At 36.0% G+C, this 72,089-nt stretch overlaps 1 protein-coding gene across 1 annotated transcript; it reads left to right on the top strand.

Annotated features, from left to right (window-relative positions):
- The first annotated feature begins 30,967 nt into the window (after nucleotides 1-30,967).
- On the top strand, nucleotides 30,968-55,485 carry DIPK2A (divergent protein kinase domain 2A). The gene is made up of 3 exons (XM_049628699.1): nucleotides 30,968-32,380; nucleotides 47,092-47,395; nucleotides 52,651-55,485. Exons 1-3 carry the CDS (start codon nucleotides 31,724-31,726, stop codon nucleotides 52,980-52,982), a joined length of 1,293 nt encoding a protein of 430 aa, XP_049484656.1. The 5' UTR covers nucleotides 30,968-31,723; the 3' UTR covers nucleotides 52,983-55,485.
- The last annotated feature ends 16,604 nt before the right edge of the window (nucleotides 55,486-72,089 follow it).

Raw genomic sequence — 72,089 nt, 5'->3', positions numbered from 1 at the left:
AGTTTCGAAAGGTTAAAAGGAGAATTTTAATACATTAAATAATCTCTATTTCAATATTTGCTAGAGTATTCCATTTGTAAAGTTTTTTTCAAACCTGAGTTGTACTAGGAAAAAAAAAGATTTGGAGCTTCATATTGCCACTAAACCAGTTATATGGTTGAACACAAACTGGTTAACTGCCTTGAACCTTAGTTTTCTTATTGTTAAAAAAGCTTTAAATCTACTTCAAAGGTCTTTTGTATAAATAACATAATATATGTAAAAGTATTTCATAAATAAAATTACACACCAATGAGAGGTAAATAAGTCATGGCATAGTGTCCACATACTCTTCTATTGGTAAATATATATCCTGTACTCAAGAATTCAAAGCAAATGGCAATGATGTTAACCTCACTACAATAAACTAGTGAAAAAGTATTTCAACCTCAAGAACATAGAGTCAAAATTCTTGTCTCTTTATTATTTTTTTGACTTGTTTCTCTGGTGATATTTATTTTTTCTTGAGCTATTAAGGTGATTGGGTTTATCCTTTTCTCTCTCTCTTTGATGAAGATAAATGAGATATGTGACATGGTAAGAATAAGGAGTAACCACTGACAGATGGAAGAAAAAGAGAACTATAAAGCATTCAGATAAAGCGCAAATAAACAGCAACTCAACTCTCCTCTAAAATTTACAGTATACAGTAGTGTCAACAATAGCCAAATTATGGAAGGAGCCCAAATGTCCAACAACTGACAAATGGATAAAGACATGGTATACACACACACACACACACACACACACAATGGAATTATTACTTGGCAATCAAAAAGAATGAAATCTTGCCATTTGCAACAACATGGATGGAACTAGAGTACATTCTGCTAAGTGAAATAAGTCAGTCAGAGAAACAAATATCGTATGATTTCCCTCATATGTGGAATTTTAGAAACAAAACAGATGAACACAGGGAAGGAAAGTAAAAATAAGACAAAAACAGAGATGGAGGCAGGGGCGCCTCTGTGGCAATTAAGCATCCGACTTTGGCTTAGGGCATGATCTCCCAGTTTTTGAGTTTGGCCCTGGTAGGGCTCTGTGCTGACAGCTCGGAGCCTGGGGCCTGCTTCAGATTCTGTGTCTCCCTCTCTCTCTGCCCCTTGCACACTCGCGCTCTCTCTCTCTCTCAAAAATAAACATTTAAAAAAAATTTTTAAAAAATACAGAGAGGGAGGCAAACCATAAGAGACTCTTAAATACAGAGAACAAACTGAGGGTTGCTGGAGCGATGTTAGGTGGGGGGTGGATGGACTAAATGAGTGATTAAGGAGGGCACTTGTTGGGATGAGCACTGGGTGTTATATGTAAGTGATGAATCACTGAATTCTACTCCTGAAATCTTCATTACACTGTATGTTAACTAACTTGGATTTAAATAAAATTTAAAAATTAAAAAAATTACAGGGTAAGCAATATATAATTATGCACTTATATTAGTAATTATTTACTGCTGAAAGGTTTTTTTTCTTCTTTTAGAGAGTGAATTTTAACCAATCAGTAAAACACCATTATCAGTCAGCCTTTGGAGTACAGAAAAGAGTTGTATTAAATAGTAATAGGATTCACTCCCATTTCCCTAGTTCTACCCTTGATTCCTGGACCTGTGAATCTTGGTTATGGGAGAGCCAATACTATATACTGGATGCTAATGTAAACATAAACAGCCTACTGGATGATATGGGAGTGACATCACTCATTGTTACTCTTAGTGTCCACCAACAATATTTTTTTTTTGCTTTCTGTACCCACAACCTTACACTCTGTTGGTCCAGATGTTTGAGTTTCAAAAGGAAGAATGCTTCTAGGAGACACAGGGAGAATACCACGTGAAGACAGAGTAATGCATCTGCAAGCCAAAGAATGCCAAAATTTGTTGGCAAACTACCAAAAGCTAGAATGATGTAATAGGGAGTATTGCCCTACAGGCCTCAGAGGAGCATAGGCCTGTAGACACCTGATTTTAGACTTTTAGCCTCCAGAACTTGAGACAATAGATTTTGGCGTCCTTTTTTTAAGCCACCTAAGCTTGAGAAAAGTAATACAAATACTATTTTAATAAATCCTTTGCATTTAACAAGGCCCAGTATTTGTTTAGGGATTTACTATTTTCTAGGAACTATTAGCTAATGGACTGTGTCTCCTGTTTTTCAGAAGCAGTTAAGGAGAAACAAGAAGGATAATTGTCAAGATGTAGCACAATCTTTAAGTGAAAAAAATGTTTATGCTCTTCATAATAAAGCACCTTTTTATTTTCACTTTCGGAGAACAATAGGGTATTTTAGACATGGGAATAACATTGGAAAGTAGACTTGGAGAATATGAGCCAGTTTTTTAAGTGTAACAGAGGATGAATTAACATTCATTGATGTACTTTTAAACTTCACCAGAATCAAGGGTCTAAAAGACAAGGGAGGCCATTATGTTGCCCAAACTTCTAAAGTAATATTTGATTTCAGCCAAGGAAGTACAACACTACAGACAGATAGGGGAGGGGAAGCAGGGGGAATTTAAATTATCTCATAAGGAAACATTTAAAGGAGTATAACATCCATCATTTTGTCAACAGTGATCGGGTAAGGCTGAGATTTTAGAAGTTCAACAGGACTTTGAAATCTAAAATGTGTTATTTTACTGCTCAAATACATTTTAATACATTGATACAATTCAACACTTTATCACTAGTTATAATCACCAGATAATCTGCAAAAAATATCTATGTCATAGCCAGAAATTCTTTAGATCTTGAAGAGAAAAACCAGAAAATTCCACTTTGTGTGCAAGAAAATCATGGAATTGCAGATGGGTTAAAGGGGAGATTTCAAAAGTGGTTCCAGGAGATAGTAACAAGATATATTTACTGATGAAAGTGGTAACTAAAAGTTGGCAACTAGTTTATAGTTAAAAGATCAGCTGCCAGAAGAACCCCAAATCATAATCTTATGTCAAGAGTTAGTACACAGTACAGAAAAAGAAATTATCTAGACAAAGGGATGTGATAGGAATGAGATCATTCTCATTAAATGGTTGGACTGACCTGAAAATATTAATAGTTGTACAAGGCTTTGATGATTCATAACCTCTACATGAAATAAAGTAGATTAATGAAAATGGATTTTATTATTGCCTTACCCAGGAATATTTCAACATTACCTCTCACCTGAAGTTTCAGGATGTCTGGTAGTTGGTATTTAAGTAGACATAGGCCCTGGAATGAGGAAATCACCACTGAAGATGTCACCTTCTGGTGTGCAGGGCCATACTCTCTAGAGGAATAAGTATAATCTATCAACTATATATTGATATTTTGAAAAGAGCAACTTAGTTCAGGCCATCTTCTATAGCCCCCTCAGATTTTATGTTAAGTCTTTCGACTTAAGAAAAAGTGATAAGACTGCATGAAACATTTTATTATCAGGCCTGGAAGTGGGTGTATCTTGTCCATCAAGTTACTTTGGCTAGAATCCTGTCACAAGACCATATCCATATTGCAGTCTGGGCTGGGAAAGATAGTGACCCCATGTGGAAGAGGAAATGGAATTGATAAGCATCTAGGAATTAGGAAAAAACTGATACATATAAACATACACATAAGTTGAAAAAACATCTATTTCCCCTTATTCAAAGCAGCATTAGTGACAACAGCCAAGACATAGAAACAAACCTAAGTGTCCATTGAAAGATGAATGGATAAAGAAGTTGTGGTGTATATATACAATGGAATATTATTCAGCCATAAGAAAGAGGAAATCGTGCCATCTGCAACAACATAAATGGACCTAAATGCACTATATTAAGAGAGGTAAGTCAGACAAAGATAAATACCGTATTATCTCACTTATTTGTGGAATCTAAAAACAAAGAACACCAAATTCATAGAAGAGATCATAATGGTGGATACCAGAGACAGGGGTGAGGAGAGGGGAATTGGAAGAAGGTGGTCAAAAAGGTACAAACTTCTAGTTATCTTATATTTACCTTATATCTTATATTTATCTTTACCATATAAAGTAATAATATGGATGTAATATACAGCATAATGACTATAGTTAACACTGCTGTATGGTATGTAGGAAAGTTGTTAAGAGAGTAGAACCTAGGAGTTCTCATCACAAGGAGACATTGTTTTTTTTCTTTTTCTTTTTCTTGTATATATATGAGATGGTGGATGTTAACTGCTGTGGCAATAATTTTATAACATATGTAAATCAAACCATCATGCTGTACACCTTAAACTTATACAGTGATATATGTCAATTATTTCTTAATACAACTGGGGGGAAAACATGCACAAATATCCCCTATTTTCATTTTGTGGGCACTTGCAGCTATGTCTATACCCAACTATTAATTTTTAACCTTTCTGGATTAGATTGGATCTCGTTAATCTACAATTTATACTTGGGTTTTGCACTGTGGTTCAATCTAAGAGTTTTCTTTACTAGGTAAGTTTATTCCATATAAATTTATTGATCTGAGAGATATATTTGACTTAATTCTGTCAAATTATTTTATGTTTTCTTCTTTTACTTTTTAAATGTTTACTACAAGTTTTTGGTTTTTCTTTGGTTTACTTTTAAGCTTCTTTATTTTCTTTATAATAATTTAAGTGGTTTCCTTTCTAAAAGCAATATAATATATCCTCTAATCTTTATAGGTTTGAAATGTCTGTTAGCTTAAACTTGTGCAATAATTGGTTTAGTATCAAATTCTTAGGATGTTCTTACTTTTCCTGAGGAAATGTAAATACTGTTTCATAGCCTTCTAGCACTGATTGTTTCTGGGATGAATTTCTATATAATTTTCTCTTCATTTTTGGAAAAAGGTAAATTGTTGGGTTATTTCTTGACATTGACTTGTGTAAATTCCTTCTAAAATAAGATGTTGTGAAACTGCTAATTCATTTTCTAAAGTGTTATATAATTTTTCAATCCCACCAGCATTGTTTGAGTTTCTGTTGTTTCACATCCTTACCCATACTTGGTATGTCTAATCCTTTTCATCTTGGCCATATTAAGGGTATACAGTCATTTGTTCTTTTGACTTTCAGTTTGCATTTTTCTGATGACTATTGATAATGAACATTTTTTCAGTATTTATTTACCACTTACATATTATTTACATATGATTTTTATAAAATATAACTACAATATAAATGTATTATATATTATGTACATTATATAATTATATACATATATAATTTAATAGATATATGTACATAATTTTTTTCCCAATCTATGGGTTGCTTTTTCATTTTCTTAATGGGATATTTAAAAGAGAAGTTATCTTGAGAAAATAACAAAGTAGGAGGCATCACACCCTTCCTGATTTCAAGCTATATTATAAAAGTATGGTAATCAAAATAATATGATACTAGCATTAAAACATATTGACCAATGGAGCAGAGTCAAGAACCAGAAACAAACCCATGCTTATATAGTCACCAAAATTTGACAAGAGGGCCAAGAATAGTCAATGGACAAAAGACAGTCTATTCAATAAATGGTGCTAGAAAAATTGTAGATATTCCCATATAAAATAATTAAACTAAACACCTGTTTTATACCTCTCAGGAAAATGAACTCAAAATGGATTAAAGACTTAAGTATTAAGGTTGGAAGTCAAATAACTCCTAGAAGAAAACACAGAAACAAAGTTTGAAATGGTCTCTGCAATTTTTTGCATATGACACCTACCTAAAGCACAAGTAACAAAGTCAAGAATAAAGAAGTGAGTCTACATCATACTAACAAGCTCTACACAGAAAACAAAAACAAAAACAACAAAAAAATTGACTAAAGTGAAAATGGGGGAAAATACTTGCAAACTTCAAGATAGGAAAAAAATACTTGTAAACTATATATCTGATAAGGAGCTAATATCCAAAAATATAAAAAAAAACAATTCATACAACTCAATAGCAGAGCCCCCAAATAATACAATTAAAAAAATGGGGAAGGGGCGCCTGGGTGGCGCAGTCGGTTAAGCGTCCGACTTCAGCCAGGTCACGATCTCGCGGTCCGTGAGTTCGAGCCCCGCGTCAGGCTCTGGGCTGATGGCTGGGAGCCTGGAGCCTGTTTCCGATTCTGTGTCTCCCTCTCTCTCTGCCCCTCCCCCGTTCATGCTCTGTCTCTCTCTGTCCCAAAAATAAATAAAAAACGTTGAAAAAAAAATTAAAAAAAAAATAAAAATAAAAATAAAAAAAAAATAAAAAATAAAAAAATAAAAAAATGGGCAAAGGATCTGAATAGACTTTTTCCAAAGAAGATATACAAATGACCAACAAGTACATGAAAAGGTGTTCAACATCACTAATCATCAGGGAAATGCAAATTAAAACCACAATATCACCTCACATCTGTTAGAATGGCCATAATAAAAGAGATAAGAGATAACAAATGCTCATAAGGATGTGGAGAAAAGGAAACAGTTGTGCATGGTTGGTAGGATGGTAAATTGGTACAGCTACTATGGAAAACAGTAAGGAGGTTCCTCCAAAACTTAAAATTAGAACTACCGTATATCTGAAGGAAATGAAAACACTATGTGAAAAAGATAATCTGCACCCCTATGTTAATTAATGATAGCATTATTTACAATAGCTAAGACATGGAAACAACCTAAGTCTCCATACATGGATGAATAGATACAAAAGTTGTGATATATTGCAACTACATGGATGGAACTGGAGGGTATTATGCTAAGTGAAGTTAGAGAAAGACAAAAATCATATGACTTCACTCATATGAGGACTTTAAGAGACAAAACAGATGAACATAAGGGAAGGGAAACAAAAATAATATAAAAACAGGGAGGGGGACAAAACAGAAGAGACTCATAAATATGGAGAACAAACTGAGGGTTACTGGAGGGGTTGTGGGAGAGGGGATGGGCTAAACGGGTAAGGGGCACTAAGGAATCTACTCCTGAAATCATTGTTGCACTATATGCTAATTTGGATGTAAATTTAAAAAAAATAAAGAATAAAGTTTTTTTTAAAAAGTTGTGGTATATACATACACACATACATACATATAAACACACACACACACATATATACAATGGAATATTATTCAAAATAAAAAAGAACAAAATCTTGCCATTTGGGAAAACACAAATCGACCTTGAGGACATTATGTTAAGTGAAATAAAGACAAATACTGTATGATCTCACTTATATGTGGAATCTAAAGGAAACAAAAAAAAAAAAAAAAAATAGGGTGCCTGAGTGATTCAGTCAGTTAAGTGTCTGACTTCGGCTCATGTCATGATCTTGTGGTTCATGAGTTCGAGCCTGCTTCAGATTCTGTGTCTCATCCTCTCTCTGCCCTTCCCCTGCTCGCTCACACACACACACACACCCTCTCTCTCTCTCTCAAAAATAAACATTAAAAAAAAATTAGGGGCGCCTGGGTGGCTCAGTTGGTTAAGCGTCCGACTTCAGCTCAGGTCATGATTTCATGGTCCGTGAGTTCAAGCCCCGCGTCGGGCTCTGGGCTGATGGCCCAGAGCCTGGAGCCTGCTTCCGATTCTGTGTCTCCCTCTCTCTCTGCCCCTCCCCCCATTCATGCTGTCTCTCTCCGTCTCAAAAATAAATACATGTTAAAAAAAAATTAAAAAACCAAAACCAAAACAAACAAACAAACAAACAAAAAAACCCTCCAAACTCATTAAAAAAAAAAAAGATCAGATGTGTGGTTACCAGAGGCAGTCGGTGGAGGAGGGTAGAATCTGATGAAGGTGATCAAAAGTTACAAACTTTCAATTATAAGATAAATAGTACTACAGATGCAATATACATGATGACTATAGTTAACACTGCTGTATGGTATGTTTGCAAGTTGTTAAGAGAATAAATTCTAGGAGTTCTCATCACACAGAATAAAACATTTTCTTTTTCATTTTTTTTGTATCTATATGAGGTGATAAACATTAAACTCATCGTGGTAATCTCTTCACAAATATGTAAGTCAAACCATGCTGTACACCTTAAATTTATACAATATTGTATGTCAATTATATCTCAATACTTGGAAAAAATAAAACAAAGATACTGTTTTAAAACCTAAAGTGATAACAATAACATTTATTAAATCCACTCCAAAAGGAACTAAGACTGTACCTGTGTCAGAACAAAAACAATATAATACAGATTTACACGTAGGGAATGGATAATAAAACAATCCTGAGTGGGAAGCATGGAAGAAAAGAAGAAAGGCAGTTATCACTATGGGATCTTTCAGCACCTCTAAAGCATCAAGCAATGAAAAACAATTCAGTAAGGATAAGCTGGATGAGCACTGTAAACCAACAACAGCTGATAATTAAGAAGAAACTGAAAAGGAGAAAAGGAGTAGGAAAGTCAGAATCATTAAATGATTTTTACAAAAGAATATGAGATTTTACGTTAGTCCTATGACATATAGCTGTTTTTCGCATCCTACCTTGGGATGAAGTGCGGCCTTACCTTGACAGATAAATTTAAAGACTGAAGAGATTTCCTGGCATTGAGCATCACTTCAGGATGTCAACAGAATCAGGATGATCTCCGCATCGATGCCTGAAATTTGTGTATTCAAACAATTATATCTCAAATCCCACATGTTCACTCAATAATCTTAACTTTTTTTTTTTTTTTTAAATTTTAGAGAGCAAGCACGAGTAAGGGAGAGGGGCAGAGGAGAGAGAGAATCACAAACAGGTTTCATGCTCAGCACATGGCCTGACTCGAGGTTTGATCTCAGAACCATGGGATCATGACCAGAGCCGAAATCAAGAATCAGATGCTCAACTGACTGAGCCACCCAGGTGCCCCTCTCTCAATAACTTTATAATCAGTGCCCCAGTCACTTTATTTCCTTATTTTATTAAATAACTTATTAAACTATAAAATTGACAAAAAAACATTTTAAAAATTAAAGAGTTTTTAATTTTAATAAGTAAATTTATCATTTTTTGCTTTTATGATGGAGCTTTTGGCATGTTATCTCAAAAATCTTTCTCTATCCCAGTTCTGTAATAATTTTGCCTTGGTTTTCTTCTAGAAGTGTCACAAAGTTTTTGCCTTTATGTTCAGATCTCTGATCCATTTCAAGTTAAATGTCTGTATTTTTTTTGAAAGTTAAATCAATTTTACATTTCTAGAATAAATACTACTTGGTAATGATATATTATTTTTATGTTTTGCTGGATTAGATTTATAATATTTTGATAAAAATTTTTTCATCAATGTTCATGAGGGATATTGATCTGTAGTTTTGTTTCCTTGCAATGTCTCTGTCTGGTTTTAGGGTATTAGGACAATGTTGGCCTCCTAAAATGAGTCGCAAGTATTTCATTCCCACTGTTTCCTCAAATCTATATAACATTAATGTCATTTTTCTTTTAATATTTTCTTAAATTTACTAGTCCTTCCACGTGGGAGTGATGTTTTTTTGTTTTAGAGGTGGGGAGTTTTTAAATAATAAATTTCATTTTTTTTAATAGGAGAATTTTTCATATATTTATTTTTTCCCTGTGTCAATTTTGTTCAACTGATCTCTTAGACATTTTCAATTTTATCAATTTTAAGTAATCCATTTTCCCATGAAATATGTCCTTTTATTCTTTTAATGTATATAAGCTCTATAGAGTTTTCTCCTTTTACATTCCTATCTTTGGCAATTTTTGTCTTCATTTTTTTCTGATCAGCCTAGCAAGGGGTTTATTGATTTTATTGATCTTTGTTCAACTGATTTTTTTTAACTTATTATTTTGATTCATTATTCTATTCCTTATTTCATTCCTTCTACTTATGTTGGGCTTAATTTTTTTTACCTTTCTAAATAGAAGCTTAGGGGCGCCTTGGTGGCTTGGTCGGTTAAGCGTCCGACTTCGGCTCAGGTCATGATCTCACGGTCTGTGAGTTTGAGCCCCACGTCGGGCTCTGTGCTGACAGCTCAGAGCCTGGAGCCTGTTTCAGGTTCTGTGTCTCCCTCTCTCTCTGCTCCTCCCCTGTTCATGCTCTGTCTCTCTCTGTCTCAAAAATAAATAAACGTTAAAAAAATTTTTTTAAATAAAAAAAAAATAAAAAAAATAAATAGAAGCTTAGATCATTGATTTTTTAATTATTTTTTAAAAATATCAATAATAATAGATATTAATATCATTTTAAAAATATTTGCACTTAAAAGCTATAAATTTCTCTGTAGGCATCACTTTAGCTGCCCCTACAAATTTTAATGTGTTACTCTCACTTTAATTCAAAAATAATTTCATTTCATTTCATTTCAATATTTGTTTTCTAATTCACTATGTTATTTATTCATTGAATCTGGGTTATTTAAAACTGTATAGTTTAATTTTCAAATATTTAGGTATTTATTTACAGATAAATTTTATTTTTTTTAAATTTTATTTCATTATGGTCAGAGAATAATGCTGTATGTTTTGGGTTATTTTGCGTTTATTAGATTTTTTTTGTGGCTCAACATAAAATCTATTTGATGAATATTTCCCACGCACTCAAAATGAGTATGTATTTTTTGTTAAATGTAGTTTTCTATATTTCAATTTAGGTCAAACATGATGATATTGTTGTTCATGTCTTCTATAAACTTAGTGATTTTCTGTAAATTTCCTTTATCAGTTACTGAATTGTGTTGAAATCTTCAACCACAATTACAGATTAATTTAATTTTCCTTTCAGTTCTCTTAGTTTTGGTTTCACGCATTTTGAAACTCAGTTATTAGGTGAATACAGGTTTAGGATTTTTATGCCCTCTCAATGAATTGATCCTTTAATTATTATAAGATGACATTCTTTACTTTGGTAATATCATTTCACTTTAAATTTATTTTGTCTGATATTAATATAACCACTTTAGCTTTTTTACAACTAAAGACCTACCATTGTCTTTATATTCAAAGTGATTATACGCACACCATCAAGTTTGCCTTGCTTTTTCATCTAGCCTGAAAATCTGTCTTTAATTGGATTATTAGAACAGTTGTGTAGAACCAAATTTCTATCTGGCATTATTTTTATTCAGTCTAAAATAACTTCCTTAATCATTTCTGATAGTGCTGGATTGATACATTTTCTTAGCTTTGTCTGAAAATGTCTTTACTTTGCCTTCATTTTTGAAGGATATTTTAACTAGATATAAAATCTGATTATAGATTTTTTTTCTTTCTGTCAGTACTTTCAAGATGTTTTTTCCATCACCCTCCAGCTTATATTGTTTCTAATGAAAAGTCAATATTAATTATTATCTTATTAATTGCACTACAAGTAAAATGCTTTTTTTTTGTTTTGGGTTCATTTAAAAAATTTTTTGTCACTAATTTTCAACAATTTAAGTCTGTTGGTATGATTTTCCTGGTGTTTACTCTGTTGGGAACTATCTAGACTTCAGGCTGTTGGGAATATATGATTTTCTTCAAATTTGAAAAATATTTGACTGCTGTATCATCAAAAAATTTTCCATTCCCCCTTCCTTCTGGGACACTATCTGTACTTATGTTAGATCACTCGATATTGTCCACACTCACAGAGTCAATGTGTTCATTTACTTTTGGCCCTTTTGTTCTTTGTTCTGTAAACAGTTTGTGGTTGTTTGCTACATCTTCAGTTCATTTATCTTTTTAAGTTTATTTATTTATTTTGAGAGAGAGAGAGAGAGCAGGGGAGGAGCAGAGAGAGAGAGAGAATCCTAAGCAGACTCCACACTGTCAGTGCAGAGCCCAATGCAGGGCTCAAACTCATGAACTGTGAGATCATGACCTGAGCTGAGATCAAGAGTCGGACACTTAACAAACTGAGCCACTAAGGTGTCCCAGTTCATTAATCTTTTATTTTAGTGTACAGTCAGCTATTAAGCTCACTGTTGTTTTTGGGTTTTGTTTTTCTTAATTTTGGATACATTTTTTACATTTAAATGTTTCATTTTAGTTCTTTTTTCATATCTTTCATTTGTCTCACTTTCATGTTTCCTCTCTTTCAAAATATTTATAATTAGTATTTTAAAGAATGTGTCTGCTAATTTCATCATCTATTATATTTATTTCTATTAATTAATTGCATTCCTAGTTATTAGTTGCTTTTTCCTGCATGTATAGTAATTTTTTATTGAATACTGAATATGAGTTTTATGTTGCAGAGTCTGGATTTTAGTCTTTCTTTAAAGAATGCTGAGTTTTTTGAACTATTGGGACCTCATGAAGATAAAAAGCTTCTGCACTGCAAAGGAAACAATCAACAAAACTAAAAGGCAACCAACGGAATGGGAAAAGATATTTGCAAATGACAATCAGACAAAGGGCTAGTATCCAAAATCTATAAAGAACTCACCAAACTCCACACCCGAAAAACAAATAATCCAGTGAAGAAATGGGCAGAAAACATGAATAGACACTTCTCTAAAGAAGACATTCAGATGGCCAACAGGCACATGAAAAGATTCTCAACGTTGCTCTTCATCAGGGAAATACAAATCAAAACCACACTCAGATACCACCTCACGCCAGTCAGAGTGGCCAAAATGAACAAATCAGGAGACTATAGATGCTGGAGAGGATGTGGAGAAACGGGAACCCTCTTGCACTGTTGGTGGGAATGCAAACTGGTGCAGCCATTCTGGAAAACAGTGTGGAGATTCCTCAAAAAATTAAAAATAGACCTACCCTATGACCCAGCAATAGCACTGCTAGGAATTTACCCAAGGGATACAGGAGTGTTGATGCATAGGGGCACTTGTACCCCAATGTTTATAGCAGCACTTTCAACAATAGCCAAATTATGGAAAGAGCCTAATGTCCATCAACTGATGAATGGATAAAGAAATTGTGGTTTATATACACAATGGAATATTATTTGGCAATGATAAAGAATGAAATACGGCCTTTTGTAGCAACATGGATGGAAGTGGAGAGTGTTATGCTAAGTGAAATAAGTCATACAAAGACAGACACCATATGTTTTCACTCTTATGTGGATCCTGAGAAACTTAACAGAAGACCATGGGGGAGGGGAAGGAAAAAAAAAGTTAGAGAGGGAGGGAACCAAACCATAAGAGACCCTTAAAAACTGAGAATAAACTGAGGGTTGGTGGGGCATGGGAGAGAGGGGAAAGTGGTGATGGGCATTGAGAAGGGCACCTACTGGGATGAGCACTGGGTGTTGTATGGAAATCAATTTGACAATAAATTTCACATTAAAAAAAAAGAATAAACATTAAAAAAATAAAATAAAAATAAAAAATGAAAAAAAATGCTGAGTTTTGCTGTGGCATTGTTATTTCATCCATTCAAGGTTTTTTAAAAAGCTTTGTTCAGCTGATGACAGAATATTCTTAATATGGCCAAATTTAGCCCTATTACTAAAACGGGACCATTTTGGGATCTCTACGGAATGCCTTGATTGCTCAACAATGTTTCTCCATTCTGGCTGCTCTAAATTCAAATATTTCCCAGGTGTGTTCATGCTCTCCTTTCCTGCTCTGCAGTCTGTAAACTGCCTCCAGTTAGAAAGTGGAATGATTGAGAGGCGCCTAGGTGGTTCAGTTGGTTGGGCAACCGACTTCGGCTCAGGTCATGATCCCACAGTTTGTGAGTTTGAGCCCTGCGTGGGGCTCTGTACTGACAGCTCAGAGCCTGGAGCCTGCTTCTGATTCTGTGTCTCCCTCTCTCTCTGCCCCTCCCCCACTCATGCTCTGTCTCTCTCTGTCTCAGAAATAAACGTTAAAAAAAAAATTTAAAAAAAAAGAAAGTGGAATGATTGAATAACTTATTTCATTTGTTTCCCTTCTCTCTAGGATCACACTCTTCCACTGCCTGTTTTTCAAAATCTGAACACAGTTCTTCCCCACATTTTGTCCAATTTTTTACTTGTTTATGGTGGAAGCACTAGTGTAGTATTTTTTACTTGTTTTATTTATTGTCTTTTTATTATAAGATAAAATCACAGAAAAACACACAAAAGAAAATGTAGCTTAGTGAATTACTATAAGGGTAAATACCTGTTTTGTTTTAAATGTTTGTGTCCCCCTCCTTCAAAATTCTTAAATTGAAATCCTAATCCCCAAAGGTGATGGTATTAGTAGGTGGAGACTTTGGGTTAGTTCTCTTATAAGAGGTTCCAGAGAACTCCCTGGCCCTTTCTGCCTACTGATAATACAAGAAGTCTGTGACTAAGAAGAGGGCCCTACCCAAGCATGCCAGTGCTATGATCTTAGACTTCCAGGCTTCAGACCTGTGAGAAATAAATTTGTGTTGTTTATAAGCAACCCAGTCTGTGGTATTTTGTTATAGCTACCCTAATGGTCTAAGAGAATACCCTTATAACCACCATCCTGGTCAAGAAATAGAAATTGGTTAACCATCCCAGAAGCCTCTCTGTGTGCCCTTTTGCACAGATAGCCCCCTCCCACCCATATACACTATTGCAACTTTTATGACACTCATTTCCTTGTTGTTTTTACGGCTTTTAATGATCCAAGTGGACATCCCTAGACATTATAGTTTAGTCTTACTCATTTTTCTTAACTTGAATTGTCTTTTAAGACTCCTTTTACAGGGGCGCCTGGGTGGCGCAGTCGGTTAAGCGTCCGACTTCAGCCAGGTCACGATCTCGCGGTCCGTGAGTTCGAGCCCCGCGTCAGGCTCTGGGCTGATGGCTCGGAGCCTGGAGCCTGTTTCCGATTCTGTGTCTCCCTCTCTCTCTGCCCCTCCCCCGTTCATGCTCTGTCTCTCTCTGTCCCAAAAATAAATTAAAAAAAAAACGTTGAAAAAAAAAAATTAAAAAAAAAAAAAAAAAGACTCCTTTTACATACAGGTGTTCCTGGTATCCCTTCTTTTCCTTACTATTTATTTGTTGAAGAAATGAGATGTTTGTCCAGTCTGGTTTCTCATAATCTGGATTTTTTTTATTACATACTTGTGATGTGATTCAACATGTTCTATTTTATTCTATTTCCTGCAAACTGTCTTCAGGATCTAGAAGTTTGATAAAATTACATTTTTATCCCCTTGGTAAGACTATAATCTTTCATCTGAAGGTACGCATAATTTGTTTTCTCTCAATTTTCATGCAGCAGCCATTTGTGCTCAATGTCTAAATCCCAATTCATTGGTATTTATAAAGTACCTATGATATGCTAATATTTTTATTGATTAGCTAGAATAAGTTAATAAGAAGACAATTCCTCATTTGATACTTACCAAGTGGTATAGTTCATTTAGGAAAGGAGAAATGAATGCTTCCTTCTCTTTTTATTGTTTTTTTTTTTTTAAGATAATGATTTCTGACTGTATTAGTTTTTTTCAGTTGCTGTAACAACCACAAACTTGGTGCCTTAAAACAACATCTATTTATTCTTTGATAGTTCTAAAGGCCATAAGCCTGAAATAAATCTTTTGCAGCTAAAATCAAGGTTTCAGCAGGACCACAATCACTACAAACGTTCTAGAGGAGAATACTTTCCAGAGACCAGTGCTGTATGCCCTTGCATTCCTTTCCTCCTTTCCTCCATCTTCTTCCTCTATTTCTACCACATGACATTCTTTTTTGTCTGTAGTCAAATCTCCCACTGCCTCCCTTATAATAGTACTTGTTATTATATTTAAAAGTCAGAGGGTGAGAGAGAGAGAGAGAGTCCCTATCTCAATATCTGTAACTTAATCACATCTATGAAGATCCTTTTTCCACATATAGTAAAATTTCTAACAACTGAGCATCTTTAGAGGCCTGTCACAGTGACCAATGAAGTCTTCAAAAACTACTGTTTAATATTGTTATGAAATCACAAATTTTAACGTATTTGATTAGTTTAAATCCATTGTGATCTTTATATAATCTATGGCCAATGAGGGCCTCAATTTGACTTCTGAATCCTTTTGATTATTTCTCTGATATGCAGCATTTCAAGATGTTCTAGTACATTTTTTTTTGCATAAACCTGGAGTCAGTCATTTCTTGAAGCAGCCATGGTTTCCTTAAAAAAGGCAGTGGGGGGCAGGGGGAAATGTCAAAATGATAATCTGGAAACCAGGGCCACTATTTGCTTCTGGTTGGTAATTTGTTTTTTCTAGGATTTTACAAATTCAGGGTTTTTATACAGCCTTTTCAGTTTTTTAACTCTTTTCTTCCATAGTGATAATCTGCTTCTCAAGGTCACACAAATAGATTTAGAATATATAATTAGTCATTTGCTTTGTCCCATTTATGCCTTGTCGCATTTAAATATTTTAAATGTGTTATTCTGTTTTTTGGCATAAAGCATTGATGTTAAAAAAAATCCCGTGATAATATCATTTTGATGCCCTTATTAAACATGTGCTCTTTTCCCTAGATTCCCAGAGGATTTTTTTGTTTCTTTAAAGTCCAGTCATTTTATTAGAATATGTCTTGGTCTTTATTTTTTGGGGTTGATATTATCAGGTAATAGAGTGCTCTATTAACATATACTTTATAATAATACTTTCACCAAGTTTTCAGTATTCTTTTTTTTAAGGAAGTTATTTCATATGTTGAATTTTCTTTTTGTATCTTCAGTATTTGTCATTTTCTCTCATATCCCTTTTATCTCTTCATTTTGTTTGATTTTTGTTTTAATTCTCTTCTTTTAATCTACTATTCCTAACAAGAGATTACTTGAGTTTGGGGTGTATATTTTCTCTAGTTTATTAATCAGATCTGGTATAGTTTTCAATTATTTTTTGAGCTGTATCAACTAATTTCTGAGTTTTCCTAGTTCTGATTGTTTTTTCATATCTTGTATCTTTTCCTAATTTTTTATCTCATTTTGAAGTGGTATGTTTCCATTTGCATATATGTTGAATATATCTTTCTAGCATGTTTTCTTTGCCTATAGGTTTATTCTATTATTGTCATGTTTTCTTATAGTTATTTGTCTGGTATTTTATTTCAATAGTTTTCTAATGTTCATTTCTATGTTGATTTATTTTCATAACTTCTTAGAAGATTTAGTTCAGATAGCTTCTCTGCTTAGATTCTTTTTATATTATTTTCATATATTAGTAAAACTACAATGGCTTGCTTGGGGCAGATTCTAGCTGCTTCCTTTTCCCTTTTATCTGGACCACCTTTTTCCTTCATTTCAGTTGTTCCTAATCTAAACAATTTTGTTTCATCCCAGCAGTTTCTGTTCAGTATGAAGCCTTGTACATGGAGGAAGCCCTAGTGGGTCAGTTATGAAAACTTATAGGAACTAGCCAACTTATTGGTTATTGGAAAATGTTAAACCTCTTCCAGTTTTAGCTACTATTCTCCAATTGAATTGCTATGATTTCCAGTGAATAACTTTTACTTTATATGGGGTTCTTCAGTTCTCAGGTCATTCAGATACTCCATTACCTCTCTCTGCTTTTCCCTGAATAGACACTGACAAGATACAATGGCTTCTCCCTACCTACTTGTATTCTGAAGCTGCCAGAGTAAAACTTTATTAGGGTGATGCTAATAGAAATAAGATACAAATGGTAACAAAAAGAACAGTTTCTTTCTTCTTTGTCTTGTGACAACCCTTTATTGCCCCCTATTGCCAGAACTTAACAGGGAGTAAACTGACCAATCAGAAATGCAATTTTCAGAGTTCTAATTCCAGCATTACAAAGCAAAATATAGAACAGTAAATTTGAAGCTGAGAGATAAAACAATAAATTTGAAGCTGAGAGATAATACCTTAAAAACTGGCTTCTGTTATATGCTCTTTGTAAACCGTGCCTTTTGTCATTGTATAGTCTTTATTTAGAACTTTTAATCTTAATACATTTTATCTGATTTTGTATATGCAATTGCTTTTCTTTTATGCCATTGTTTTATTTTCAACATTTCTTCACTGCTCTGTTTAAACACTTTTTTTAAAAGAATATATTGATAGGTTTCAGTTTTGTTTTGTTTTTTTTCAACCCAATCTGAGAAGCTGTTTTATACACTGGGAAAGTTAATCATTCATGTTTTCTTCCTTTCATCCTACTTTGTTTGCATTTTTAAAAATATTTCCTTATTTTCCTTTAACTATTTCTCTTAGTTTTCCTGTTTGATCATTGCTAGTCTCTTTTCCTTGTTTTAATTATGAAATTCTATTGCACTTTTTCATGCAACTGGTGATTATATTTTCATACATTCAAAATTAAATCCATATGAAAGTAAGGGTTAAATGGAAATGAGATACCAACTATTCATTTGCTAGGTGCTCTGTTCCTTCACTGGATGAGCCCTTTGGAACACTTTTATTTCCCCTCTCCCTGGCCCCAAACGCCTACGATTTGTTGATATATTTTAATTGCCTTTAGAGTCTATTATCAGGGTGCCTTTGCAGTATGCCACTTTTATTTCAAGAAGCATCAGTTAGTATTTATATTACACACACTCATTCACTCTCCATCTGTTTAGATATCTCTTTAAGGTAACAATTGTGTCAGAGCTCCTCATTCTTTCATTTACTCTATTTTCCCATGTCTGTAGATCTGTATTTTCTTTGTTGATTATAGTCCTTTCCTTTACTACTTCCTCAGTTGTGCTGCTGAGTAATATATTCTATCAATCTTCACATGTTTATAAACTTTCTTTGAAATTGACAATTAAATGATACCTTGATTGTATTAGAATCAATGGATCATATAGTCCTTTCCCTAGATATAAATTATACTAAATTCACTAGCTTCTAATATTGTAAATAAAGTGTTGGTTCATCTGATTCTTTTCTTTCATAATTATTCTTCCTCCATTAGCTAATTAGACTATTTTTTCTTTATCCTTGGGACTCAGAAATTTAACTAGATTATTTCTAACATGTCTATAGCAAGATAGCATTAGGTCAGTGTGTGGAAAAAAATGAAATCTCAACAAAATGACAGCTCCTTGAGATATTAATGATAGATTCCATGACCATTTCTAATTGTATGATATTAGCATCTCCTTTGGGTAACCATTTTGTTTGCTAATTTGTGACTACTGGTATTTCCTTTTTCATTAACTGTTACTGAGGTCCTATCTTTTCTATTGACTATAATGCAAATCTTGGAATTGGGGTTTGATTGCACCATTGTGTACAAATATACTATGATAATTTTGTTGTATTAAGAAATCAGTTTTTGGGGTGCCTGGGTGGCTCAGACGGTTAAATGTCGGACTTCGGCTCAGGTCATGATCTCACGGCTTGTGAGTTCGTGCCCCTTGTTGGACTCTGCTGACAGCTCAGAGCCTGCAGCCTGCTTCGGATTCTGTCTCCCTCTCTGCTCCTCCTCTGCTCACACTCTTTCTCTAAAATAAATAAACATTAAAAAAATCTTTAAAAAAAAAGAAAAAGAAATCGGTTATGATTGCTCTGCAATAGCTGATAGGAACTCTTCCTTTTCTGCAATGTCATTTTTAGTAAATAACTAAGTCTTTTTTAAGTGTTGAGCCTATGGTCTTCTTTTCCAAAGTAGTGTTTTTCTTCATCAATCCTGCCAGTGTGAGCTCTTTTATTCTGTGGACAAAGAGCTTTCTCAAGTTCAAGACATTTTTTTACTATAAAATACTTAATTATTGATGCTACTCCATCGTTATTCTTCCACCTTTTGGAACTCCTGTATTATTCACTATTGGGTCTTCTGTATGTGTCCTTCAGTTCTCTGATCTTTTCTTTCATACTTCCTGTCTGTTTATAATTTTGTTCTGTGCTTTCAGATATTCTTCCACTTGATCTTTCATGTTACTGATGTGTGATTCATGTGCTAGTTTTCAAGTATGAAAATCATGATTCAAATCCTTGGGTTGGGATAGCATGAGATGTGGATACTACTTACTGTTCTCTAAAATTTCCAGGCTAAAAACTGTGGTCTCAAATAAGCATATAACATCAGTGGAAATGAATCTGGTCTGAAATAAGCATGTAAAATCAAATAATAAATTCTGTTAGTTTGCTAGGGCTGCCATAACAAAATACCACAGACTGGGTGGCTTAAACAGCAGTAGTTTATTTTCTTAAAGTTCTAGAGGCTGAAAATCTAAGATTAACGTGCCAGCAGTGTTGATTTCCTCTGAAGTCTCTTTCCTTGGCTTGTAGATGGCTGTACATTTGCTGCCTGTTCACATGGTCTTTTCCCTATGACACCTCTGGTATCTGTTTATGTATCCAAATTTCCTCTTTTTATGAAGACATCAGTCAGATTGGATTAGGACCCATCCTAATGGCCTCATCTAACTTAATCAAGTTCTCTAAAGAACTTGCCTCCAAATATGGTTACATTCTGAGGTGCTGGGGGTTAGGATTTCAACATATGAATGTGTGTGTGTGGGGGGGGGGATTACAAATCAATCATAACAACTGTCATTGTAAGAAGAGATTATTTGTTGACAATACACATTAAATAATTCTCATACCAACTGATGTGTAACCATTCAGCTCAATTCTTAACATCAAGCTCTACCAGTTTAAGAATTTAGTCCCTCAAGATTGCACCCACTTCAGAAGCTATGCAAATAGGGTGCCAAGGATACTTACAGTTCTGCTCAGCAAACTAAACATTCTTGAGTTCCTGTGACTGCCTCCCTAGGTTTGATAACTCACTAGAACAAACCACAGAACTCAGGAAAGCATTTTACTTGTGATTACCAGTTTAATATTAAAGACATAACTCAGGAACAGTCAAATGGAAGAAGTGCACTACCTACCTTGCACCTTAATGAGTTCAACTGGGAAATTCTCTGAATCCCATCAATTAGGGGTTTTTAAAAAGATATTATTACATAGGCATGAAGTGATTAAATTGTTTCTCATTGGTGATTAACTCAATCTCCAGCCCCTCTCCCCTCCCTGGAAGTTTGGGGTGAGACTGAAAGTTCCAAGCTTTTAATCATGGATTGGTCTTTCTGGTGACCAGCCCCCATCCTGAAGCTACTAGAGGCCTGCCTTATCACTGAGGAAATTCCAAAGGTTTTAGGAGCTTTGTGTCAGGAACCAGGGACAAAGAAAAATATTTTATTATAGCGTATTTGTGCAAAAAGGTGACACACTGCTTTTAAACCCTTGATGAATACAGACCATAAAAAAGTCATTTAAAAGCTGTAGGTCTACCTTTTAAGAGATCAAATTTACCTTTAAAGCAGACTTTCTCTTCAAGAATGGCCTGTAAAGTGAATGCAAATCAATTTACTCTTACTCCTGGGAAAACTTCAGGTATCTTCAATGTAAGTATCTTAGAGAAGCTAAGCATTTTGTTTTGTAAACTGAATGTATCTAGGTGTTTGGTTTCTGCAGCATTTTTGGCTTCCTTGAAAGAAGTGTTTTTTTTCTCTTTGGATTTGGATTGCCATGTGTATTATTGTTGCTGTTTTTCCTTGAATTTGTTGGAACCTTTCTTTTGCACCTTCCAGTCACTACATGGCTTTTGTATTTATTGCCTAAGAATAACTGCTAATGTGATGCCTAATTATTGATTTTGTACTTTATATAAATGGACTAATACAGAATGTACCATCTTGTCTGGTTTTTCCTCATTTTGTGAAATTTATCCATGTTGTTTAACACAGTTGTAAATTGTTTTATCATATATATTGCTATATCATATTCCATGGTGCGAATATACCACAATTTATTCTTTGTTAATGGACATTGGAATATTCTTCAGTTTTCTGCTATTACAGTATGGCAATAAATATGTCTGTTGGTGAATGAATCCATGAGTTTTCTCTTGGGTATAATCTTAGAAACAAAACTGCTAGGTCACAGGGTATGCATACGTTCACCTTTAGTAGACACAGCCAAACAGTTCTCCAAAGTACCAATTGACATTCCAACCAGTATTGTATAAGAGGTAGGATTTCTCCACATTTTTGTCAAGTCTAGTATTAAAGGTGAGATTTATTGTTTTTAAATGCCTTCTTAAGTCTTCTGCTTGTTGTCTCCCTCCCCCACCAACCATCATTGGGTTTTTTTCTGATTGATTTCTAGGAGTTCTTCACATAATCTGGATACCAGTCTTTGTCAAATATGTGTATTGAAAATACTTTCTCCTACTCTGGGTTACTTAATCATTCTCTTAATGAATACAAGTTCTTAATACAGACCGATTTATCATTTTACCTTTATGTTTAGAGCTTTTGGTATTTATTAAGAACTCTTTACTGATGTGTAACAAGATTAATCTTGTCCAAAGAAAGGTATGGCCCTCATCCCAGTAACTTAGTTACTGGGAGGTAACTGTAAGCCCTTGGAATGTCCTGCCTCAAAGGAGTGTCTTTGTTTACCTGGGGGCTTTAAACCATGCCAAGTAGTCTATACTAACAATGTGATTTATGGTGAGGGCCTTGTCCCATGTGGTATCACACTGACCTCTGGAGGAGCAGAAGACTAAGATCAGCAATATGGGAAGAGAGCCATGTCTATGTAACTTACCCCCCAAAAAACACCGGGCACCAAGGTTTGGTTGAGCTTCCCTGGTTGACAACACTCTGTCTGCATCACCACGTATCACTGTTGGGAGAAGCAAGCACTGTTCACACAATGCCACTGGGAGAGAACAACTAGAAACTCTCTATACCAGGTCTCTCCTGTACCCTGCCCTATGTACCTTTTCCTGCTGCTGATTTTAATCTGCATTTACCATGGTATAAACTGCAACCATGAGTATACCAGCTTTGCTGAGCTCTGTTATTCCCTGGGGGTGATCTTAGGGATTTCCTGAATCACAACCTATTATAAGTCAGACAGAAGTTCTCCTGTTACCTTTGAAAAGCTTTAGTATTTTATCATTCACATTTAGTTTGTAATTCCTAAAGGAATTACAATTGATTCTGGTATTTGGCATGTGAAGACAGATCAAGATGTACATGGTTTTTCATAATATTCACTTGATCTTGTATCATTTATTATAAAGACCACCTTGGGAACTACACTGTTTAATCACTTTTGTTGTAAGTCAGCTGACCACCTGTGTGTTTTTACTGTTTGTATTTACTAAGTACTCCAGTGTTTTGTTCTTTAAGAATAACTCGGTCATTCCTCATTCTTTGTAGATATGTCTGAGTTTTCAGCTTGTCAATTTAATTAAAAAAAAAAAAAAAACACACAACTTGGGATTTTGATGGGGGTTATGCTGAATTATAAATTAACATCTTTATAATATTAAATCTACTAATCTTTCAACATGGTATATCACTCTCTCCATTTATTTAGAACTTTGTCTTTCAATGATTTGTAATTTCCAGTGTAGAGTTGGTGTCCATCTTTCTTTCTTTAGCATTATTCCTATCTTTAGATTTATTCCTAAAAAACATATTTTAAATGATGCTGCTGTAACTTATATATTTGGTATGTATAAAAAACCCAAAGAATCTACAAACTATAAGAATTAATGAGAAATATAGGGGCTTCTGGGTGACTTAATCAGTTGAGCGTGTCAGACTCTTGGTTTTAGCTCAGGTCATGATCCCAGTGTCACACTAGGCACTGAATGTGGAGCCTGCTTAGGATTCTCTCTCTCTCTCTCTCTCTCTCTCTCTCTCTCTCTCTCTCTGCCCCTCTCACATGTGTGCTCTCTCCCTCTCTCTCTCTTTCTCTCCCTCTCTCTCTCTCCCCCCCAAAAAAGAAAGAAATGTAGACTTGTTGTTGTTATGAAGATAATAAAAATACTTTAGTGCTACATATAAGCAACAAATAGAAATCAAAATATAAAAAAGATAGGCTAATGTTTTATTAGAGAAAAATATTTCTCTTTATGGCTTTTACAAACTTAAGAGGAATTTGAGAATAATTTTTATTTTATTTTTAAATTTTTTAATGTTTATTCATTCTTTGAGAGAGATAGAGAGCATGAGCAGGGGAGAGGCAGAGACAGGGAGACACAGAATCCAAAGCAGGCTCCAGGCTCTGAGCTGGCAGCACAGAGACCGATGAGGGGCTCAAACTCACGAACTGTGAAATCATGACTGAGTCAAAGTGGGACGCTTAACCGACTGAGCCACCCAGGTGCCCCAAGAGAGTAATTTTTAAAATAGAGCTTTTAAAATACTATCCCTGAAATTTCCTTTGCAATTATTTCCAGTTTTAAGAGAAAAAACAATGTAAGAAATGTAAGTCATTGGTAGTCATCTTGGTAGAAACATATATTCCAATAAATGAATAAACATTCATATTATAATTTAATGATTTTTATAGGAAAGTTTTTTACTATTTACTATTGGTTATCTCTTTGGTATTTGAGACAAACACTGAACTTTTTCTTTTTTAATGCAGATTACATTACTTTGCTTCAATGTCTTTCATTACATACAGTTCAAAAATTGAGTACTAGTATCTTAAAGACTTACAAATCAAAACTTAATAACAAAAACTAAAATCTGCTCTTATTTAGAGTTTAAAGCTTGCTTTTAGACAAATCCTAGGACTTCGATTACTGTATTTACTACTAAGTCGGCAAACTTATAACTGCAATTAGATTCTATTTTATTTTAGAATGATATATTATCTATAAAGACAAATTAATTATGACATTCCAGTTTAATCTACTAAGTTGCTATTTTTAATTTGTCAACAAGTTCTAATAATGGTCTTGTTACCTTGTGATTAGATTAGCACACCATATATTTATATATAATTATTTAAGTTCTAAGTATCAGGCTAATCTTCAAGGAAGCTTAATTATAATAAATAAATATGTACTATTTTGTGATTAATTCCTGGCTTCTCAAAAAAAAATAACTAGAACTCTATTTCCTAAGGGGGAAAAAAAGAGGAAAAAGTCCTGCATATCAATCCACTTTCTTTAGTAAGTACAAGGTAGCACAAGGACAGAAAGTAGAAGATGGTCTGTCAAATCAGACAGATCAGTGAATCAGTTACATTTCAAAGAAAGTAAATCTGTTGTGGACTAATAGTTCAATGGGCCACACTCTGGAATTAGATTACATTGGATGATATGACATCTCTACAGTTAGTTCCTGTGATAATATGATTTATGACAACCTTGGAATTTCCTGAGCATAAGAGCAATGGAAACATCGATTGTTATATTTTTTCTGTCTTCAGTTCCTGAAAGAACTTCAGAGCCATAAAGGTAAAATGAGTGTCTTGTTATTCATAACATGCCTCTTTCCACCACAACTGGGTTTACATTAATGGGTTACTTTTGAAAAGCACTGAAGGATGGGGGCTGGTTGCCAGGTGAACTAACCAGGAATAGAGGGTTAGAACTTTTAGTCTCACCCCTTGATAAGAACAGAGAAGAGGGAAGGGAGGAGCTAGAGGCTGATCAGTCACTAGCGGATGGTGATTTAATCAATCATACCTATGTAATAAAGCCTCTATAAAACCCCAAATAGATGTTTTGAGAACTTCCAAGTTGGTGAACACATGGTCAGGGAAACTGGCACACTTGGGAGGGGCATGGAAGCTCCTAGTCCTTTTCCCATACCTTGCTGTATGCATCTCTTCCATCTGACTGTTCCTGAGTTACATCTTTTAAAAAAAATTTTCTAATGTTTATTTATTTTAGAGAGAGACAAAGCACAAGTGGGGGAGGAGCAGGGAGAGAGGGAGACACAATACAAAGCAGGCTTCAGGCTCTGAGCTATCAGCACAGAGCCCTACGCAAGGCTTGACCCCATGAACCGTGAGATTATGACCTGAGCCAAAGTTGAACGCTTAACCAACTGAGCTACCCAGGTGCCTCGAGTTACATCTTTTTGTAATTCATCAGTAATCTAATGAATAAAATGTTACTCTGAGTTTTGTGAGCCACTCTAGCAAATTAATCAAAACCAAGGAGAGGGTATGTGAGAGAAGATAGGTGATAACCTGGACTTGCTACTGGCATCTGAAGCGGAAGCACAGACAGTCTTGTAGGACTGAACTCTTAACCTGTGACACAAAGAAGGGGTCATGGGAATCTCTGATTTATAGCTGGTCATTCAGAAGCACAGGTAACTACCTGGTCTACCAGGTAGACAGTGTCAAAATTGAGTTAAATTGTAGGACACCCACTTGGTGTTGGGAGAATTACTTGTTGATATGGGGAACCCCCCAACACAAACACACACACACACACACACACACACACACACATCCCATATGTTAGAATTGGTGGCCACAATCTTTAGTGTTCCAAATGGGAATTCTTAATTAATTACCTACAGGGTTTATAAGCCCTTTTGTAAGGAAAAACAAAAAAACATATCTCAACTATATAATTTTGAATACTAAATACATATTATGTTTGATACCCAAGTACAAAACATAAATAGCCTTCTTCAGCTGTGGATCATCTTTACAACTGGCACAGCCATTAGGCTAAAGACTATGGCATGACAGGTCTTTTACCTATACATGTGATTTCCATTAAGGGATCCAGTAAAGATACCTTGCTTAGAAGTCCAAGCTTTAGCTACTCAGAGGATGCTTTTGCTCTGTAAAGGGCAGCTGAGGCTCCTCTTCAAGCTTTCTGGCAGGCTTGCTTAGCCACAGCAGTGGGCTGTAGCTGCCTTCATTCATCAGCGGTGGCCAGTAGATTCATTCACCATCTACAAGCCAGTAGATGCAGAGAGGTAAGCCAGTAGATGCAGAGAGGTAAGAGACATAGGATGTAAGGCTTAAGAAAACAGGCTGTTAAAGGAGAAAGAAGCAAAATTATTTCAGTGCACACAACTTACTCTCCCAAAAGGAGTTCAATGCAAATATAATGTTGGTAACTTCAGGAATTTCTAACTTGTTTATGCTCCTTCAATATTGCTTAGACCTCACTATTTATCACAGACATATAATAAAACTGGTATATATCTCTGTCTCATCCACTGGACTTGGAGAACCCATACCCTCAGATTCTTGAACTTGGGGTGGAACTGAATAAAGGGAACTTTCCATATGTATGCCAATCCATAAAATAGGTAATAATAATGTTAACTTACAAAGGTGTACACATTTTGGGTTAACTTTTCAAAAGATCTTAATAACTGGGTATGAAAGTAACCTCTCATTGAAATGGTGTTAATTTTTCTGTATTTTCACATATTATTTCCTTTGCTGAAACAATGTGGGAAAAAAACAGAAGTATTCAAAATTTACTACAAGAAAAACATGCCTCTCTGGATCAGCCTAGCCAATAACAATGAATATTAATTTGAATTAATATAAATCATGAATTAAAGGTTCCAGTTGCATTTGAGCTAAATTGCATTGTTTTGCACAAGTCAGAAAACTACATAATTCAATTATAACAAGCAAAGTCCTCTGGTGTTTATGAGTTTTATACATCCAATGGAGTCAACTGTTTGATGATAGTGAACCTGTCCTAAAAATTACCAACATCTAGTTTTTTATTTCAAATACAATAAAATGTGTTTAAAATACCATTAAAACACTGTACACAACCTGTCCTTAAAGTAATCAAATATATACCAATTAGATTATTAACATTACTTGGTAAAGAGTTACAACTAACGCTGTCAAGTGTTTGAACTGTAGGCAATGGAGTTAGAAACCAAGGAAAAGATCCTGTCATTTGTGGGAAAATGACTGTGTAAGTCTTTTAACTACACTGAGAGTAATATATTATTTACATTTTTATAGATAACTATAAGATAACTGTAAGATTCAACAGCTAACTTAGAAACACAAATGTGGCACTAAAGAAAATGGACAGAGGGAATTGTATTTGTATCTGCCTCATTCTTTTCTTCTCAGTATCCCCATCTCAGCAAATAATAAATCTAGTGGGTTAGGATAAAAACCACACAGTGAGAGCTGTTGCTTCCCCTTCTTTCACATCCAAACCTTGAGTAAATTATGTTAGGTCTGTATTCAGAATATATCCAGAGTGTTCCCACCAGTGTCCTTGCTATCACCCATCCACCTATCCAGTAACTACTAGTAAACAACTTCTTAAAAAAATAATGTTTGAGGTACTTCAGTACACAGAGAATGGCCCTTTTGGCCTTTACAAAAGAAATAAACTTCTTACCTATCCTGAATCTCACTACAGTGCATTGTTCCAGGACATAACTGCCAGGGCACCTAAAAGTCAATATTGAGAAAATTAATGGCTAGGTAAGATTCTAGCAATAAATAAATAATATTCGCCCATGAAAACTTAAACTAAATGATAAAAATCCCAATCAATTTCCCAATCCCAATCCCATTTCGATAAAGTATTACTTTCTATAATTATTCAAAATTATGATATTTATATGTTGGTCATCTGTATATTAGTAACAGTCACAATGATTAAAAAAATTTTCCTGGATTGACTTAATTTTAGAACATTAGGACCACAAGATATGGAATAAATATTAATATACACACATTTTTTTTTTTTGCTGCAGCAAAGAATGATAACCAGTAAGACTTTTATGCCTAAAACCATTCTATATAAGAATAGAATTCTGTAGGTCTGGGTTTCTTAGTAGCATACCACTACTGACATTTTGGGCTGGTTAATTCTTTGTTGTTCAGAGTTGCTTTGTGTAATGTAGAATGTTTCACAATATCCCTGGCCTCCTCCCACTAGATACCCAGTAGCCCCCACTCCCTAGCTATGATACCAAAAATGTCTCCAGATATTGCCAAATATACCATGGGAGGGAGGCAATAGTCCCTGAGAACTATTGCTGTGAATGTAAAGGACAGAACAGAAATATAATGTAATACTTATTCAAGCAAAGTGTTAGTTCACTTTTTAAAAATGGATGATGAGTATCAAAATACTATATTTAATTCCATTGCATATATTTAAAGGAGTGACTGCTACTGTAAAATGCCATTTTACAATGCACTGGAAATTACATTATTGGCCATTATTTAAACTTATGGGGAAGAGCTTTGGATGTTAGCTTATATTCCATTAGTCAAAAGCATCCTGTAATTTATAGGATAGGTGGGTAATGTACTGTATCACTCACTTACTGATCTTTCTTCAAACCCTAATATAGTACTTAGAACACTCTTGAGTTTCTCTCTTATAGCTCTAAGCCTTTTTGTTTTTTACCTTGAGAAATGTATTAAATTTTTGAACACTATCTTGATAAATGTCTAGAAAACTTAACTGAAGGTATCAAGGCTTTTACACAAATGTAAAATATTTAGAGACAAAGCAAGTATTTTCAAAATTCAATTTGTGTAGACTGGTAATCTTTTTTATTTCCACTCTTCAAATGACGCCTAGAGAAATCCAAGGATTTGGAGGCTGAGAATAGTTTAAGAACTCCCAAGATCTTGTCCACACATAGAAGCAATTCTCAAATCCTGTTACTAGTCACCTAACTAGTCTCTAAGTATGGTCCAATTCTCTCAGCTTAATCAGTTTACTGTCAAGGATGCTAATGGATTCATTCTAGCTATAAACATAAAAATGTATGGAGTGTTTTTGTTTTAAAGAATTTTCACATAAATTATCTGGTATTAATCAAACACATCTCCAGGACAGGTAAGAAAGATATCAGGGATAGGAAATTTTTAGTTTAGTGAATGACTTGCCTAGTTTACAATTCAGCAGTGGCAGTAGCAGCAGCAGAGTTGACATCTCCAGACTAATCACACCAAATGCTTTTCTTAGGAAATCCTCATTTGAGATTTTGCTCATAACTTCACATTGTATGGAGTTTGGGATGCTTGAAGGCAAATTAAATAAAATTTAATTTTATTAATTAATTAATAAGGTGGCGGAAAGTCCTTAGCTGTAGAAGCCAAATTTCTTAATCATTTTATACAAGGCTCTGAAGACTAAATCTTCCAAGTTGTCTGTATTCAATGTAGTATCATTTAAAAATCCCTTCTATGTTGAATATTGAATTCTTATATCAGGAAGGACAATACATTAAACTCAACAGTACTTTGCAAGAGGATGGCTTCTTTTTTTGCAATCAAGTAACTGTTGAGGACGATACAGTGAAGTAAATTTGATAATCCAGAACAAAGGTTTCTTATTAAGCCCTTGTAGAGTTTATCTATACATGCCAGTTACCAGTGTCTTCTGAAAATCATTGTTCAATCCCTGAAGTGAATTCAGTAAAGCCTCAGATTTTTAATACCGTATCAGGAGCCACCTTTTTCTCAGAACTACTCCCCATGTTAACTATTCGAGCGCTTCAGCTAAAAAGGGTTATGTATTTTCAGCTACTGCTAAAGAGCCCGGGTCCCCTAAAACTTTTACCAAAACAAGGCGCTATAGTTCAGCATTTCCGAGTTAGTTTTGCAGTCGTGGCGTGAATCTGAGCCAAAGCGCCTGTGTGGAGCGCCAGACAGCCCCGAGTCCCCATGGCTACCGCCACAGCAACGCGTCGTAGACCGCGGGGCAGGCCCGGGCCCGGGGACGCGGCGGGGCGGGGCGGAGCCGGGGGGATGGGTGGGCCTGAAGCACCAGCCTGCTCCTCACGGACGGCGCCGGGAAATTCACTTCTCTGAGCCGGAAAAAACGGCTTTAGGGCCGGGCTGTGAAAACAGGCGGGCAGCAAGGCAAACATGCCAACTGCTCATCCCCGCTTCTTCGCAGTAGTTAGGGCAGAACTCCCGGCGACACCAGGCCGCGTCGGTTCCCTCTCCATCACACTTTAACTTCATTTTTTCCGTACCCGCTTAGGAAATTTAAGATGCCTCCGCAGATAATAACAGACGCCAAAGACGCGGTCCCCAAACCCTCAGCCAACAACTCACGCCTTTCCCACGTTTTCACCGCAGGCCCGCCCCCGACCTAGAGCGCGCTGGCCTTAAGAGACGCGATCTCCCACCAGGCGTACCTTGTCTCGCCCCGCCCCCAGGCGCGCTACCCACCCTTGTCAGAGGCGAGGAGCACGTTGCCCCGCCCCCTCTGCCTCCGCCGGGCGTGAGCAGTCCGGTGAGTGAGGGGGTGGCAATTCTGCAATTCGTTTTTTCTTTTGGCCCCTCTTACAGGACCGTTTCCATGATGGCAAAAGAGAGGCCCCAGTAAAACTCAACAATCACAAGAGGTTAACCGTTAACTAAAAGTCATTTTACCACCAGATCTCACCAGCTATCCCTCCTCCAAAAGCTCGAGCTCCGCCCCCAAGGAGCCGGCCCCCAAAGCCACCCCCGCGGGCTCGCGCTTACGCTTTCCGGGCGGCGCGCGACGCGCTCGCTCCGCCCCACCAGCCCCGCCCCCTGGCCCCCTCTCCCTCTCTGGAGAGCCGGCGCGTACGAATCGGGGCGTGAGGCGTCAGGGACGCGCGGGCACCTCATCCTTCCCACCTTCCTACACTGTTGCTACTTTTCGCTGTGAGACATTCCAGCTTCTCTTCCCCTTCCGTGAGTCCCTCCTTCCCTCTCCTCAGAGACCCCGCTCGCCCCACAGGCGGCCGCCGCCGCAGCTCTCGCGCCCCCGAGCGAACAGTGCGCGTGCGCGCGCGCGGACGCGCGGCCGTCGGGTCCCCGCGCTCCCTCCCCCTCCCGCTCCTCTATAACTTGGTTGGCGTGAAGGAGGCGCCGCCGGAGTCGGAGGGCGGGGAGCTCGGAGGAGGGAGCTCGAGAGTTGTGGAGTCTAGTGACTGGAAGAAGTCGCAGCCTGCTTTGGTCGGCTCCTTCCCGCTCCCCGTCTTTCTCTCTTACACACCTACTCCGCCTCCTGCCCCAGCCCGCGACCTCGCTCCTTCTCTCGCCCGGGGGCCCCAGCCGGTCGCTCTTCGGGTTTCGGCGCGGCGGGGGCGCCCACGGGGTGCCCTCGCCCTCCGGGTGCGTGTGGACGGGCGGCGGGCGGGATGTGGCGCCTGGTGCCCCCGAAGCTGGGCCGCCTGTCCCGCTCGCTGAAGCTGGCGGCGCTGGGCAGCCTGTTGGTGCTGATGGTGCTGCACTCGCCGTCGCTGCTCGCCTCCTGGCAGCGCAACGAGCTGGCCGACCGGCGCTTCCTGCAGCTCAATAAGTGCCCGGCGTGCTTCGGCACGAGCTGGTGCCGCCGCTTCCTCAACGGACAGGTGGTGTTCGAGGCGTGGGGCCGCTTGCGCCTGCTGGACTTCCTCAACGTGAAGAACGTCTACTTCGCGCAGTACGGCGAGCCCCGCGAGGGCGGCCGCCGCCGAGTGGTGCTCAAGCGCCTCGGCTCGCAGCGCGAGCTGGCGCAGCTCGACCAGAGCATCTGCAAACGGGCCACCGGCCGACCCCGCTGCGACCTGCTCCAGGCCATGCCCCGCACCGAGTTCGCGCGCCTCAACGGCGACGTGCGGCTGCTCACGCCGGAGGCGGTGGAGGGCTGGTCCGACCTGGTGCACTGCCCCTCGCAGCGCCTGCTCGATCGCCTGGTGCGCCGCTACGCGGAGACCAAGGACTCGGGCAGCTTCCTGCTGCGCAACCTCAAGGACTCGGAGCGTATGCAACTGCTGCTGACCCTGGCCTTCAACCCCGAGCCGCTGGTGCTACAGGTAGGCGCGGAGCCCGGGAGGGGGGCGTCCTGCCGGGAAGGGCCGCGCGGGCGAACTGGAGTCGGAGAAGTGGCTACACCCGCGCTCGTTGCCCAGTTTGGACCCGGCCCGGCTGGGCCAGCCTGCGGGCGTGGGAAGGGGGCGGCCCTGGGGGACCCTTGGGCACTGTGTCGGATTGCGGAGGGCGACCTGGCTGGTGGAGAGTCTGCTCTTGGCATCTAGACTCGAGCGCATCTTGGATTTGACTGCGGATCCTTTAAACACCAGAGGGAGCGCGTCTTGTACGTTCCCAAAATGTCTATCTTGTGAGTTTCCTTGGGCTCTTCTCCCAGCCTTTCTGCTTTTATCAGCCGGGGTTTGCGCTTCCACGGCGCAGTCTGTTCATGAGCCCTTGGATCTTTCTTAGTTCTTCTCAAGTGTTTCTGTACCGCGTTTGCTCTCCCCTTCAGTACTCTTTGTGGCTGGTCTAACTTCGCCCCCAAAGTCTTTGTTTTATTCTTTAACTCATTTATGTGGCAGCTAATTTGAGGAAAAGCTGGGGAATGGAGACTGCGGTCAGGGATGAGGTTAATCCATAAATCGTGCTTTGAGTGGGATTAGGAAGGGGAGAAAGTAAGGCATCTTTGGACTTGGACTGGGAGGGTTTGAGGCCAAGACCGACATTTTCATCCTGATTCTGTGACCTGCCGTATTCATGTAGTAATTTGACTGAAGGAAGAAGATGACATGTTAGGCCAGGGTGAGAAACAGGGGAAGGAGATTCTCACCTCTGGTCTAGTTGAGTTATTGGCTCTCACGCGACTTTATTTTGAAAACAAACGTACATTTTAGGGGCGAGTAGGTTGGCATCTTGTTACTGGTGACCGCAAAAAGAGAAAACAAAACCCGAAAAACTGTTGACCATTGGAGTAGTTCCTGAGTTTCTACACATTCCCACCCAGCTTCAGTGCGGTGTCCTTGGATAGTGGTGACTAATGTGGGATTGTGATCCCTCCTGTAATTGCAGGAAAGTTACCTTGCTCCTTTTCCATGCCTGTTTTGCTGTTTATCAAATACAGGGTGGGGAGGATAACTTAAAATTAATCACAAGTAACTTTGTTATGCTTCATTCTCTTTCTGTTCTGCTGAGAATGTCACTAGTGGGGGGTGTGGTTGTACAGGATTCTTGGTTTTCTTTTGTTTTTTTTAATCTGAAGAGCGTGAATAGGAATATATGGTATTCATTTATATTTCTTTTCTCAAGTTCTCCATCACCCAACTTAGCTAAGAGAAACCAGCTTCGTTTAATTAGTTCAGCCAAGTAATTTTAACACGAAGTAAATACTTTGCCTCAAGACTTTAGTGTGAGTGTTCGTAAATTTTAAGCTGTCATAGGATGTATGTAACGAGTCACATAGAAGGTACAGATTGTATATTAAACACTGCTCTCTTTAACGATGAATGGTATATAAAATTTAGAGGGTAAACTTCCCTGCAAGAAATTATTTTACCAAATAATTTCAATAAAAGCAGTCAGCCTGTGAAGCTTAAGTCCTCATTTATATACATTTGATTTGAAACTTTTTTTTCATTTAACTTTTTTCTTTGAGAAATAGATGTTTATATTAGGAAGGAGATGTTTATATTAGGAATGTTGGTCCTTGTAGAAAGCTTCAGCAGTGTATTTGCAGATAGTCTGTCAAGATTTAGTAAGGAGCTATCTTAGTACACATTTTCTCACTTGTAATAGAGGGTGCCTGTTGAAAGATTTTTATCAGGTAATTATGAGTATTGATGTATTAGAATCAACAAATTCTAGGACTAATGTTTTAATAACATTATCCACTGCTTTATAAAAATATCTTGGCATTCATTTTGCACTATGCTAAGTCTGCTTTATATGAGAAGCTTTTATATTTTTTGAATTTTGAAGTTGTCTTGACATTTTCAGTTTACTTTATAGTTGAGATAGCCAAGTGTGCTTGTATCTTGTTTTCTGATTAACTCTTCCCTCAAACTTAAGTCTTTCTCTGTTTTCATCTTTAGCGATAAACAACTTTAAAAAAATCAGTTGTGTTCTTGTAATTTAAACTTAGTGACACGATTGCTCTGATCTGGTGGGTGGGTGAGAGATAGGTTATGGGATAAGAGTTTGTTTTTAGTATGTGAGGACATGTACTTATCAACATTGTTAATTTTGACTTTTGTATTTGCATTTTAAATTCAGGCAACCTAGCTCTCTAACTATTGAGTGATATGAGAAATATAAATTTGAGGTCTTTAATACCAGTCATTCATATTGTTTTTTTTTTTTTTTAACACGATGACAAGCAAGTTGAATAAGATTTATATTTAAATAAGAAATTTTCCTAGAGCTGCTACTTTCTTTATAGAACCCTTTCCTCTTTTGGAAAAAAATAGTGAGTTAAGAAGTATGAACAATGTAATTGAGGTTTGATAATGGTATAAAACCACTACAGTGAAAGGAATCTTAAAATTCTGTGATTAGGTACAAAGATTGTTACATACTAAGTCAAGTCAATGATGTTTAATTACTTTCTGTTAACTAGACAAATAAGTACAATTTTAGTATTTATATAGTTTCTATAAAACTTAACAGCCATTTATGATAGTATGTGGTATTAATAATGATAGAAAATTTGGCTGTATAGATGTACTTTTTGGTTCATGTATTTTAAAAAATATTTTTAAAGATCCAAGCATGTATTTTACAGCATAAAGAGGAGCTTACATTTTTTTTTTTTTTTTTCCAGGAGAGGGAGCTACTTATTGAATTTTTGGACAGTTGGTCACAAATTAGATTTTTCTTATATTGTCCAAAAACTACTTTGGAGAAAAACAAGTATTTTGAACTGACTTCATCAAACTGCTCTTAACAAAAGTTCCAGTATGGTAAACATGCTTCCAAAATAAATATTTGAACCAAAACATGTATGTAAATTTAGCCCATTAAAAATTGCCTCTTCTGATGTTAAGAAACAACAAATTGAATTTTCTATTATGCCTTGAAAGAAGACATGAAAGGTATTAAAAGTCTGTAAGACTTATTACACTCATACCTTATGTATGTAAGGCTATATAGATTTGTAACACAGCCTTCCCAGTATGAAATAGTATGAAAGTACAACTCCCTTCTTATTGTTGGATAGCTTTACTAGCCTTTACAGCAGCTTATCTAGTTCAAAGGAAGGTTGTTCAGCCATAGGATTATCATCTTCTAAAAAAATTTTATGAACGTCAAGTAACAAAATGCTAGAACCTTTATCCTCTACTCTGATACTTTTTCTTTTCACAGAAAAGAATGGAGAGAGGAAAAATGGAGAGTGGAAAAAAAATGGAGAGAGGGAATTATTTATTCTATATTTTTTTATTAATTTTTTTTTAATGTTTATTTATTTTTGAGAGAGAAAGAGACAGAGCATGAGCAGGGGAGGGGCAGAGAGAGAGGGAGACACAGAATTGGAAGCAGGCTCCAGGCTCTAGGGTCTGAGCTGTCAGCACAGAGCCCGATGTGGGGCTGGAACCCACGAGCCTTCGAGCTGTGAGATCATGACCTGAGCCGAAGTCGGCCACCCAGGCGCCCCAGTTTATTCTATATTGTTAATAGCATTCTTGGAATATTGGAAAATCAAGATGTTAAAGTGTTTGGCAAGATGGCAAGATGTTTTCTGTTATTTTCTTGGTAAATTTTCTAACAATATTTGTAGTTCCCTATTCTTGAGTTTATAGAAGCTATGTGTTTGTTAAAGAAAAATGCTGTCTGGATTTCCTGAAGCCCAAACTGTATATCTGACTTGACCTAGAGATAGTGATGATAGTCTTACTTACAGAAATAAAGAAAGCTCATGTTTGTATAGTATGAAGGAAATGGAAATTTGTTTCACTACATTTGTAGAACTTTTTCCTAAATTTCCTGCATCATGGGTTTAATAGGAGTTCCTTAATTTTTACAGTATGTAACTGTCACTTACAGTGTGGGTTTTTAACTTTTATTTCAATTCTTGTACATAACATAATACATGCGAAACACATTATATAGTGCCACATGCCTAGTAAGCACTCAATAAATATTAGACATTAAATAAGGTAAAAGTAACTGTATCTAGTGTATTTGACCAGTTGGTTTGAAGTTTGGTTGGAATATGGATCACTTTAAAGGTAGTTATTAGACTATAAGCCGTTACTTATTTATATTAATTTAGTCCATTCCTATATTACAGGATGAATTTTTACAGAAAACTTGGAGTGAATGTTATTTTGTCCTTAACAAATCCTTCTTAAAGGAAAAATATTTTTAATATGTACTACCTAATATACAGTTTTTGAAGTAAACAAAAGATTATGGTCATTTAACCAACTGTCTTACTTTGGACAAATTGATAAACTTTATGGGACTCGCTTACCTACAAAATGAGGCTATTGGAGTAGGTCCTTTTCCTTTTTAGCCTCAATAACTGTGAGACTCACACTCTTGATTTGAAAAATTACTCTTTTTCTACTTCTTTTCTAAGCTTGACTTTAACTGGTAATTTTAAACTTCTAAAAGAGGATTGGGGGTTTTGGTGCTCGGTCTCTTCCTGGTAAGAGGGTATGAGAAGACCAGGTTGGAGAACCCTGTTTCAAGCTTGTCTTCCTCCCCAATTTTTACACAGCCACAATTAGTTTCAAACAAAATGAACAAAAACAAAGATTGCCTTTAAAGGGAAAAAATACGGAGCTAAATGTAGCCTAGTGTCTTGTGGGGCAGTAGCAAAGTTTTGAAAGGATGTTCCAGACTGTCTCGGGAGTTTCTTTGCCAAGTAATAGCTTAGGGAGCCACCTACTTCTCTCCCACCAGATACAATTGTGGTAACTGCGTTCCCAGATTTAGTGTTCAGAGATGTTTCTGACTAGGTAGTTCTAAATAGAGCACTTTTTTATCTAATTCATAACCTTAAATCTAGAGGTTTTATTGTTTTTCTGCTTTTTTTTTCTCAGAGGTTGCATCAACACTTGATAAAAAAAACTGAAATAATAAAATAATTCTGTCTACCTCTCATCCAAAAAGAGACTTTTATTTTGGAAAGCCCATAGAAACAGGCAGTCACTCTTAGGAAAGCACCACTTCCAGATCAGTGGAGCAAAATAATTTTGCTCCACTGGCCTATTTTCTGAATTTATTCATATCTTCTCACCATTATTAATTCTGAGGTCCTTTCTGTTCTTTTGTCTGATCTTCCAACTATTTCCCTTCATATTTCCACCACATGGATCAGCACATACTCCTCACACGTTAGGGAATAGATAAGCTTACTTTTTGGGTCTGCTTTCTAGGCATGGGTAGTCAGTTTCTCAGCAGATCATCAGACTGGTTTTTATTTTGTTTTTCTGGTTTATGGTCTCTGGCCTACTTCCTGTGTTGCAGTCATTACTGCTAACTTCACAGAATGCTGACATTTTTTCTTTCTTAACTTTCCATTCATTATGTATAAAACTACTACTACCTTAGAATATAAGCCCTGCATTTTCCCTGCACTTATAATGAAGGTTAGTAAATGATTGTAAATTACTACTGTAAGATGTGGATGGTTACACATCCCAGTCATAGACCCTGAAAGGTTTGAAATTATGTAATCAAATCTCTTATCCAATTTGTATGTCCTTACTAAAATTGATTCTTGATAGGGAGTTATCTATGAAATGCCTGGAAGCTCTTTGGACTTGTAGAACTGGATTTTATTTGTTCATTTGGTAAATAGTCAGTTATAAGATATCTGGATTCAAAGGATCTGTCTAGGCAGCAGGTAACTTACTATGTAGGAGGTACATATATAAATGAATGTTATAATCACTATAGCATTATAAGCCCTACCAAAAAAAAAAAAAAAAGGTGCCTGCACTCTGTCAAATGATTCGTTTAGGGAGGGACATCTTAACGTATCTTTATAGGAGTGAATACCAGGAAAAATTTCACAGAGGAATTGAGTTCTAAAGGATAAATGGGATTTAGCCTGTGGATGGGGTCAGGGGGGATGAGAGGAGTGGTAGGGGCAGTATTGTGATAGCATTCTCTACTACCTCAAAGCTGTTGAATGGTCACTTAAAGTTTTAGAGCGTCGGTTTTTTAATCAAAAAAATAGGAATTATAACAGTTATCTAGCAAGATTGTTTTAAAGATTAAAGGCGATGCGACTATTCAGTAAAATACACAAAATGTCTTTAATTGTAAAATTTTTTACAATATGTTACTACTTTGCAAATCAACTCATTTCATTTTTAGATAGGTGTAGTACTTGAAAAGTTCTTTAGTACGTTATGTTGGTATCTTAGAAATACACATTTTACTCTTCCTTTGACAAACCTTCAAAATGTTACCTTATTTGCATATATATACACATCTTAAATACCTCTGTAGCAGCTTTAGGCTATAGGTTTTTTTTGAGTAGTAATTAAAAGGAGGGTTAGGGATTTGTCCCCGATGAAACAGAAAGACTGTTGTAAGAAATAGGGTTTAGATAAAGACACAGTAATACAAAGCAAAAGTTCACTTGTTCTCTGTAAGTTATTACAGGTTAATAATTCTAAATAGTACAGAAACTAAATGATAATTTTAGAAATAAAGGTTAGGTCTGGTCTAATTTCTTAGACTCTGAGAATCTTAAAAGATCCATCTATCATCATGGGGGCACCTGGGTGGCTCAGTCAGTTAAGCGTCTGACTTTGGCTCAGGTCATGATCTTGGGGTTCGTGAGTTAGAGCCCTGTGTAGGGCTTCTGTGCTGACAGCTCAGAGCCTGCAGCCTGCTTTGTATTGTGTCTCCCTCTCTCCCTGCTCCTCCCCAGCTTGTGCTCTCTCTCAAAAATAAACATTAAAACAGATTAAAAAAAAAAAAAGATCTATTATCTGAGGTAGGTATGTTGCCTCAGGGTCTCCATATTTTGCCTTTCTCATGCACACTTGGAGTTTTAACTATGAGGTGAAAAGATCTGGCAGGAATTCTGTGGCATTGCTCAGTAGTTCCAGGAACTGATCTATATACACTTAGGGTACAGTGAAGATGGCAGGCCAGGTCACAGTTTGTGCAGCCTTTGTGTTCTGGGGCACTAGGTGTAGACAGCAAACAAAAAACAAGGTAATTTCAGATTTTACATACTACAAAAATAAAGCAGACTCTTGTGATGGAGAATTGGATTGGGGATAGAATATTCTAAATTGGGTGGTCAGGAAAAATGACAGGTTAGCTGAGGTGTGAATAATGGGAGAAAAAGCCAGTGGTGCAAAGATCTGAGGGCAGTGTTTTTGAACAAGAGATATTGCAAATCCAGAGGAGTAAAGAGCATGGGAGTAGGAAAGCATGGTAGAATAGAAGATCATAGAGGGAGACAAGGATCTTATCCTATACAGCCTTGTAACCTTGCTAAATGAGTTTAGGATTTTATTTCAGAGCAATGTGAAACAATAGAAGTGTTTTGAGTAGGGCTTGGTTTGTGGAGAATGGGTTGTATGGGGTAAGAGAAATCTGAAAAGCTTTTGCACAAGTTTGGGGGAGAGCATGGTGGTTTGGATTAAGATGGTTGCGATGAAGGTTATAAAAATGACAGAACCGATATATTTTGGAGAAGTAGCTCAAATGACTTGCTGATATGTAAGGTGTGATGGAACAGAAAAATAAAGTCTATCTCCTGGGATTTTGGTCTGAGCAACTAACTAAAGAGTAACTCTTTATGATGATGAGGAACCCCAGGCTTTGGGGTAGGGGAACCAAGAGTTTTGTTTTCTTTATTGAGTTTAAGGCAACAACAGAAACACAAATCTAAAACCAGGCATTAGGTCTAACAGATACTTTGCAACCAGAGGATATTTGAGGCTTTTTTGGAAGGGTGATGTTAATTCTGCTTACATTTTTAAGGAACCAGGGAAGTAAGTTACTACTTACTGTTCTACTTGGCAGACTGTTTAAAGAAATCAAGTCTTGACTGAAGAAAGCAAGGTAGCATTCTTAGGTTAGTGGGTCCAAAAGAAGCTTATTATATTCTTTTTCTTTCTTGGAAATTTTGTCTTATTAGAAGTCAGTGTTTGAGTATGGTGTTTATAGATACGTATTTCAACTTAGAAATGTGAATCACACTTTCTGATTGTGACAGTAGTTAAGAAAACATCAGTCGAAACTAGTAAATTTACGCATATTTAAAATATGTGGCCAAGTGGGTTTGGTTTTTTTGTTTTGTTTTGTTTTGGTAAGGAGAGTGCATTTATTCATCTTAGACTATTAATTTCTATTAAACTTATATAAATTTTTTGTTGATGCATTTTGACATTAGTTTCCAATTTTGGAAATAGCTGTTGACATGATATTCAGTGAAATAACATAACTTTGGTATTTTAAAGGCATTGCTTAATATTGTTGGAATTCGAGGTGGGTAGAAGATGGCATTCAGAAAATTATTTAGGGGTGCTTGGGTGGTTCAGTCAGTAAAGCATCCGACTGTTGATTTCGACTCAGGTAGTTAATGATCTCATGGTTCATGGGTTTGATCCCTGCATTAGACTCTGTGCTGAGATCGTGGAGCCTGCTTAGGGTCCTCTCTCTCCCTCTCACTCTGCCCCTCTCCCCGCCACATGCTCTCTTTCTCTCTCTCTCAAAATTAGTAAATAAAAACTTAAGGAAAAGTTACTTAATGAAGTAAATAGAACATATTCTTAACTTGAAAATCTTGAGATTATTAAGATTCTATACTATTTACAATGGAGTTTGGCCACTATTTGGCAGTATAAAATTAAGAAACTAAAGTCTCAGAGAAGTTTTAGCAAAAATTAGGTAACCATTAAATTATCCCAGTAATTTTACTATGTTCCCCCTCCAGACAGTTCACAAAACTGTGAACACATTAGTCTGTCACCAGTACAGTTGACTAATCTCTGTGAACAGCTGTTATAACATGCATTACTACAGTGGGATTTTGTTCAGATTTGGGCTTTTAAAAATAATTCGAAACAAATTGAATCTATTCTTTTGGTAACATTCATTTTCTATAAGCATTCCCAAGTTTAAATTTGTGTGTGTGCCGAAATGCCAGTCCTGTAGAAAACCTATAGATTTTAGATTGTATGTTTTGATAATAGATTTTTTTTCAAGTCAGTTTCTTTGTACTAGGGATTCTCTTCTTTACAAAGTGAATCTTGTAATACGTCTCCTCTTTAGGTAAACTTCAAAGTTACATTCCTTTTAATGGAATGTTGTGAGTTAGTAAATGTCATTAAAATAATTTATTTCCTGTATTAAAGGAAGTATAGTCTTTTAAATTTAGTACGCAAACCCTACTTTTGGTCATGTAAGGAGAAAGAAAAAGATAATAGATCACAAGTGCTAGAGTTAACTTTATTTTAATTTGTTTTATTTGTATGTTGTATGTGTTTTTAAAATAACTGTTCTGACAGTATAAAATGACCTTAGTAATCTGGTAGGACAGTGGTTGTTAAAGGGTATTGTGCTAATTGTAAAAACTTGTGTTTTTTTGTTTAATTGTAAAAACTTTTTGTTGTTGTTAAGAATAACATGTCACAGGATATTTAATTCCAGTATGTACAATGTTTCTGAATATTAAGCCTTTTTTTGTTTGTTGTTGTTGTTGTTGTTGTTGTTGTTGTTTTCCAAAGCATATAGACCATGTTGAGGAGTTTGTGTTTTATTGTGTAAGTCCCAACATAATTTGATCCCTTCCTTCCTCTCCAGACTATTACCTGAAGCCATTTCCTCCTCATTTATTTTTCTGAAGGTGATTTGGCCTTTTTTTCAGTTCTGAGAAGATGGTTTCTGTCTGTACTGTGTGCCTCGAACTTTCTGACTGCCCCCTCCCCAGTCTATCTAATACTATTTTCATTCTTAGATTTCAGCGTAAGTAGCACTTCCTTAGAGAGGCTGCCCTTTCTTTACCACACAGTCTGAAATAGGTCTCTACTCTTTCTCAGCTACTCTTACTTTGTAATTTGTAACAAATTGTGTAGTTTATAATTTATGTGTATTTAACAACCATCCTCCCAACTCTGGCTGAAAAAGCTTCCTGCGAATAGGGACTATGTTTTATTTACAACTGTTTACTTACATTTCATGATGGTGTTAGGCTAGATCTAGAATTTTTTAATACAAAATTTATATTCTCTTCATTCCACACTGAATCTCCTAACTCTCTTTTACTCCAGCTACTTGAGTAGTCAGTGGAATGTGAGTTAACCTATAGTCCCTTACCTGCAATTCCAGTTTAAAAACTTGACAAAGGTTTTGTCAAATTAAAAACATATATATGAAAGCTCATGAGATAATTTATGTAATTTATCCCACTTAGAATGTATAATCTTACGTTATTTTCTCAGCATAATATGTCCCAGACTCTGCATAATAGGTGTATGTAATATATGGACTGTTACCTTTCCAAAATTTAGAAACTTCTGAAACAGGAGGATATTGGATTGAGGGGTTGTATCAGCCTTTTATCTCTGTGACTTTGGGCAAATCATTTAAACTGTGCTAATACGATTAAACTAGATTTACAACTCACATACATTCCAACTCTAGAATTCTTAGATTTCACATCTTCTTTATAAATCATATAAACTATCATGATGGTTGATTTTGATCAATAAATAGATGATGGATTACTTCAGCACTTAGAATTTATTCTGTGGTACTTAACTATTGTAAATGAAAAGTGAATTACAGTGTTGAGTTTATGTGTATATATGTTACCAAGTTTTAATTTTTTTTGTATTTTTGGTGTTTTTTTAGATGCCCTACACATTTTTCATTACTTAAAGTTTGGTGACTAATTAGTATATTTCATTGTAAATTAGAAACTACTAGAGGACAGTAACAATGCTTTTCTAGGTTGGTAGTTCTTGACTATATTTGGAAGATGTTCATTATTCCTAGATGCCTTTCAGTAAGTGATATGAAAATAAGGGTAACTCTTGATGAATATCTGGATTTCTTATTTAGCAGATTTATTTAGGAAGTATAAAATAAATAGGAAAAATGAAATGTTTTGGTAAGCATTTCTTTATAAAGTAATATTAAATCTGCAAAGTATATCTTATACTATTTTTCTTTTGGTCCTTGGATTGCCTTGATGAATATATGTGGTGGTACAAATATTATTCCAGTTTTACAGAGGAATAGGCTAAAGCTCTAAGAAGTTTTGGCTTTGCCACAGTCACTGTTAGTGAGATGCAGATTGAAGGTGGACCTTAAAGCTACTCTTATGATTTCAGTTCCATTATTCTACTTGTATATTATATTGTCTTTTAAGTATACAAATTTTATAAAATGTTATATACCATAAAGAGCATAAGATATCTACATTTTCTGATCTTTAATATCAAATATGTACATATAATGTCACCAGTGGTTTTGTTTACTTATTTTTGTAACTTTGGCTTTAAGCTACTCTCGATGCATGTAATATTGTTATTAGTAGTATTTGGGTTTTATCAGGTATCCAAGAGGTAACTTGCAGTTTTCTGTTACCAGAGAGAGAGAGAGAGAGAGAGAGAGAGAGAGAGAGATTTATCTTAGGTTTCATACTCAAAATACTTTGTATTTTATGAATTAACAGTGAAGGCATTTAATATTTATTTAAATCTTATCAGTCATGTGTATCTTAATACTTGAATATCCATTTTTAATTTCTACATTGCTAATAATACTCCTAGAAGTTTTCTTGGGTTCTCACCAACTTAATTGAAAAAAAATACAGTAATGGAAATACATAGTTTTATAACTATTTTGTAACTTTGTACATTTTTGAACTAATATTTAGTTTTAAAGACTTCACATGTTACACTTTGATGTAGGTTAAGACCTGATAAAAAACCATAAACAATTAATTGGAGTGCCTCCTGTCCAGTTAGAATTTAAATCATTCCAAGTTTAAAGACTCCTTCCTTCAAATGAAAAGTATTTGTACATATTTTTTCAATTGTAAATAACTTATTAAAATACACACATTTTATGTCAGGTTACTTTAAACTATGTGTCTGTTGTTCTAGGCAATTTGAAAATCTGATTTTAAGGTTTGTTTTAAAATAAAACCTGTGGACCTCAGCAATAAATTTCTTATTCTAGCTGCTGTGTGTGTGTGTGTGTGTGTGTGTGTGTGTGTGTGTTTGTTTGTTTTTGCCCTGTGGGAGTTTGGGAATCAGAGAGTAAGAACTTGTGTTTCTCATTGCTTGATACATTTAACAAGTCCAAGTCCACTCTGTAACATCTTAAAATTTTGTCTCTCAAACTCTGACCATGGAAATTTGATGCTAAGCCAGAATTGTTTTAAATAAAAATTATATTTCGGCTTCCTTTGAGCATTTTCTTTGTACTGTAGTGTGTTCAATAGAATTCTTTTCTCATTAATGAAATCTGACTATTTTGATTATACAATGAAAAAATGTCATCTGAACTAGTAGCGTGAATTCATTTATTAAAGTTCTTCCAAAAGATTAGATAGCAAGCTATGTGAAAGAATTGTAGTGCACTTCTTAAAATGAGGCATAACAGGATTTTAGTTAACATTGTCAAAAATCATTGTATGAATATAAAATTGCTCACTGTGACATTTGTTCATATATTTTATCCTCTTCTATGAGGGCCTTGGGTAATGAAGTGTATATTTAACTGTCGTTTGCCAGTTGGAAAGTCTCCAAAAACAAGGAGGCATTTGTACATGTGCAGATGTTGGCAGGGTTCCCTTTTCTCCTGTTGTCAAAGACCATTTTATTTTCACAAAGATATGTTTGTATCTGTTTTACAGTATGACATGTGAATAATATACCAATAGTGTATGAGGGAATTTTTTTGTTTTACTTTTTGCAGGACAAAAGTATATAATCTCCCATTTACCAATTTTTAGTGCTTTCCTTTTTTTTGTTAATGTCAGGTACTTTGTACATGGATACTTCTGGGAAACAGTTAAATCTTTTGTAATCATTTGTGTAAATTTTCAAGGTCATGGAGGTATTTTGAAATTGAGAAGAAAAAGTTGAAAATAACACATGGTTAGCAAACCGGATTTAGCAGTTCACTTTGGACATGAGTAGTCTGTCACTTTTCCCAGTATCCATAAGAAATAAAAAATTCTCAGATACAAGAGGAGAAGGGTGCTTCCCTCTAATTGCTAAAGAATCAGAGTAGATGTTGGATCTGAATTAAAATTGAATCAATTCATTTACTATACGTAAAGATTCATACTATCATATCTTTAATTTACATAATTAGTGTTTTATCACAAAACTGCAGATACTAAAACTTAAAAGAAAGTTACATACACAAAGAACAAGTACAGTTACTGTTCATTAATAGTTACAGTTGAAAGAAATCACAAATGAAAATAGGTAATTATGGATGAAGTTTAGTTCTAAGAACCTTTTGCTTTTAAGTTGACAAACATTTTAATGTTAAGGATATTATTGAATTTTTTCACTTTTATGAAAGTTCAGAGTTAAGTTAATATTATTTTTATAAGGGGTCCAAGAAGAAAGGCCTCATCTCCAGCTCTTTAAATGTACATAGATTGTTCAATTTTTAGCAATAGAAGTAAGCTGTATTTATATTCTGCAGTGTTTTCCTTTGTTTCCCCTGCAGTGTTTGTGTAAATACCCTCTTACAATTTTTCCCCCAATTCAAGGAAAGATGCTAGGCTGAAGGAATGGCACATAACATAACTTCCTCTAGTCATGTTATCTTCCAAGGAGTTGTTTAAAACATTACTTCCCATCCTTTTGCACTACAATGCTCATTTTTGTAGTTGGGCATTTTAGCACTGGAAAGTATTTTAGATAAAGCCTGACATTTGAGTTGAAAGTGACTTGTTCATCAATATGGAAGACTTTTGTTTTAGCCAGTTAATTTTCCCAGTGATTACAAAACCTAGAAAACCTTGCGAAGATTAAGATAATAAATAATTTTGAAGTTGAGCTAAAGGTGAACAGAAAATACAGTGGGAGTAGGAAGGGAAACAACTGACTTGGGACCAAAGGTACCTGGAGTGCAGGTTGCATCAATAGGATATCAGACTGCTTTTTACCACTCTTGGGGTATAGGTAAAGAGACACTTATGTGAATCCCTTACTAAATTCTACCCCTGCCCGCTTGTGGACTAGGTATAGCCTCTATTAAATGCTCCCTTAGGACCTACACTACTTCTTAATAACTGACATTTATTATACTCAAAATTACTTGCTTGCTATCTGTCTTCTCCTCTCAAATTTTTATTTTAGAGATTCTGTTTAGTTCATTCACTCTTCTTGCCAGTACAGCACAGTGTGTGCTGCCTGGTAAATACTTGCTGGCTAATAGGCCTGTAGTGCTGTTCATTCAAAAGAAAGGATGGTTGATTGTACTTAAACAAGTTAGAAAGATAAAGGAAAATGTAAATACTTCTAGATTTGGTAATAAGGAAGGTGGCTTATGTTTTGTTCATCAGTTTGGTTCTGAAATTTTGATAAGCAAGTCTTACTCTGTTTTAGCTTTATAATGTAAAGTTACCTATTTAAAAAGATTTTAGGTCCATAGTAATGTTATGAATTAGAAAAGAAATCAACTTTATTTCTCTTCAACTCCTGAATATAATAAGAAATATCAAGTGCATGCCTAGTAACAGTCTCTGCTAAGAGGATCGGGGGAGGTGGGGTACACCTAGGATATCTTCATCAGGATCTTTTGTAATATGAAGATAATTCTTTTGTAGAGTTTTCCATCTGATGAAGGTTGGCCATTTGCAAAATATCTTGGAGCTTGTGGAAGAATGGTGGCTGTAAATTACGTTGGAGAAGAACTGTGGAGTTACTTTAATGCACCATGGGAGAAACGAGTTGACCTCGCTTGGCAATTGATGGAAATAGCTGAGCAGCTTACAAACAATGACTTTGAATTTGCACTCTACCTCCTGGACGTCAGCTTTGACAATTTTGCAGTTGGTCCTAGAGATGGGAAGGTAATCATTGTGGATGCTGAAAATGTTTTGGTTGCCGACAAAAGGTTAATTAGACAAAGTAAGTATATAAATTTTAGATTTGCTTTTTGTACAGATTTTTTCTATGATAAAATAAAGTTTACATTTATATGAAACAAACCTTTAGTTTCCTTCTTAGATGGCAGCCTTGCCTCTTTGTTTTATTTGACCAGTGTCAGTAAACACATACTGGTTTATTGTACTTTTAGTCAGAGTTTCTCCATATTTAGTAAAATATCCTTTGAGTTCAAATGTCCAGGTATACTGTGTGTGTGTGTGTGTGTGTGTGTGTGTGTGTGTGTGTGTGTGTTTCATGTAGTCTGCTACAGTTTGTGGTTTAGGAGTGTAATGCAGAATTAAGTTTTTATATAGTGACAGACTACCAGAGTAAACATGGAGGTCTTATTTTCCTGTGGGATCTCTTACAGTGATGTTCTGTGTTCCATTGTTCTGTGGGGTTCCAACGGTGATTTTTTTGTTTGTTTGTTTAACCGTTAGATGATTTCTAGCACTGCAGATCCCTAACTTCGGTTTGACATTATTACATCTTACCCAAAACTTTCCTCTCCATTTATTTGTGAGCTTTTCATAGGATAGGTGGGCAGACTGTCTGAAGTGTTTTGAAGATTAAATGCCACAGGAATTTTAAAGTGTCAGAGACAAAGCCTGTAACTCTGTAATTAATCTACTTAGTAAAAGAAATTGAAAGATTGTTGCTCTATGGTGAATGTCTTATATTTTTAATCCCCTCTTCTCCTGTCTTATGAGGATTTTTTGATGAACTCAGACCAAAAATGTATGGCATCTGGGAAATGCAGAAAATTAACAAAAATTTATTAGTTTGGCACTTAGGTTTTGCACGATCATCTCTTGATCCTGTTAAATACTTGGTTTTTCCCAGTACCTTGTTCTGATTGTATACTCACCAAACTCTTTTCTGATTATTTCTTGACTTGCTATGTAGATCCTCCCACAGGGAGTAAACAGCCTGCTAGAGTGCTTTATTCCCCACTTAACTTCTTCCTGCATTTGTGAGTGTCTCATCGGATTCCATCATGCTTTTCTTTTTTAAATGTATAGTTCAGGGGTGCCTGGGTGGCTCAGTCCGTTAAGCGTCTGACTTTGGCTCAGGTCACGATCTCTGGTTTGAGTTCAAGCCCAACGCCAGGCTCTGTGCTGACAGCTCAGAGCCTGGAGCCTGCTTCAAATTCTGTGTCTTCTTCCCTCTGCCCCTCCCTGGCTCACACTCCCATCTCTCTCTCAAAAATAAACATTAAATTGAAAAATAAAGTGTACGGTTCTGTGGATTTTAGTATATTCACAAAGTTGTGCAACTTACCTCAGCTTTTAAAATTTTCATTCCAGTGTTTTAAAAATAATTTCTTGTAATTTTTTTATCCAGACATTCTTGGAATACATGTCACAGTTTTATACCAACTAATTCCTAAGCTTGGATAAATACAACTGCACAAGTGTGTTCATACAGTGACCATTGGTCCAGTGCTACTTTAGCTCTGGCCACTTTTGAAATGTCTCATTGAAGGGCTGTTTAATTTTTTTTTTTTTTAACGTTTATTGTTGAGAGAGAGAGAGAGCACAAGCAGGGGAGGGTCAGAGAGAGAGAGACACAGAATCCCAAGCAGGCTCCAGGCTCTGAGCTGTCAGCACAGAGCCCAACGCAGGGGTTGAACTCACGAACCCTCAGATCATGACCTGAACTGAAATTGGATACTTAACTGACTGAGCCACCCAGGAAAGCTGTTTAAATATCTACTTTACAAAATGTCATATTTATTTATTTACCTTCTTTTCTGACCTCTTTCTGGGAAATCATCTTTATTTTTTCTTTCACAAGGACACTGAGGTTTTGCTGTGGCAACTCCCGCAGTGTCCTTTCATTTATTATCTAAACTAGTAAAAACCATACACGTTAATTTCTCTATTTCAGAGTAGATCCTTCTCTGAGAACTCGTTGCGTTATTTATCTTCAGCTTCCCACTCCTTCCTTAAAATCCAATTTCTCTTCCCTCCCCATAAACAAATATGTCTAAGACTTTTCCAAGGCCCTGCATTTTTCAACGGTTTTTAAATACATTGTTTACTCTTCCTGTTTCTACTCCCTCAGCCTCCATTCATGCCTCCACCCATTAGAACCTGACTTAAAATCCTGTATTACCATTAGCAACCACCTAATTGCCAAATTCGTGAAGTGACTGATAAGTAACAACTTCCTGCAATTCTTCCGTCCTTTGGTTTCCTTATACTCACATAGTTTCTTTCTTAAAACATAAAGCTGATCTTATCACTCCCTCCCTCAATATTTTTAATGACTTCCCATTGTTCTTTAGGTAAAATTCAAACTCCTACTTAAATATCAACACCAAAAAAACAATCCTATTAAAAAATAAGCAGAAGACCTGAATAGACATTTTTCCAGAGAAGACATACAGATGGCCAACAGACATCTGAAAAGATGCTCAACATCACTGATCATAAGGGAATTGCAAATCAGAACTACAATGAGATATCACCTCACACCAGTCAGAATACCTAGTAACAAAAAGAGAAGAAGTAACAAGTGTTGGTGAGGATGTGGAGAAAAGGAAACCATCACGGACTATTGGTGGAAATGTAAATTAGTGCAACCATTGTGGAAGACAATATGGAGGTTCCTTAGAAAGTTAAAAATAGAAGCACCATATGGTCCAGTAATTTCACTACTGGGTATTTTCCAAAGAAAACAAAAACATCAATTTGAAAAGATGTATGCACCCCTATGTTTATGGTAGCATTATTTACAATAGCCAAGATATGGAAGCAACTTAAGGTGAATGGATAAAGAGGAAGTGTTGTGTGTGTGTGTGTGTGTGTATAAGGGAATATTAACCATAAAAAAGGACGAGATCTTGTCATTTGCAAGATGGACTTAGAAGGCATTATGCTAAATGAAATAATTCAGGAAGAAAGAGACAAATACCATGATTTCACATGTGGAATGTAAAAAACAAAAAAACCAGACTCTTAAATACAGGGAACAAACTGATGGTTGTCAGAGGGGATATGGGAAGAATTGATAAAGAGGATTAAGAAATACAAACTTCCAGTTATAAGTCACAAGGATGAAAAGTATAGCATAAGGAATATAGTCAATAATATTGTAATAACATGGTGACAGTTGGTGACCACATATCATAGTGAGCTTTGAATAATATATAGAAGAGTCAATATGTTTTGTACCTGAAACTAATAAAACAATGTATATTAATTATACTTCAATTTACAAAATAATGTAAGCGCTTAAAGTGAACCAATGTTTTATTTAAATTTTGTAACGTATTTGTAAACGTTTCAAGTGAAAGATTGAGTTATGTTCTCTGTGTACAAAAGAAACGTTAAAGAGACCTAAAGAAAAAAATAAAATCAAACTTCTTACCAGGGCCCAATCTGCATCACTTTTAATATCCCTCTGTCTACTGCCTTTGATGCTTCAGCTACAGTGGCCTTTTGGTTTCTTGAATGAACCTTTTACTTCTGGGCTTTCCCGTAATGCAGTGACCTCTGCCTAAAATGCCTCACCTCACCTCTTTCCTATAAATAGGTAGCTACTTGTCCTTTGAAGCTTAGCTTAAATGTTATACTTGACCACCGTATCTAATGGTAGGGAGGGTTGTTTCTTTCTTAAACCTTTCTACTGTTAAAAATGTTTGTTTCCTTCATAGCATTTTCCACTGTTTATGATAATGTTTATTTAATGACCATTTCACATACTTGATTGTAAGCCAGTGAAGGCAGGAACCATCTACTATTTTGTTTGCCAGTATATACCCTTGCCTGCCATAGAGTAGGCACTCAAATAATGATTTGCTGAATGAATTTTTTTCACTAATTTCTCCTCTACCAACCCCTTAAGTCCCAAAGGTTCTGCCCTTTGTTTCTTTCTTTGCTTTCAACACACTTTCCAATATAATTCAGTTCTTCTCTTGGCTCCATCAAGCATTCTTATGTTGATGCATTCTAAATATGTGTACTGTACCTCTGACTTCAAAGTACTAAGTTTCAGGGCACCTAGGTGGCTCAGTCGGTTGAGTCATGGTTTGTGAGGTCGGGCCCTGAGTCGGCCTCTGTGCTGACAGCTCAGAGCCTGGAACCTGCTTCAGATTCTGTGTCTCCCTCTCTTCTGCCCCTCCCCGGCTCGCGCTCTCTCTCTCTCTCTCTCTCTCTCTCTCTCTCTCAAAAATAAATAAACATTAAAAGTTAAAGTACTAAGTTTCAAGTCAATTTCTAATTGCACATATGATATGCCTACCTGAATACCTCGTAGGTACTTTATATTTATTCTCTCCATATGAAATGTTAACCCTGTTATGTAAATACTGTTGACCTTGTCATCCATTTAGAACCTTCAACTTAAACTTACCTGTTAATTTTTGTCTCTTATGTTTCTACAATGTGGCTTTTTTATCTGGACTATTAGTTGCTCTCATCATCTTAATCCCTCCCGTCTTCATTCTAGAGTCACCTTTTCTTTTTCTTTTAAGTGTATTTATTTTGAGAGAGAGAGAGAGAGAGAGAGAGAATCTGAAACAGTCTCCATACTGTCAGCGCAGAGCCTGATGCCAGGCCCAAACTCACGAATTGTGAGATCGTGACCTAAGCAGAAATCAAGAGTCCGATGCTGAACCCACTGAGCCACTCATGAGCCCGCAGAGTTACCTTCCTGTAAAAGAAATCATGTTCATGACCACCCAAGTTTCAACCTATTTCTCTAGGCTCTTCTATACTTTCTCTCCAGGAGCTGTCTCACACTCTAGCCTCAGTGAACTACTTATCTCCTAAATCAGCTGGAACAATCCCTTAAGTCCTTGCCTTTGCACATACTATACTGAGCCTACACTACTGTTTTCCCTCATTTCTTTTCAGACTTAGCCTTTTGTTTTAAGACCTAAATCAGATATTCTCCCTGCAGCCTTCTGTAGCCCCAGGCAGGAGTACTGCTTCCTGTGTACTGTTGTAGCATTGTGTCCTACTTCTCTGTATGGTACTTCCTCTGTATGGTGGAAAGTTTCTATCCAGACTAAACTCTTTAAGTAGTAGGGGCCTTATCTGATCTTTCGGCCTGACGTTGGCTAACTCCTGATAAATGTTTCTATATAAGTTAATATATTTAAATGTTTAAAATTATAATACAACTGGAGCAAGAAATACTACTGTGGTAATTAGTGAAGTGTATTTTGGGAAGCAATGAAAACATTTTTAAAATGTATTTTTCTCTTTCTGCTTTTCCCCCTTTCACAGATAAACCTGAAAATTGGGATGTATGGTATGAAAGCAAATTTGATGACTGTGATAAGGAGGCTTGCTTATCATTTTCGAAAGAAATTCTTTGTGCTCGTGCAACTGTGGACCACAATTATTATGCTGTTTGTCAGAACCTCTTATCCAGACATGCCACCTGGCGTGGCACTTCTGGAGGACTCCTTCATGATCCACCAAGTGAAATTGCCAAAGATGGCCGACTAGAGGCCTTGCTGGATGAGTGTGCCAACCCAAAGAAACGCTATGGCAGATTCCAAGCTGCAAAAGAGCTGCGTGAATATCTAGCACAATTAAGTAACAATGTGAGGTAGTCTATGCTGAACTTTCCTTTTTTCCATTTAAATAGCACTGGCTGAAACTAAACCACCAAAAACTATATGGCAAAATGAAATTTGGAAGTAATACATTCAGAAGATGATAAAGTTGCACTGATAGATCTTATGTTAACATCAAAATAAGACATTACTTCAAAAATTACATGACGCTTCTGCAAATAAGTTTGTTCTTACACTTTGGAGACTTGAGCTATCATTGACTGCTTCGCTCCCCTGAATGCCTGAGTGGATTAATGAATATCGTGAAGCTATTGGAAATGAGTCTGATAGTTACTTTGGCTTGTGTATCAAAGGGTACTTGGTATTTGACTTAGTTTGCATTACTATCATGATTTTGTGAATCTCTTGCATTTACTTTGAATGTCAAGTTAGATTGGCCTGTTTTATAGGCCACTTTTTCCTTCTGATGTGTAGGTGTTCCCCACCCCCATTTTTATGTTTTTTATTAAATTTTACACATTCAGGTTACTCTAGTTGTTTATTTAAATTTGAACTAGTTTTTGTTCAGTGCTATGCGGTACACATTTACTGTTAGGGCAAGATTCCCAAGTTTACTGTTTTTTCAGAGCTGAATATTTTATTGTGTAAATACTTTTCTCTCCACATTCTGTGGTTTCACCATTGCATGAAATCATTTAAGATTATTTAACAGTTACATCCCTCTATGCCTATAAGTGTACACTAAACATGAAGTTTGGCATATGTTGCAAAATGTCATCTTGTCCTTTAAAAGGCTTTAAGAAGAGTATGCTAGCAATCTTCACCTTAACATTAATTTTGATTGAGGGAAAAAAACAACACAGTATTTTTTAAATGCTAACTAGTCCAAGATAGTAATGCATATGCCAAAGAAATGTTAGATCTAGTATCATGGTTAGATTTTAAAATTGGTCACCTACTACTACTTCTTATCACACTTTCAATAATAGAACTCTGTCACTGTTACATTCAGATCTCCCTGGTTATTCTTTTATGTTCAAAAGTTAAGCTGCTTCCAAGCATATGTGACTTAAAGATATCCTACCTTATATTCATTGGTAGTTTCGCAGACATTAACATGGTAGTCATCATCTTAGTTTAATTGGGCGTTATAACATTATTTACTGATGGACTAGTAATTTTTATTGAAAAGCATAGTTTAGCCAGTCTGCCCAACTTGGTCTCCATTACCCCATTGTTAATCAAATTTAAGTATGTGGATAAAAAATTAATGTGTGAAATTTGTGGGCTATTCTAAAAAGTTACAATATGTAAATTGACTATCACTGACCTAGGTGATCCTTTTTTTGTTTATTTGTTTAGAATTATTGCTTTAGCTTACAGCAAAGTTTGGTGTAGTGTGCAGTAGTATTTAGTTCTAGACTGACCTTATTCTAAATCAGAAAGTGATTAAAATGTGCACAACCAAAGCCAAGTTTTTCTTTTCTTTTTCATTCTTTCGGCAACTATTTATTGACCATCAACTCTGTGCCAGGCACATTACTAGCTGCTACACACTGTCTGAACATGACATATGGTTAAGTAACTTTACAATGATTATCAAATACTTTAATGTAGATATTTAAGTTGAAATAGCATTGAGATAAGATGGTGCATTCATGTTATTTTACTGTTGTGATAGAAATTCTGCTTGTACCATCTATAACTGGGTTGCTACAAAAAAGCATGATGAAATCAATAATGTTAATCCCAGTATAAAAACTGGGAGAAGGGTAAGGTCTCTCCATTATAAAATAGATTGCATTATGTCAATTTTTATACATCCATATATTACAGGTATCAACTGGCCCTCAAAGAAACATTTAAGTGCTAGAAATTTTACTAAGCTGACTTTTTACAACTTCAGGAAACTTTTGAGGGGAGTAGGTAAAATGATTTGTCAAACATTCTCCACTTACTCAGAACTTAAATAAAGTACACATTTTCAAAACAGCACCTTTTATATTTGATAAGTGTTCATTACAAACTTTAGAATGCCAGTCACAGAGGGTTGTCTTCATGTGGCTTAGCAAACGTTCATGTTACTTTGGAAAAGTGATTGTGATTGCAGAACAGGAAGTGAGAAAACACTGCCAGCAGTGATTGCTACTGGAGGTAGTTGTTACAACTACCATTTCCCCCATGAGATTATGTGGAAAGATTGAGAAGATAGTAAAAGAATTAGGAATTTTAAATTACAGGGAAAAATATGTATGTGAAAAGCAATAAATATTTTGTTCACTTTGCTATCAAGATGTTCACTATCAGATATTTATTATACAGCAGCAATTTATATTTTTAATCATTGCCCATTAATAGACACAGTAAAATATTTTTGAATCAGACATTTGGGGTTTGTATGTGCATTAAAATTGTCTTTTGTACTGTAAGTTACTGTTTAATTTGAATATTTTATCAGAACTGTCTCCCTGTGCCTTTATAATAATAAAGTTGTTTCTACAACTTTTAATGATCTTAATAAAGAATACTTTAAGAATCACACTTTTCATACTATCTCTTAACTTCAAATATCCAAAATTTTTTTAATGGAAAGTGAGGTTGTGTAATAAATCAGTTTTTTCCTCTTGCATGTATATTTTTTCCTCTTGCATGATACCATTTTCAGAAACTATCTGGTTGGATATGAGCTGAACTTAAGTTTGTGTGCTTTCTCCTGGTTTTCTGTTGTAAACTTTTTTAATAATAGGTAACTTTTACTCTTGAAATGGGAGTTTTAAAACTTCATTATGGATTTTTTCAACTGTATACAACAGAATAATATAATGAACAATAGTTGACTATAGTTTTATACTAACTTGAAAAGTTAGCAACCTATGGCCAAACTTATTTTATCTATATCCCAACCTACTTGCCCCCAGGTTATTTTGAGCAAATCTGAGAGATGTTATTTGATTTGACATAACACATTTCTCTTCCAACAAAATCATGGTACCATTTCACATCTAAAAATTAACAGTAATACCTATCAGTTCTCACCAAAGCAGGAAAGCTCTCAAATACCACCATCTTTTCTCAAAAGTAATTTGATAATCTCTGTATGGATAAGAGATTATGGATTATAACTACAATGGACCAGAACAATTTAAATATGTAAATTATGCATTCCAAATGTTAATAGCAAACAAAGATAAACCAATTCAGTCACCTTTGGAGGGGTATTAAGGAGTTAATTCTGGAAACTGATTACTTGGAGACAAAGAAGCATTCATCCTGCCTTATCCTAGGGTAATCAAATAATTGAGTGGAAGAATTTATAAAATATGTAGAATTATTCCAGTTAATAAATGCAGGAGTGTTAGAATATCACCATTTCACAATTCCTAATCAGAGTTAGGCAATGGCCATCAATCACTCCTGAAGCCATTAATTGAAAAGCTGAGGAGGAACTTTGTGTGGGTACATCAAGATGACAAGAACTTGAACTCATTGGTCTAGTTTAATATCCCTCATACTATGACTCAAAAGAAAAAAAAAAACTGATCAAGCCCCTAGTTCTATTAATAGGAAGTACATGACACAAGGAAACGTTAAAAGCTACCATGGGCAAGCAGTCAACAAAATCTATAACGGGCAATTCTACAGGGTAACTGACTTGGTTTTGTTTAACAAATTGCAAAGAAAAAGAGAGGGACCCTTTACGTTAAAGAATCTTAATTAACACATAGAGTAAATGCAAAAGCCACCTTTGAATCCTGACTTGAACAAAACAACTTTAAAACTGGAAACAAATTTAGACAACTGAACCATAAGGTCTTGGGTAACCTTACCTACTTTAATTTTGCACTTGCTCTAATATGTGGAAAAACAATAGAAGTCCTTATTTTAGACTGAGTTATAGTACAGACTATAACTCAGTCTATACTAGGTTAACTATTGTCTAAATCTTGGATAAGAATATTTTGCTTTTTCTTTTGAAAAATTATTTGCCCGTGGTCTCAAAAATAGTGGCAGAACAGGAACTCAACAATGATTTTCTGATTGACTTCCAACATTCTTCCTACTATACCATATTGCAACTCTTGAGAACCAGAAGCATATATATAGTTGAAGGAAAGATTAGATTATGTAAATGTAAAAAACATATGCATTTCCTCAATTATTATAAATTAGGAGAGGGGAAGATTTGTGAGGGCAAGGAGAGGTAGATCCTGAGTGAGATACAGATGTAAAAAAGAAGAGGAAGTCAGGGTTAAGAGAGATGAGGAAAAGGGTTTGAAAATGAGAAAGAAAATCTCAAAAGGGTAAAATCTTAAGGCTTCTTCTATATTGATATTGACTTAGATTGCTATTCCCATCATGAATTTACTAGTATACTATCTCTAGGGGTCTACTAGCCTTTTTTTTTTTTTTTTTTTACTTTCACCTTCTGTATCCTACAGATACTGTTTAACTGTATGCTATGTCTTGTACCCTAAGTTCTAAGAATATGGCCTTGTAAGATAGTCTACCTTGTAAGGTGACAGACCATTTAAAACTCAGCAGTTTGAGTTCAGTCAAGCATGGTTTTTTTGCTATTTTAGTTTTCCTATGTATATCTCATATGTTTAGGTAATTAAATACTGAAAGAAATTTCTTATAGGCTGTTAGATGAAGGTAGAGCTGGTGAAAGCAATGATCTTTCAGCATTCCATTTTAATCCTGAAACAAAGTCAATGGCCCTCCAATGCCATTAAATAGTCTCTTTAATTTTCTTTTTTCCTTTTTGTAGTTAAAGATCTTGTTACTGATTTTAGTTTCCTGTAATGTTTTCATCCATTTTTTTAGCTACCTAAATTACTTCATTATACTTGCAGTCTCCTAAGGACTTTTATGGAGGTTATCTTTCCATTTTTTGAATAATCAGTAATATGGGTTCGTGGGAAGGGAGTGGTGAGGAAAATAGACCCAGCCCAAATTATTTTCTGAGATTTGCTTTAAAATGTGTGTTTTTTTAACTGTCTTATCAACAATTCTAAAAGTCAACCTTTTGGATTTTTTAATCAATGCCTATATTTTTATAGTAATACCATCATGGGTTGAGTTTCTTTGATTTACTCACTTTTATTCGGACACTAATCTTTTGTGGTCCTTTTATGTAATGATTTTCAGACAACTTTCAAATGTTTAGGAAAGTAGGATAAGGTAAGAATTGAATCCTAGGCAGATTTTGGTCTTAATGAAACTAGTTAATGATAATTGGTGCACCCTTAGATATGATGAAGTTTTGAGGATAGTTCTTCCCTATCTTCCTCTACCTGTATTCTTTAAAAAGTCACTTGCTGTTGTTAAAGACATAAGTAGGAATCTCTAACACTTAACACTTGTCTCCCATGGAAAAATAATGTTTCTCTTAAGTCATTTGAGAAAAGGCAATTAAAAAGAGGAAATACAGTCATCTTTGAACTGTAAAAATGTATACTTAGATGCTTCTGAGAGGCAGTCTGAATCTGTCCTTTGACAGTTGCCAGTTTTTAGCCTAGACAAATTATTTAACATCTCTGAGATAGTATTCACATTAAAGAAACTCAGAATTTCCTGTTTGACTCTGACAAGTTTACTGGACAGATGGGGTAATGTATAGGAAAACTCTTTATAGCTGCAAAGTGCTATTACAAGTATATTGTAATAAATATAGATTGCTTGCCCAGAGAAAGAAGGAGCTTCATTCAAGAACTAAATAATTGGCTTTTTGCTAGCTATCAGTGAACAGCCACCATGGCTTTTACCTCTTTATAACTAAGATTAAATAGTTTTAGTAGTGGGAGAGGCAGCAGATATTTTCAGAAAACTTTTCGTGGTTTAGCTGAAATTGCCAAAAGATGTGATTCAGCATGATAATTTTAAGGGGCTCCAGTTTCTTGTGCTTGATGGGATAATAATTTATAATCAGGAAAAAAAATTAACAATCTTTTGGGGAAGGAGGGTTGTTCTCATTCTTGAAGCTTCATTTTTTTCATCTTCTGTTGAAATATCAAAAGTAAGAAAAAAATGTCAGTTACCATGATACTTTAGGTATGTCTACTTGTCTTCAGCTCATGATTTCATTTAGAATTTTCTTTAGTTTATCTGATCAAATTTAAAAGGACCCAGTTTCTATAACTTAAGTCTTAAAATTCTCAAAAGAGGAAACACAGTGGAAAAAGACATGGCAAAATATGCAAGCTTACCACTGATAATAAACTACCTCATCTCAACCTTCTTCATTGGAAGGTGGCAGTACCAGTAAAAATGGTAGGATCAAATGAAGAGTTTTCCTCTCGGCTTGGCAGAACAGGAGTCTTAGGCAAGGATTTAGTGAAGGGACAGGGAGTGCTAGGAGGCAAGAGACATTCCTGGATAGAAACATACTTTCTTTGCTGCCTCCCCACACCCACCCTGTTCCTGTACCTTAGCCCTTCTTTTCCTCAATAAGTAACTGCTTAATGCTGTTTGTGTTAGATTGCATTACATACATATAATTTATATAGTGGAGATCATACTGTATAATAGGGATCATGTGAGTCTTCAGCTGTTTTTGTTCTAATTTTTTTTCATGATCAGCCTCGATCAGTCTAAATTTATTTCATTCTTCTAAATCAGGGTGGCAAACATTTTCTTTAAATATCAGATAGTAGGGACACCTGGGTGGCTCAGTCAGTTAAGTGTCTGACTTCAGCTCAGATCATGATCTCTCGGTCTGTGAGTTCGAGCCCCGCGTTGGGCTCTGTGCTGACAGCTCAGAGCCTGGAGCCTGTTTCAGATTCTGTGTCTCCCTCTCTCTGATCCTCCCCTGTTCATGCTCTGTCTCTCACTATCTCAAAAATAAATAAAACGTTAAAAAAAATTAAAAAAAAATAAATATCAGATAGTAAATATTTTAGACTTTACAGGCTATGTAGTCTTTGTTGCAGTTACTAAATTCTACCATTGTATACCACAAAAGCAGCCACAGACAATACATAAATTCATAAGCATGGTTGTTTCAATAAAGCTTTATTTGTAAAAACAAGACAAGTTTGGCTCATAGTTTCAGTTTACCAACCCATCCTAAATTATTACATCATATTTCTGCATAAAAATAGTCATACTTTGGGGCCCCTGGATGGCTCAGTTGATTAAGCTTCCGACTCTTGATCTTGGCTCAGGTCATGATCTCAGGGTTTGTGAGTTAGAGCCCCCATGTAAGGCTCTGCACTGACAGAGCAGAGAGCTGAGCCTGCTTGGTATTCTATCTGTCCCTTTCTCTCTGACCCTCCCAACTCATGCTCTCTCTCTCCCTCTCAAAATAATTAAATAAATATTTAAAAACATAGGTTCTCTAGTTAACCATATTCGGTTTTTCACTATTAAACATTACCGTTATGAATATCCTTACACAAATAATCCTGTACATGTGTGAGTACTTTGTAGGAAGTGAAATTCACAGGTCAAAGATGTGTGTATTTAAGTATAAATAAAGCTTCTAAATTCTCCAAAGTCCTTTACTAGCTTATACTTCCGAAAACTATATAAGAATGGGCTTCTTATTGCCTCCCAACACTATTATTTTTAGAATTTTTACCAATATTATGTGCAAAATACTACTTCCTTGTTTTTATTTGCAACTGCTTAATAATTTGATGAAGCTTGAGAGAACCAGTAACACCCCTTTACCTTCCTGCATGATTTAGAATAAATTAAGAGGCATATGTAGGAGTCAAGATATAGACTATCACCTATGCTATTGATAAAGCTGTTGGACAGCTTGGCCTATATCTGTGATAACTATAGTTTTACAAATACAATATCCTAGAATTAATCTTCCCCACTTTTATCGCAGGAAGAATAGGAAAACAACAGACCTTCTGCCATTAGCAGTCTCTCTTTGGAAAAAAATACATGAAGAAACAGAATTTGTGATTCATGGGATAGTCATATCCTAGAAGGAAAGAGAGAAAGTGGCTGAACTGCACATGACAAGTTCCCTTTCCCAAATTTACCAGTTAGAAGAGTCACTGGGAAAGGGACGAAGACAGATCAGGAGTGCCACTTTTTAGGCAGTCCTTCCATCAGGAAAAATGAATAGGAAGTCAGTGTTTTCCCCCAACACTCCAGCCTTAGGCTGACCGTCTTTCCAATGAATTTGATGGCTAGTTTTTCGTGAACTGCTTATTCTTATTCCTTGCCCATTTTTTTTTATTAAAAATTTTTTTTAACGTTTTATTTATTTTTGAGACAGAGAGAGACAGAGCATGAATGGGGAGGGGCAGAGAGAGAGGGAGACACAGAATCTGAAGCAGGCTCCAGGCTCTGAGCCATCAGCCCAGAGCCCGACGCGGGGCTCGAACTCACGGACCACGAGATCGTGACCTGAGCCGAAGTCGGACGTGTAACAGACTGAGCCACCCAGGCGCCCCTATTCCTTGCCCATTTTTAAACCCTGACTTGTTTACATTTGTCTATAGCTTTGTAGGAGTACTCCGTTCTTATTAAAGATATTAGTCTTCGGTTATTCGTTGAAATTACTGTATTTATTGAAATCTAAGATGCCGTTGCTTATAAGACACTTTTATTTTATATACTTCTAAGGGGGAGGGGAGGTTTAAAAAAAACAGTTAAGTAAGCTGTCTCACAGTGAGTCTTCTCACTCAGAATTTTTGTATTAATTAAAACAGCTTGCTTAGACTTTTTTTGTATGTGTGTATTCTAAAAGAGAAAATATAAGCAAGATAGATTGACTAAGGTATTCACAGAACGTTTTATATTCAGAGTTCACCCACCCTCTTAACTCAGTTTTCTATTCAGAGCCCTTGCTGTACATGGTTTTCCACACTATATATCATCCTCTATGTCATCAAATGCATTGGTGCAACCATATTTCTCAGAGCCGTATTTCTTCATTACTGTCTTTAGAATTTTTTTTCAAGCCATAGCCACCAATTCTGTGGCTGGCACTTTCTTGAACTTACAAAAATAAGACAAAAAGAAAAAAAAAAAAACTAGGATTCATATTTTCCTCCTGAAACGGTTCTTGAATACTGTGTTGGGTGACATGTTCAGGGGTTGTGCTTTTCCAATAATAATCTGAATAACCAACCAAATTTGAACCTGTGTGGGCAATGGCTCCACCTCACAACTACTGCCTGAAAAACAGCAAATGTAAGACACCATTGATTGTAAAACAAATGTCCATTTGAGATATGTTAAAATTCAAAGACATGTTTATGTTATAATTGATGACTTAGAGTTGCTCTTTTCCTATGTGTCATGAGGTTTTTTTTTTTTTCCTTTTCATGTTATGTGGTAAATCATATACAACAAAATTTATCATTTCACTATTTTTAGATGTACAACTCAGTAGTGTTAATTACATGCACAATGTTGTGCAAATATCACCACTATCATTTCCAAAATGTTTCATCACCTCAAACAAAACTCTATCCATTAAGTGATAAGTCTCCATTTCCCTTTTTTTCAGGCCCTGGTAGTTTCTGATCTCTAAGAAGCATCTTGTAATTTCTCATTTGATTCCAAATTTCTTCTTGTGATGCATACTTTTCTCAAGTACAGATTTTTCGGTTTTGATTCTGAGAAAATGATTTGTTCACTCTTAACTGAGTTAACTAAATTCTGAATTCTAAGTATGCTGTTTGTTACCATCTCAAAAATCTAGATGAATCTTGGCAAATGGGGGTAAAAATGTTAAGTACTTTAGATCTTTAGCAACACTTTTGTTATTCTGACATGTTTTCCAGCCTGTCAAAAACATTTCTAGGTAATTTGGAACTTGAAGAAATATTTATTTATGTCATAAGTTTGCATGAAGAAACCTTTAAAAATAAACAATTCAATAGTTTGGATCCCATGTGAAATTCTTACTCCATAAGAGTTTTTACTAAACTAGCATTAGCTATTTTAATTAAGAAGCATTTACTTACTGCCTTTCTTGTGCATTCTATAGGGATAAAAAGAGTGATTTTAAAAACCATGAATTAATTCATGCCATCAGTTTTTTATTTACCCTTCATGTATGGTTTCAATAAAATTTCTAAATCTGAGTATTGACAGCTACTAAAAGTAATGTTCATATCTGTTTTGTGTTTCTTTTTAAGATACTCTTAAGTACATGTTAGGAAATGACCCATCAGATGAGATTAGCTTTTAAGTTACATGCCACCTCAAGTTATATTTAATGCTACTGGCAAAAAATTTTATGGGTCTGCAGATCTTTCAACTTTGTTCAAGGTTTTGGCAAGATTTTTCACTGTGTGTGATATTTGTTTCCTTTTGGCAAGTTTCTGACAACTTGATGCTTTTAAAAATATATGTTTGTGATGTGATCTTCAATACTTCCCTTGCACCATTTTATTTTTTGACACTAAAAAGTTAGTTTGTACCAGGCCTTGAGCTGAACAAAATATATGCTCGTACGTGTTGCCACATTTTGAGAGGTAGTCCTTTCTTTGGAGGGCATTTCTATTTGTGGATGAATGTACTTGGAGTTACAAAAATGAGATACTAGAAAAAGAAGAAGAGTTGTGGCCACAGGAACTTATCCTTCATCCATTTGCCTCCTATCTCCAACAAGACTAACAAGAAATGCTCTAACAGTTTTCAACTATTTCCAAACAAGAGACTATTGAAAAATCATTCTTAAAGGAGGGAAAGGCCTAATCTAAAAAAGTGAGACACATTCATTAATTTTTTTCTGTCAATTTTCATTTGAAGTCTTTAGGAAAGCAATTTCATTTTTACTTTTATGTTTTTGAGAGACAGAGAGAGAGAGAGCATGAGCAAGGGAGAGGGGCAAAGAGGGGGTGGGGGGGGAGAGAGAGAGAGAGAGAGAGAGAGAGAGAGAGAGAGAATCTTAAGCAGGCTCCATGCTTAGTGCAGAGTCTGATGCAGCACTCAATCCCATGACCCTGGGATCATGAACTGAGCCAAAATGAAGAGTTGGATGCTCAACCAACTGAGCCACTCAAAAACCCTGAGCAAGTTTATTTTTATACTTTAAATGAGTTAAAATTATATCACTTTGGGCTGTCTTATCACATTTAATCATTAGGCTGTTAGTATACTGTATGTTAAAAGTTTCAGGAAATTCTGGGTTTCCCCCCTTATTCTGAGCAACTGCCTTGTAAATAAATGTGCTTGCCTGGTCAATAGAGGGTTTGGCTGAAGGAAAGAGAGCATTTAGGACATTTCTTTGATCGCTACTCAGAAACAAAAAATTCCATTTGTATGCTTTACTCTGCAAGATACAAGGAGGCAGTCCTTGATGACATTGTCCAATGTGATTTCCATATGGACTCCAAGGTCTTAAAAGAACTCTCTCTAATCTTCTGTCTTATAATGTTCCAGATTTAAATTCCATCTATACCCACCTTTTAGCTCCTTTGCTGCCACCCCAGAGCTGAGTCACCATGAATAATCTCTCTTCGTCTTTGAGGCTGGGTCAAGCCTGAAGGATAACATGAGAAAGCACCTCATCCTTAAGGTTGAATTAGCTCTTTGGATTTCAGAATAGATGTTCTTTGCTAAGAGCTATTACAATGTCTACCTAAACATTTTCATCTTAGACAATGGTGCAGCAAGGTGATGATAGCTGCAACCTCAAGGCAGAGGCTATGTTTACTTCCGTTAAACATGATTTGGCAGAGATTTAAATGCTGCTATTTTGTTATGATATAACTAGTGGTGCCTATGGATAAATTTAAGGACATGCATTCTCAGTATATTTAAGCATTTTAAGGATATTTTATACAATTCTTTAAAAAGATTCAGTTTGCTAAATAATTCAGAGTATTAAAATTTAAGATCGAGAGAATTTACGAAGTTTTAGAGAAAGGAGACATAATTTAGATGCCAGGATATTCATGATTGTCTTTACCACCAGTGAGCTGAATAATCTTGGGAAAATCACTTTGTTTCTTTGGTTGTCAACTTTCTCTTTTTAAAAGGAAGTAGGATTAAATTATTCCTAATGACATTTTCAGCTGCAATTTCCTATAGTTTCAAGTTCATACAAATTTATTGTGGTCTTTAGAATACACTTAAACACCTTATTTTAAGAATTCTCAAAAATTGATATTCTAACATAATAACTATATTCTAAAATAATAAATACTATATCATTGGGTAAGTCATATTTAACAAGTTACTAAAGAGCTGTTAAATATTTTAAAGTATTCTTTTAATAGATATCTAAGCCTTTAACGAACTGTAGGTCTGTCAGGACAATGAGAAGTGAATTTTTTTTTTAATCCAAGTTAGTTAACATATAGTGTAATACCAGTTGTAAGAGTAGAATTTAGTGATTCATCACTTACCTATAACACCCAGTGCTTATCCCAACAAGTGGCCCCCTTATACCCATCACTCATTTAGCCCATCCCCCCACCCAACACCCCTCCAGCCACCTTGTTTGTTCTCTGCCGTTGAGAGTCTCTTATGGGAATGCCTGAGTGGCTCAGTGAAGCATCTGACTCTTGGTTTCAGCTTAGGTCATGATCTTACAGTTCATGAGTTCAAGCCCCACATGAGCTCTACTCTCACATAGAGGCTGTTTGGGATTCTCTCTCTCTTCCTCTCTTTCCCTGCACCTACCCCCCCCCCCCCCCCCCCCCCCATGCTCTCCCTCTCAAAAATAAATTAAAAAAAAAAAAAGAATATTTTATGGTTTGCCTCCCTCTCTGTTTTTATTCTTATTTTTCCTTCCCTTCCCCAATGTTCATCTGTTTTGTTTTTTTTTAATTTCAGGAAGTGAACCTTTATAACTATAGTGTGAAGCAAGGTGACTTGTATTAAAAGCTTGCTGGAGGATAGATGTATTCTGTAAACTGTGGTGGGTCATAGCAAACTTTGTGTGAGAAGCATGTTGGTGCAGAAAGTAAGACCAAGGGATAAAGTTCTTCTTAGACATACTTTTCCATACTTTCCTGTGATTGATTTTAGTGCCTAAGTGAAAAGTATTTGCTTTCATACACATTTGTGTATATGTGTGATGTGTTCTTTGTTGAGGGGGAACGTGGTGATGATGCAGATGATGCGGAGGATGATCTTGTTGCTAAATAAGTTCAATTCTCTAGAATTTGTAAGTCTTTTTTATTTATAGGAAGTGTTTTTAAAGCATTATAAAATAGTGTTTCCTTTGCACATTATTCTAAGTCTCTAAATAGCTGTTTATTCTATTAGATCCTAAACTCACTAAGGTTCTCATCAAATTTATCTCAAATATTTGTAAAATGAAATTATATTCACATTTGAAATAGAGCATTAATGCTTCCCTGTGGAAATGATTCATAGAATATGACTATGCCCTTTCCTTGGTTTATTTTTCTCCATGGCTCTTTTTATCATCTATGTACTATACATTTCAGTCATTCATTTTTTCATTCCCACTTGCATAAATGACTGCCAAGATCTGGGACATTTGAAAGAGAATAAAATAAATGACTAATGAGCTGGTCTACACAATCCCACTTAGATATATATATTAGATTACTAGATTATTCCATTACACACCATTATGAGCTCCAAACCCTAAAATATGAACACATCACATCTTCAATGTCTTCCTTTAGACACTTGACATTGGAGTTTCCATTAGATATCACTTGTTTAAATAAGGTTAATTTTTTTAATTAAGAATATGTATTGGTATAATTAAGTGATTGTAGATGGATTACTAAAATCATCTTAGAAAGAGTAAAAATCATTCATTTATACTAAGATTGGAAGTGACTTAAAAATCTGAATCTTTCTAACAATTGTTTGTTTCCAACAACTTTTTCTTCTGTTGAAATTGTTCATTATGAGGAAGAATGATAATGGCTATCATAAAAAGAGAATTTGTGTCCTTAAGAGACCTTGGCCTTACCAGAAACAGATTCTAAGGTTTTTTTTTTAATAGTTTCTAGTATCTCTTTTCCTGCAGTTTTATCATCTATTCCTAATTTTTTTTCACTATATTTACACATGAGATTAAAATTGATATAGTCTATAATACCTACCAAATATACTGAACTTAAATTAACAAGTGGGAAGGAAGCTGTGACATTTCTTTTACTTATTATTACTGATCAAAGAATACAGCATGGGTATTTTGCTCCAATAGAACTCACTTAGAAACTTTCAATGATATGAAGGCAAATATTATAAGAATGCTTGTTAAAATATTTATAGGGGGAAAAATAAGACTCTAATGTCAAAGTGAATATTAAGAAAAACATGAAAACATGACAGGACTGGGAAAATGAACACATTATATTATCAAAGGGTACAGCCATCAGGTGAAAAATATGATATAAATACCAGCTGGGCAATTTGAAGGTTAGATACTCGAAAACAGTACAAACCACTAGCATTTAAGAAATAACAGACTGTCTATTGAAACTTCTCTACCATCAGGAAGAAAGTGCATGGGAAAGCTGACCAAATGTGGTCACTTACCATTACATTAAATCACTGGGTACATAGGTCATAGCTGGCATTAAAGAGAAACACTTGCAGGATAGAGGGAAAGTGGAGAGAGTGTTATGGTTAATATTCTTTGACTGTAAGTAACAGAGTAACTCAAGCTACCTTATGTAAAAATAGATTTATGTTATATCATATTCTATTTTATTATGATATGATATGATATGATATGATATGATATATTAGTGTCTCATAGGCCAACAACATGAATGTGGCCAGGCTTTAGGAAGGGAGTGAATCCAGGGACTGGAAAACATCAGTTTCTCCCCATTTTTTGTCTCTTCTTCTTCCTGTAAGTGTGCTTTGAGTACAGGTCTAACTCCTGGCTGGGAAGACATACAAAGATCTTTTCTACATAGACTTGTAAGATAAAGCTGATGTGTTTGATAAAGTGTTGGTCAGTAGCAGAAGGTTGGCCTGGGATGGTGACTTTTCTGTTAGAGCTGGGAATCCTCAGGGCTTGCATTGCCATGGGAGGAGTTTGGGGGTAGAACAGGTGTGTCATAGTAGGGCAGGTCAGAAAGTCAGTGTTCATAAGACTTGACGTCCAGGAGACAAAGATCCAGAAAAGGACTAAGGGCTTGGCTTGGGTCTTATAGGGCCTTACCTTGCCCTTCCTGCTCTTTTAATCGGGAGAGTGGTCTTACCTGGGCTCCTTGTATGGCTTGCATTCTATCTCAGCCCAAATGTCACCACACAGAGCCTTTCCCTTACCACTCTACTTAAAGAAACCTCCACACAACACTCAGATCACTCTTTTATAACTGTTTTGTCTCCTTTGAAGGGCTTATTTTTCCAAAATTATCTTATTTCTATACTTACCTATTTGTTTGTTCGTACCTTCTGCTGTTTCTGTTTTCCAGTACCTGGACTCACTCCCTTCACAGGCCTTTTCTGACTCGTTCTCCTTTGTGTCTCTATCATCTAACACAATGCCTAGCACATAGCAGATGCACAATAAATATCTGTTGGATAAATGACTAGGAGCATAGACTGCAACTGTAGAATTGGAGCTAAGAGCAGTATGTGGTTCTAGAAGCGAGGAGATTATATATGGTGCCTTGTTCTGGAGCAGACTGAAGGTCTTTCTAGTCCTATCAGAAGCAGGATCTACCCACCCCTTGTAAGTGGGGGACTTAAAGTACTTACTTATTATATCTATGTTTCAGTGAAATTAGGAAATCAAGACTTATCATCTAGTTTGGGGTCCAATATTAGTACAGGACGGGGGATTATGTGCTCAAAACGTAAAGGGTCCTGGGGCATGTCAGACACCTTTATGCTCTCTGAGGAAGTGTTCAGCCATCTGTTACAGACAATTGTTTCACAGCTGTTGCCAATCTCCCAGATTTAAAGGGAGATGAATAGAGTTTTTGAGAAGGAAAGAAGTGACTTGCAGCTATTTATTACACCAGATTTCTAACAGAGATTTTTTTTTTTTTTTTTTTTTGGTTAATGAAGGAAGAATTATTTAAAATCGTCTCTATACATTTGAAAGACTTAAACTACATTATATGAAAAAATAAGATATCTGCAGTTAAGCCTGAATATTAGTGTTAGGACCTCATGGTTTTCTTTTCCTTATTATTTTTTTTAATGTTTATTTATTCTTGAGAGAGAGAGAGACGGAGACAGAGAGAGACAGAGACAGAGACAGAGACAGAGTGGGGGAGGGGCATAAAGAGAGGGAGACACAGAATCTGAAGTAGGCTCCAGGCTCTGAGCTGTCAGCACAGAGTCCGACGTGGGGCTCAAGCTCACAAACAGCAAGATCATGACCCAAGCCAAAGTCGGACACTTAACCGACTGAGCCATCCAGGGGCCCCAGGACATCATGGTTTTCTAATGAAGTTTACTGCTGTCTTTCACATTATGGGAGTCAAGGTAATGTAAGTATACAGTTTTCCTTCTTTTCTCTTCATTTTTGGCTGTTTTCCTGAGGAATGAACTTCATGAAGATATAAGATATTTGTTCACTTAAACAGGAGTTTCTCTGAAAGAGAAGCTGGGGTAATGTTTGGAAGAAGGCAGAGAAACTGGTCCATCATGAGCATTAACTTTTGCATTAGAACTTCAACTTGAATGTCAGGTTTTGGTAACACAGCATTAAAAATGTGCTGTAAGTTGGCCTATATTATACCCTGAAAATCATTTTTTCTGCAATGGTCATTTCTTGAATTGCTTTTCTCTAAGAGCAAACTTGCTTTTGCACAGCCAGAAAACATTGCACTCTAAAGGTCAAGTTTCAGCAATCTCAGACTAAACAAATAAGTCTAACTTTGGTAACTTGTGGCTTTCACTACAGTTTTTTCTCCTGATATTTATGAATTTAGTATGTATACCTTATTCTGGAGGGAATTAAATAATGCAATTAAGAGTGCTTATTCTACAATATGTAAGGAAAGGGGAGACTTGGGCATATGTTCCTCTTGAGTTCTCCCCTTAGAAGAATTTGCACCTTCAGATCACATGCACTTCTCAGATCTGGTGTGAAAATACATTTAAAAACCCAGGTCTTGGGATGCCTGGGTGGCATATATGGTTAAACATCTGACTTTTGATACTGTCTCAGGTCATGTTCTCATGGTTTGTGAGTTCGAGTCCTGCATCTGGCTCTGCGCTGACAGTGCAGTCCTGCTTGAGACTCTCTGTCTCCGTCTCTCTCTCTCTCTGCCCCTCTCCTGCTTGCTGTCTCTCTCAAAATGAATAAACATTAAAAAATTAAAAAAAAACACTCAAATCTTCAGAGAGCAATGTCAGGTCGTAATCTCAAGTCTCTATCCTTAGTTCCAAGCTTCTCTTGAAACTGTGCTGGTTGAATCTCCACTGACTTTTCAGAAAAACTCAGTTCTTATACAGAAGCATAGGATCCAGGTCCATTATCTATCACTTTTTTCCTAATGGTACATTTCCCTAAGGCTGAGGCATTCTGGGAGTCAGTGAAGGTAGGGGTTAGGGAGACCAGGAAACTTAGTGGTGTCTAGTGGAAGGCCAAATCCCACAGAAAAATTCCTTTCTCTTCTGACTGTATAATTTCCAAATCTAGTTTTCTTCAGGTTCTCACCAGACTTCTTCTTTTGGCCATGAGAGAATAACAGAGATTGAATTTATTCTTTTTCAGGAAACAAACAAGGAAACAAGACAAAATAAATGATAAAATAATCTTTAAGGCCCTGGACATCAGGCAATGAAAGATAGTGATATTTAAAAGATGGGAAAACAGAGAACACATGAAGTTAGCCCTGTTATTGCCTGTTTTAGTGCCTGATAGAGTCTCCAGGCTGTGGTGCTGGGAAGAGAAACTAAGGCAGAGGACAATGGGCTCCCTGAGTTAAGGAGATGCTTCGGGGTGTCCAAAGAGATTATGATAACAAGTAGGGTTCACAAGGATGAGTGCTGAAAAGAGAGACCTACACAATGAGAAAACCTCGGAAATCTGCAGAGGGTCCCCTTCTAGGATTCGGGAGAGTCTTAATAAATCCATGCATGTGAGGAAACTATGTATGAGTTCAAGGAAACAACTATCCAAAAAAAGATTAGAGGTAATAGAACATTCATACAGTGCCAACAAGGCCTGATTCCATCAACCACACTGGAAGAATCTCACAATTCACAGGGCGTTGAGTAGAGGGCTCAAAAGGGTCATGGTAGTGGACAATAGTTAATTAGCTCTAAACTAAATGCTACTCTAGTTCTACATAGCAAATCTTAAAAAAAAAATTCAAAAAGATTAAATTTTTCCCAAGTAACTTAGCTGTATTGAAAAGGAAAGCTTAAGAATATTTATACAAAAATATGGAGCCCTCAATAATATAAAATCAACAATGTCTGATATAAAAGGATTACAGGCATTCAAAGAGGCTGGAATATAGGACTCATAATGATGAAGAAAAAAATCAAAGAAAGCTGACTCAGAATTGGGTTAAGATAAGTACATTAATACAGTTATTAAACTACATTCTGTATGTTCAAAAATCTAAAAAGAATAATTTTAAGAGACCCAAATTAAACTTCTCAAGTTGAGAGCCAGAATGACTGAGACCTTAAAATATACTGAATAGGTTAAACAGAAGATAAGACACTGAAGGGGGAAAAAAAAAAGAAAAGATGAGTACACTTGAAGACAAGTACAATTTATCCAAAATGAACCACCATGGGAGAAAGGAATAGAAAAGAGCATCATTGAGGTCTGAGAAAACTTCAAGCATCCTAGAATGTTTGTAATTGGAGTCTATGAATGAAGGCAGGTAGAGAAAAATACTTGAATAAATAATGGCTGAAAAAATTTCAGACTTGTTGAAATTTTAAACTCCACAGATTCAAGAAGCAATGGACTCCATGCACAAGAAACATGAAGAAAACTATACAAAGGTACATTATAATTAAATTACCTAGAAAGAATGACAAAAGGATAATCTTAAAAGCAGATGGAGAAAAGAAAAAAAAATACAAAAACACACTATAGATGAATAAAGATAAGGTTCACAGCAGATTTGCTAGAAACAATGCAAGACATGGATGTTTGTTCTAGTATGGAGGTTTTTGCTTCCTACTTTGCCTTCTTTGACACTATGGCCAGAGAGAGTTGGAACACCTCATTATATCCTCACAAGGCTAGACTTCTAGGCTTCCCACTCATCCTTGGCTGGCATGGATGTGGATGGGGCC

Source organism: Panthera uncia, chromosome C2 (assembly GCF_023721935.1).
Source record: "Panthera uncia isolate 11264 chromosome C2, Puncia_PCG_1.0, whole genome shotgun sequence".
In the NCBI taxonomy this organism is placed as follows: Eukaryota; Metazoa; Chordata; class Mammalia; order Carnivora; family Felidae; genus Panthera; species Panthera uncia.
Note: the sequence above shows the minus strand (reverse complement) of the source record. Positions and strands in the feature narration are given on the sequence as shown.

What these genes read in the sequence shown, in the direction of transcription:
- DIPK2A (XM_049628699.1), top strand. Translation starts at nt 31,724, where the DNA reads ATGTGGCGCCTGGTGCCCCCGAAGCTGGGCCGCCTGTCCCGCTCGCTG. An exon ending in CCGAGCCGCTGGTGCTACAG is followed by an intron (nt 32,381 to 47,091) that starts GTAGGCGCGGAG and finishes ATTCTTTTGTAG; the next exon opens with AGTTTTCCATCTGATGAAGG. An exon ending in CAAAAGGTTAATTAGACAAA is followed by an intron (nt 47,396 to 52,650) that starts GTAAGTATATAA and finishes CCCCTTTCACAG; the next exon opens with ATAAACCTGAAAATTGGGAT.